Source organism: Lepus europaeus, chromosome 4, assembly GCF_033115175.1.
Source record: "Lepus europaeus isolate LE1 chromosome 4, mLepTim1.pri, whole genome shotgun sequence".
Classification (NCBI taxonomy): domain Eukaryota; kingdom Metazoa; phylum Chordata; class Mammalia; order Lagomorpha; family Leporidae; genus Lepus; species Lepus europaeus.
In genome coordinates, this window is record NC_084830.1 from 8,709,630 (window position 1) to 8,781,718 (window position 72,089).

Below are 72,089 nucleotides of genomic sequence, written 5' to 3' on the forward strand. Positions count from 1 at the left end.
AAGCAATAAAAATCAGGATTAGTCTGCCATGAATTAGATTCTCAACTCTGGAATCTCTTGGCTGAGTTATCTTAAGCAAGCAAATTAACATCTTGGAAATTCAGCCTTGCTATCTACAAAATGTCATTTAGTACATAAAGTTGGCAAAAATCGCGTGAGATAATGTATGTAAAATGCCTCACCCATGGAAGAGACTCATTGAATAGAATTCATTATTCTGATGAACTTTTTAATGTAATTGATTTCACTACTACCCTTATTTATGAATAAACTGACATGTATAGTGCAGTGTCTGACAGAGTGTGAATTTTCATTATGAGTTTGGTCTTCACTGACTCCATTTACTGCCCTCTCTACCCCTGGGGGATTGGCCAGTGATGGAGGAAGGCATGGTTCTATAGACCTCCTGGCAACTTTCACTTTGTATTATTTCATTATATTTCATTTGGTTTCACCTCACATCATTTCATTCCACTTGATGCATTTTGTTTCATTAAAAGATAAAACACTTCATGCATGCACAGAAGCTAGCTAATGTATGTAAACATACACATTTATATTAGTTGTAAGAATAAATTTGATAATTGCCTAAACTTGCAGAAGAGTAAGCATTTCTTTGAAGCTTAGTGGACCAAAAAAGCCTTTGGACAGGGTGGAGGGGTGTGTGTGTTAATGTGACAGTGACAACTGAACCATGTCTGAAAAGAAGGCTACAATATGGATTCAAAGATAAGGGTCAGTGGCTTCCCAAGGGGCATTTCAGGCAGTGTCGAAGCATTTGTTAAGTCAAGGGGGTTGGCAAGCATTAACACATCATTGCTCAGAGCAGCCACATTGTCACAGTTTCCAACAAGAAGGCTCAGAACTATTTACACCACTTACAAAGATAAATGCCTGGTAGGACATATGGTTTGGACTCCATTTAGCTGGTACTCAATTCTCCAACAGCCAAAGGGTTACTTACAATGCTGGATAAGCTCTGGTGAAAGTAGAGAGACTGCAGCAATGGTCTCTGGTAATGCGTAATTCAGCTACTACTTTATTGAATGATTAATCATGCAAAGGCATAGTAAGTTCCAATTATGCACCGAATAATATACTCAGCAATGGAGATATACTGGTGGATAAAGCAAACCCAGTCCTTGACCTAAAGAGCTCAGTTGGTGGAGACAATGAAGGAGATCACCACAATACAATGTAACAAAAATAATCAAAGGGCTGGCTCTGTGCCGTAATGGGTAAAGCTGCTGCCTGCAATGCTGGCAAACCATATGGGTGCTGCTTCAAGACCTGGCTGCTCCAATTCTCACTCTCTGCTATTGCCTGAGAAAGCAGTGGAAGATGGCCCACGTCGTTGGGCCCCTGCATCCATGTGGGAGACCCAGAAAAAGCTCCTGGCTCCTGGCTTCGGATTGGCGGAGCTCCAGCCACTGCAGCCAGTTGGGGAACCAGCAGACAGAAGTCCTCTCTTTCTGTATCTCTTCTCTCTCTGTGTAACTCTGACTTTCAGATAATTAAATAAATCTTTTTTAAAAAAGCTATAGTTTATTCAAGCCTGAAAAGTTCATGGGGAAATAGAATTAAAAGATAGGATGTTTAAAAAATATTTTTATTGTTAAAAAAAACAAAAATAATCAAATATCAGGAAAAATATTTCTCCTTATGCCTATTTTTAAATTTATATTTTTCATTTTAATTAATTTTAAACAGATTCAATATGAGTTGTACCTGCAAGTGTAATAACATCATAATATTCCCTCCCCCCTTTCCACTGTACTTCCTTCTACCTTTCTTTTTTACGGTTTTGATAATAACATATTTAAAATTTACATTGGAATAAAAATAGTTCACCAAATACATTTAAGAAAAAAGGAAAAAGACCCTAGTTTAGTGGGGATATAGACAACAGCTATAAAAAATTGAATATAAAAGTGACCATTTCACCCATATATGGTTTTTTTTGGCAATTAGTCTTTCATAATTTCTTTCAATGAAATAATACCAATGACAATGTAACATCAAATATTTCCTGTGTGAGTACAAGACAACAATAAAGTTCATTTAGATGTTAAGCCATTTTCTCTCAACAGTTTATGCAAAGAAATAATTTTATGCAAATTGCAAGGCAAATAACTATACATTACATTTTTTGTACTCTATTAGTTACCATGGATCAGGGAAAACATGTATTTGTCTTTTTGGGACTGATTTATTTCACTAAATATAATGGTTTCCAGTTGCATCCATTTTGTTGCAAAACATGGGATTTCATTCCTTTTATGGCCGAGTAAATTACATACTGTGTATATATACCACATTTTCTTTGTCCATTCACCAGTTGTTGATGGACATCTGCATTGATTCCATATCTTAGCCATTGTGAATCGAGCTGCAGTAAACATGAGGGTATGGATCGCTCTTTCATAGAATGATTTCTTTTGGTTGGGTAAATTCCCAAGAGTGGGATGGCTGGGTCATATTGTAGAACTATTTTCTGCATACTGTCTTCCACAATGGCTATACTGGTTTACATTTACCCAACAGTGGATTAGGCAACCGTTTTCCCACATCCTCTCCAGCATTAATTGTTGATTTCTGTATGATAACCATTCTAACTTGGGTGAGGTGAAACCTCATTGTGATTTTTATTTGCATGAACCTGATGGCTAGTGATCCTGAGCAATGTCTGTTGGCCATTTGAATTTCATCTTTTGAAAAATGCCTGTTCAAGTCCTTTGTCCATTTCTTTTTTTTATTTTTTATTTTATTTTTTATTTCATAAATGTGAATTTACAAAGTGCAACTTTTGTATTGTTGTGGCTCCCCCCCCCCCCAACCTCCTTTGTCCATTTCTTAACTGGATTGTTTGGTTGTTGTTGAGTTTCTTGAGCTCTTTACAGATTCTGGATATTAAGCCTTTATTAGTTGCATAGTTTGCAAATCTTTTCTCCCATTCTGTTAGTTGCCTCTGGACTTTGTTTAGTGATTCTTTTGCAGTGCAGATGTATCTCAGTTTGGTGTATTCCCTTTTGTCTATTTTGGCTTTTATTTCCTGTGCTTCTAGGGTCTTTAACTTTCATTTAATAAATATAAATTTCCAAAGTACAACTTTTGGGTTATAGAGGCTCCCCCCCCCCCATAACCTCCTTCCCACCCGCAACCATCCCATCTCCCCCTCCCTCTCCCATCCCATTTTCCATCAAGATTCATTTTCTTTTTTTTTTTGACAGGCAGAGTGGATAGTGAGAGAGAGAGAGACAGAGAGAAAGGTCTTCCTTTTTGCTGTTGGTTCACCCTCCAATGGCCGCTGCAGTCTGCGCATTGCACTGATCCGAAGCCAGGAGCCAGGTGCTTCTCCTGGTCTCCCATGCGGGTGCAGGGCCCAAGGACTTGGACCATCCTCCACTGCCTTCCTGGGCCATAGCAGAGAGCTGGCCTGGAAGAGGGGCAGCCAGGATAGAATCCAGCGCCCCAACCAGGACTAGAACCCGGTGTGCTGGCGCCGCAAGGCGGAGGATTAGCCTGTTAAGCCATGGCGCCAGCCAAGATTCATTTTCAATTAACTTTATATACAAAAGATCTACTTAGTATTTACTAAGTAAAGATTTCAACAGTTTGCACCCACACAGACACACAAAGTATAGAGTACTGTTTTAGTAGTAAACAACACAGTAAGGACAGAGATCCTACATGGGGAGTAAGTGCACAGTGACTCCTGTTGTTGATTTAACAATTGACGCTCTTATTTATGATGTCAGTAATCACCTGAGGCTCTTGTCATGAGCTGCCAAGGCTATGGAAGCCTCTTGGAGTTCACCAATTCAAATCATATTTAGGCAAGGCCGTAGTCAATGTGGAAGTTCTAGAAAGCCATTGCCTGTGAGCTTTGGTGGGTACAATATTCTGGGTTGATAGTTTCTTACTTTTATGACTTGGACTAGGTCTCTCCATTTTCTCCTATCCTGAAAGGTTTCTGATGACAAATCAGCTGTTCGTCTGGGGATCCTCTGAGGGTAATCTAGCATTTATCTCATGCACATTTTAGAATCTGTACTTTGTTTTACTGTTGAATGTTTCAGTATAACGTGTTGTGGTAAAGATCTTTTCTGGTTATGTGTATTAGGAGTTCTATGTGCTTCCTGTATTGGATGTCTCTTTCTTTCTCCACATTGGGGAAGTTTTCTATTATTTCACTGAATAGTCTTTCTGATCCATTCTTTTTCCCTGCCTTCAGGAACTCCTAAGACCCGTATTTGGTCATTTCCATAGTATCCTATAAACTAAACACTATTTTCAGTTTTTTCTATTTTTTCTTTTCTTTTTTTCTTTTTGATCTGAGATATTTCCAAAGATTTGTCTTCTAGCTCAGACATTCTTGTTTTGCCTCAATATGTCTGTTGTTGAGGCTTTCCACTGTATGTGGTTAATACTCTGGGTTAGCCCACAGTGGCTACACCCCCACCCATGCAGGCACAAGGACAGCACAAAGGATGTGTGAGGTCTTCAATGTGAGCGTGGAACCCTCTGCAGTGACACACCTCAGGCAATCAGGGAGCTCTACCTCTCTGAAGCCAGACACAGTGTTTTCCCAGATACCTAACTTTACCCCATGCCCTAATGTGCACTTACAGAATTCCCACAGTCATAGTGAGAAAGGCTCCCTCAGTAACAGGGTACAAGGGAACCATTCTCAGCCCTGTGTACAAAGGGACGTTCCCTGAGCCAGCTGCTTGTGGGTGCTCTGGCTTGGAAATCTGAGCACTGGAGCCTCTGATTGGGTGCGGGTGTGGGAGTGCCTTAGTCCTCAGTGGGTGCCCAACCACCTGCCATCCCTGCAGGCCTGACTCACTGTCAGTGTGGTGTGCAAGCTTCTCCCTCAGGCATTATCACCAGTGACAAGGGCTGCTGCAGTCTCTCACCTCCTTCTCAGAACCTGGTGTCTCCTTCAGCCCGCAGCTGCAGGGGACATGGGTGGTGTCCCTACTCACTGCTGCATGTTTGTATTGCCCTGCTGTTCCCTGGCATCTCTCTTCTTTTTGTGGAATTTCCACTGCAAATGGCTCTCCAATTCTCCCTTGGGAATGCACACCTTCCACTTTTCTTCTGTTATCTTCCTCTGGGTAAAATCAGAATGTCTTTTCCCTAGTCAGCCATCTTGGAATCCCTAAATTTATTTTATATGGAGAATACCTCTTACAATAATGACAAAAGTACTAAAAAGCTTAATAATAAGTTTAACATGGAGCTTGAGGGAGGAGGGAAGGAAGCACTGGCAATCTTTTTCCTCAGGAAGACAACATTTATAAAAAATTTATTTAAAAAAGTATTTATGGAGCCGACACTGTAGCGCAGCAGGTAAAGCCACCGCCTGTAGTGCTGGCATCCCATATGGGTGCTGGTTCGAAGCCCAGCTGCTCCACTTCCGATCCAGCTCTCTGCTAAGGCCTGGGAAAGCAATAGAAGATGGCCCAAGTCCTTGGGTCCCTGCACCCTCCTGGCTTCTGATTGGCAGAGCTCTGGCCATCATGGCCAATTAGGGAGTGAACCAGTGGATGGAAGACCTCTCCCTGTCTCTCTTTCTCTCTCTGTGTAACTCTTTCAAATAAATAAATCTTTAAAAACTTTTTATTTATTTGATAGGCAGAGCAGTGGGGAGTGGTCTTCCATTCACTGGTTCACTCCCCCAAATGGCTGCTATGGCCAGTGCTGTCCAGGATTAAGTCAAAAGCTAGTAACTCCGTCTGGGTATCAGAGGTCCAAGTACCTGGACCAACTCCCACTGTGCTCCCAGGTTCTTTAGCAGGGAGCTGGATCAGAAGCGAAGCAGCTGCGACTCAGACTAGAGGTCAGACCTGAGATGTCAGCGTTGTAAGCAGGGTCTTCCCCTGCTGTGCCACAATGCCAGCCCCTGATGTAACTGTTTTGAAACTATGGAGTCTATGAAGATTTGTATTTCGCATGGAAAGGCTTAGATGGTAAATTGTGCTTAATTTGGGTAAATATCAGCTCTTATCAAGCTAACACCTATCCACACACCATCTCTAGCTATGCACATGTTCCCAAGAGCAGCTTGTATGGAGCTTGCAGGGTTAGGGTGACAACAATGGACTTTGCTTTTTTAAATATCAGGGATTGGTGTGATTATCACTGTCTACTGCTGATGATCTCAGAGGCACAGGAAGAGAAATGGACAGATGTTTTCACAAGTTTCTCCCTCTCTGGCTGAAACAACTTTCAAGGGACTTAAAAGGCCAGCAGCCTTCTCTGTTCCCTCTACGTTTTTATACATTTCCCCTTTTTGGATTCAGACGTTTAAGAGTTAGGACATTCAACAGGGGAGAGAACAAAGTATGAATATTCAGGGAAAGGCATAGACTCAGAAAAGAGTGAGAGTGCTGGCGCCGTGGCTCACTAGGCTAATCCGCTGCCTGCGGTGCCGGCACACCAGGTTCTAGACCCATTCAGGGCGGCGGATTCTGTCCCAGTTGCTCCTCTTCCAGTCCAGCTCTCTGCTGTGGCCCGGGAAGGCAGTGGAGGATGGCCCAGGTCCTTGGGCCCTGCACCCGCATGGGAAACCAGGAGAAGCACCTGGCTCCTGGCTTCAGATCAGCGTGGTGCGCCAGCCGCAGTGGCCATTGAAGGGTGAACCAACGGTAAAGGAAGACCTTTCTCTCTGTCTCTTTCACTGTCCACTCTGCCTGTCAAAAAAAAAAAAGAAAAGAAAAGAAAAGAAAAAGAGTGAGAGGATCTTCAGTTTACATGTGCAGTTGTCTCTAATGACAGCTATCCTACAACAATCATAAAAATGACAAAAACAAAAATAGCAAACCCTGGAAATGGAGGGAGAGAATTGATTGCCAGAGTCACCACATTGTGAGGTTCAAATAACCATTTTCAACAAAAAGTCATTACGCATACAAAGAACAGGAAGGTATAGCCTGTTCAAAGGGAAAAATACAGATCAGTAGAAATTGTCTCTGAGATCATGTGGTAGACTTACTAGACAAAGATTTTTAGCGAATTTTAAATTTTAAATTTTAAAATGCTTGAAGAGCTAAAAAAAACATTGACAAGGTCAAGTAAATGATTTGTGAAAAATAAACTGAAAATATCAATAAAGTATTTTTTAAAACTGAAAAAGAAGTTCTGAAACTTAAAATGCAATACCTGAAACTTAAAATTCACTAAAGGGGTTCAAAAACATATTTGAGAAGACAGAAGAAAAAGAGAACTTAAAGATAGGGCAATTAAAATGAATGAATGTGAAAAATGGGGAGGGGAGGAAGGATTGAATCAGCATGAAGAGAGCCCAAGGGACATGTGGACACTGTTAAGCACGCCAACAAGTATACTGTGGGAGTTGAAGACAGTAGGACCAGTGAGAGAGAGAAGAGGGCGAGGAGGGGGAAGAAGGGGAACTATTTGAAAAAGCAATGACTACAGCCTTCTCCAATTCAGTAAAATACATAAATGTAAATATCTAAGAAACTCAACAAAGTTCAAGCAGGATAAACAAAGAAGTCCACAACAAGGCCGATGATCAATGGTTGGAAGTTAAATATAAAACAATGTTTTTAAAGCAGCAAAAGAGAAGTAGTTCCTCACATACAATGGATTCAAAATAAGATTATTAGCATATTTCTCACTGGAAATTTCCGTGGTCAGAAGACAATGGATTGATGTATTTAAAGTATTTAAGTAAACCATCAACCTAGAATCACACATCTGGCAAAATATCCTTCAAAATTGAGCAACTTTATTATGTAATCTGTTTACTTATAGGTCCAAATTGTCTCTAGCGGAATTATTCTGATATTTAGCCATAATTGTTGACTTGGAAGCTGGAGAGGAGAAGGCCAGCCCTAGCAAGGGTCCCCACTGTTTAATGGGGGAGAAATTCTATAACAACATGCCTTAATGGAGATGAATTACCTCTTTATAGGATGAAATAGGCTATATTTGTAACCCTTAATTGTTGAGATCAGAGAAGTATGCAAAACTAGAATTCTCAGAGGCCTTTACCTAGAGGTTGCTATCCCGTTTTTACAGATTTCCTTAACCAAGCCCTGATTCCGGCATAACAGAACCTACTTTTTTTGAGCACTTAAAAGGTCTTCACACTTCCATGACCCTGACAGGTTTTGAGTCTGTTTTGCTCTGTGACTCCTTTTTTGACTTCAAAGATAAGAGTCTCTTTGTGATCTACCAAGCAGCACTTGGCTGTCATGCTGGAACTTCTTGTTATTGGCTATTGGTGGTTCATTGACTTTCCGTAGAACTTCAGTCTTGGTAATGACGATCTGAGATTTTTGTGTGTTCTTGTCTGTCTATATCCTTGTAAGTGTTGTATCGACCACAGAGAACATTTCTTTAATATCACAACCAATTATCTCTTCAACAGTTTGGCTTGTACTCTATAACAGGGACTACTTGTGCCCCACATTCCATATAGGACAGTATTTGCTGTTCAGGGGGCGAGTGATCCCGTTCTCAAGCTTATCCTACTCCTGTTTTCTTAGAATGTTCCTAGTGACATTTCTATCAGGTCTAAACTCTGATAAGCACAAACCAAGTGGGATAAAGGATTCACAAGATATATTTAGGGAAAACCTGTGAGGGATAGAGGGTGAGGGAGGAACCTAGATAGGTAAGGAGCCCCTTCAGGTCATGATGTAGGTCTGATACCTCTTAAATGCTTTCTTTAAAATGAAAAGTGTCTTTATTGTTATTTATCTGAAAGATGCATATGCGTGCACACATACACACACACACAGATTTTCCATCTTTCATTGCACTCTCCAAATACTTGCACCATCCCAGGATGAGCCAGGCCAAATTGAGTAACGCAGATCTCTGTCCAGATTTCCCATGGGGGTGACAGAGACCCAAGTCCTTGAGCCATAGTTATAGCATCCCGGGGCGCACATTAACAGGAAACTAAGGTCAGAAACGGAGCCAAGACTCAAACCCTGGCATTCTGACATGGGATTTGGGTCTCCCACCTGCCCCCCTTACTCTAAAGCTTTATTGAATGTGATCCTAGAATGAGAAGTGCTATTTCCTGACTTAAAGTGTAACTGGGTTCTTTCAGAATTGTTCAGTGGCTCAAATTTGTTGCAACTACAGAATGGGGAATGAAAAATGTACTTAAAAGTTAGATACAATAAGAATCCAAGTATGGTCCTGCTGTTTTTTGATTGTGAGATGTTGGATATCTCTTTTAACCCACCTAGATTTCAGTTTCCTCAACTATACATGAAGAAGATAAGTATTTTAGTTCAGCATAGTGTAATTTTGACATTTAAGCAAAATAATATATGTAAAGAATGCTTGCGAAATAGAAGTGCAGTTTTACCTGTGGCTAAAGGCAATTAAGAGCCAGTATGTCTGGGTTCCTCAGATTTTCTGGCAGATTCTAATAAGCTGTGATAAATGAAATTGCCTAAAATGTACACAAATCAACCCGTCTTGTTCATTATGCATCGTAGATTATAACTGATTATATGGTATTGGGGACTCAAGTGTGATTGCAGTCTTCTGTGTCAAGCCTTCTGTTCTTTCTTTGGTATTGTCACACAGAGCCTCGCTTAGAGTGGGTGTGTTGATCAAATACCTCCTGTTAGGCATTGTTGTCAGCATCTCGCATATGTTGCTCTGTAACCTTGATATTCTTCGGTTTCAGTGTGAGGAAACACATGCCCAGAGAGCTGAAATAATTTGCTCAAGACACCTAGTTATTAAATGGTGAAATAGGATGTAACCCTTAGTATTTCTGACTGCAAAACTCACCCTCTCTGGAGAACTGAATTAAGCTGGATTTAATTCCTGTGCTGCCGTTTTCTCATACAGGAGTTTAGGTTTATAGCCGGACCTTGGTCCTGGATCTCTACGCAATCCCCCAGTCTACCGAGCAGTCCTCTGGCCCTACTCTGGGAAAGTACCAGAGGTCCTCCTGTGTCCCATCCAATTAGAAGAACCAATGGGCTTCTTATTAACTGCAGAGGGGCTAAGACCTCTTCTCGATGTCTTCGCAGTACAATGTTGTGCTTAATAACCCCTGAACAGGAAAATCCACGACCATAAACACGGCCTGATTGCAATTCTTCAGGCATCTGGGGCCCTACTCTGTCCACATAAAATGAGAGACTGGGGACCCAGCAGGAAATGGGAGATTCTGTAGTCAACTGGCTCTAACATCAGATGAGAAAACAGCCGAGCCAGGTGAGAAGATACAGCCAGGGCTAATATTTAGTTGGTGGTGGAGCAGGAGGCACAGCCCACAGAAGCCCTGTTTTCACCCTGGATCCCGGCAGTCCAATGTGCAATGTGGAGCTACCACAGCAGACAGCATAGTAAATCAAAAAACTGAAGATTCAGTCCTGTTTTGAACTTCTGCTCCTTCTCCATATAAAATGATTTAATATGTATTTTTAACTTTTATTTAATAAATATAAATTTCCAAAGTACAGCTTTTAGATTACAGTGGCCTCCCCCACAAAACTTCCCTCCCACCCGCAACCCTCACATCTTTTGCTCCATCTCCCATTCCATTCACATCAAGATTCATTTTCAATTATGTTTATACATAGAAGATCAATTTAGTATATATTAAGTAAAGATTTCAACAGTTTGCACCCACACAGAAACACAAAGTGTAAAGTACTGTTTGAGGACTAGTTATAACATTAATTTACATTGTACAGCACATTAAGGGCAGAGATCCTACATGGGGAGTAAGTGCACAGTGACTCCTGTTGTTGACTTAACAATTTGACACTCTTGTTTATGGTGTCAGTAATCTCCCTAGGCTCTTGTCATGAGTTGCCAAGGCTATGGAAGCCTTTTGAGTTTGCCAGCTCCGATCTTATTTAGACAAGGCCATAGTCAAAGTGGAAGTTCTCTCCTCCCTTCAGAGAAAGGTACCGGTACCTCCTTCTTTGATGACCTGTTCTTCCAACTGGGATCTCACTCACAGAGATCTTTCATTTAGGGGTGGTTTTTTTTTTCTTTTTTTTTGCCAGAGTGTCTTGGCTTTCCATGCCTACAATACTCTCATGGGCACTTCAGCCAGATATGAATGCCTTAAGGGCTGATTCTGAGGCCAGAGTGTTGTTTAGGACATCTGCCATTCTATGAGTCTGCTGTGTATCTCTCTAACCCATGTTGGATAGTTCTCTCCCTTTTTGATTCTATCAGTTAGTATTAGCAGACACTTGTCTTGTTTGTGTGATCCCTTTGACTCTTAGACCTATCAGAGTCATCAATTGTGAACTTAGTGATCACTTGGACTAGTGAGATGGCATTGGTACATGCCACCTTAATGAGATTGAATTGGAATCTCCTGGCACGTTTCTAACTCTACCATTTGGGGCAAGTCAGCTTGAGCATGTCCCAAATTGTACATCTCCTCCCTCTCTTTTTCCCACTCTTATATTTAACAGGGATCACTTTTCAGTTAAATTTCAATACCTAAGAATAATTGTGTGTTAGTTAAAGTGTTCAACCAATAGTATTAAGTAGAACAAAAAAAATACTAAAAGGTTAAAGTATTAAGTTGTTCATCAACAGTCAGGACGAGGGCTGATCAAGTCACTGTTTCTCATAGTGTCCATTTCATTTCAACAGGTTTCCTTTTTGGTGCACGGTTGGTTGTCTCCTATCAGGGAGGACATATGATATTTGTCCCTTTGGGACTGACTTAATTCACTCAGCATGATGTTTTCCAGATTCTTCCATTTTGTTGCAAATGACCGGATTTCATTGTTTTTTATTTACTGCTGTATAGTATTCTATAGAGTGCATATCCCATAATTTCTTTATCCAGTCTACTGTTGATGGGCATTTAGGTTGATTCCAGGTCTTAGCTATTGTGAATTGAGCTGCAATAAACATTAATGTGCAGACACCTTTTTTGTTTGCCAATTTAATTTCCTTTGGGTAAATTCCAAGGAGTGGGATGGCTGGGTTGTATGGTAGGGTTATGTTCAGGTTTCTGAGGAATCTCCAGACTGACTTCCATAGTGGCTTTACCAGTTTGCATTCCCACCAACAGTGGGTTAGTGTCCCTTTTTCCCCACATCCTCTCCAGCATCTAATGTTGGTAGATTTCCGAATGTGAGCCATTCTCACCGGGTTAGGGTGAAACCTCATTGTGGTTTTGATTTGCATTCCTCTGATGGCTAGTGATCCTGAACATTTTTTCATGGGTCTGTTGGCCATTTGGATTTCCTCTTTTGAAAAATGTCTATTGAGGTCCTTGGCCCATCTCTTAAGTGGGTTGTTTGTTGTGTTGTTGTGGAGTTTCTTGATTTCTTTGTAGATTCTGGTTATCAACCCTTTATCTGTACTATAGTTTGTATTTTTTTCCCATTCTGTTGGTTGCCTCTTCACTTTTCTGACTGTTTCTTTTGAAGTACAGACACTTCTCAATTTGATGATATATATATTTATTAATAATTTGACTTAAATGCCAGGTTGAAAGTTTCTTTATGTATTTATAAGTGAACAATAAATAAAAAGGAAGAGTTGTTGTCCACGGGACAGCTAAGGAGCTCTCCTATGAGACATGGCCTTCTGGCATGTACCTGTGCCTAAGGGTGTGTGATGCACTGAACAGAGATCCTGAGAACCAGGAGCCTCTGGTGTGAATTCTGGATGACTCGGGGTAAGTGGTGTGTGTTCCCCATCTGCCAACAAGCTGAAGGCAGTGCCACTTGGGTGTCTACAACTATTTTTTTTTAACTTTTATTTAATGAATATAAATTTCCAAAGTACGGCTTATGGATTACAATGGCTCCCCCCCATAAGTTCCCTCCCACCCGCAACCCTCCCATTTCCTGCTCCCTCTCCCCTTCCATTCACATCAAGATTCATTTTCAATTCTCTTTATATACAGAAGATCGTATTAGTATATATTAAGTAAAGATTTCAACAGTTTGCCCCCACATAGCAACACAAAGTGAAAAAATACTGTTGGAGTACTAGTTATAGCAATAAATAACAGTGGACAGCACATTAAAGACAAAGATCCTACATGATATTTTTTAAAACTTGATTAATTTTATTTGCAATTTCCAATTTAACACCAGGTTATTTTTTTTTCATTTTCAATTATCTTTATATACAGAAGATCGATTCAGTATATACTAAGTAAAGATTTCATCAGTTTGTACCCACACAGAAACACAAAGTGTAAAAATACTGTTTCAGTACTAGTTATAGCATCACTTCACATTAGACAACACATCAAGGACAGATCCCACATGAGATGTAAGTACACAGTGACTCCTGTTGTTGACTTAACAATTTGACACTCTTGTTTATGGCGTCAGTAATCTCCCTAGGCTCTAGTCATGAGTTGCCAAGGCTATGGAAGCCTTTAGAGTTCACCGACTTTGATCTTATCCTGATAGGGTCATAGTCAAAGTGGAAGTTCTCTCCTCCCTTCAGAGAAAGGCACCTCCTTCTTTGATGGCTCCGTTCTTTCCACTGGGATCTCGCTCACAGAGATCTTTCATTTAGGTCTTTTTTTTTTCCATGGTATCTTGGCTTTCCATGCCTACAATACTCTCATGGGCACTTCAGCCAGATATGAATGCCTTAAGGGCTGATTCTGAGGCCAGAGTGTTGTTTAGGACATCTGCCATTCTATGAGTCTGCTGTGTATCTCTCTAACCCATGTTGGATAGTTCTCTCCCTTTTTGATTCTATCAGTTAGTATTAGCAGACACTTGTCTTGTTTGTGTGATCCCTTTGACTCTTAGACCTATCAGAGTCATCAATTGTGAACTTAGTGATCACTTGGACTAGTGAGATGGCATTGGTACATGCCACCTTAATGAGATTGAATTGGAATCTCCTGGCACGTTTCTAACTCTACCATTTGGGGCAAGTCAGCTTGAGCATGTCCCAAATTGTACATCTCCTCCCTCTCTTTTTCCCACTCTTATATTTAACAGGGATCACTTTTCAGTTAAATTTCAATACCTAAGAATAATTGTGTGTTAATTACAGAGTTCAACCACTAGTACTAGAACAACAACAACAACAACAACAAATACTAAAAAGGATAAAGTATTACATTGTACATCTAGAGTCAGGACAAGAGCTGATCAGGTCATTGTTTCTTACAGTGTCCATTTCACTTCAACAGGTTTCCCCTTTGGTGCTCAGTTAGTTGTCACCGATTAGGGAAAACAAATGATATTTCTCTTTGGGACTGACTTAATTCACTCAGCATGATGTTTTCCAGATTCTTCCATCTTGTTGCAAATGACCGGGTTTCATTGTTTTTTACTGCTGTATAGTATTCTATAGAGTAAATGTCCCATAATTTCTTTATCCAGTTTACTGTTGGTGAGCACTTGGGTTGGTTCCAGGTCTTAGCTATTGTGAATTGAGCTGCAATAAACATTAATGTGCAGACACCTTTTTTGTTTGCCAATTTAATTTCCTTTGGGTAAATTCCAAGGAGTGGGATGGCTGGGTTGTATGGTAGGGTTATGTTCAGGTTTCTGAGGAATCTCCAGACTGACTTCCATAGTGGCTTTACCAGTTTGCATTCCCACCAACAGTGGGTTAGTGTCCCTTTTTTCCCACATCCTCTCCAGCATCTAATGTTGGTAGATTTCCGAATATGAGCCATTCTCACCAGGGTGAGGTGAAACCTCATTGTGGTTTTGATTTGCATTTCTCTGATGGCTAGTGATCCTGAACATTTTTTTATGTGTCTGTTGGCCATTTGGATTTCCTCTTTTGAAAAATGTCTATTGAGGTCCTTGGCCCATCTCTTAAGTGGGCTGTTTGTTTAATGTTGTGGAGTTTCTTGATTTCTTTGTAGATTCTGGTTATCAACCCTTTATCTGTACTATAGTTTGTATTTTTTTTCCCATTCTGTTGGTTGCCTCTTCACTTTTCTGACTGTTTCTTTTGAAGTACAGAAACTTCTCAATTTGATGCAATCCCAAATGTTAATTTTGGTTTTGACTGCCTGTGCTTCTGGGGTCTTTTCCAGGAAGTCTTTGCCTGTACCTATATCTTGCAGGGTTTCTCCAATGCTCTCTAATAATTTGATGGTGTCGGGTCATAGATTTAAGTCTTTAATCCATGTTGAGTGAATTTTTGTGTAAGCTGAAAGGTAGGGGTCTTGCTTCAAGCTTCTGCACGTGGAAATCCAATTTTCCCAGCACCATTTATTGAATAGACTATCCTTATTCCAGGGATTGGTTTTGGATCTTTGATCAAATATACATTGGCGGTAGATGTTTGGATTGATTTCTGGTGTTTCTATTCTGTTCCACTGGTCTATCCATCTGTTTCTGTACCAGTACATGCTGTTTTGATAACAACTGCCCTGTAGTATGTCCTGAAATCAGGTATTGTGATGCCTCCGGCTTTGTTTTTGTTGTACAAGATTGCTTTGGCTATTCGAGGTCTTCTGTGTCTCCATATGAATTTCAGCATCATTTTTTCCTGATCTGAGAAGAATGTCTTCGGTATCTTGATTGGTATTGCATTGAATGTATAAATTGCTTTGGGAGAATAGACATTTTGATGATATTGATTCTTCCAATCCATGAGCATGGAAGATTTCTCCATTTTTAGGTATCCTCTTCTATTTCTTTCTGTAAGGTTTTGTAGTTTTCATCGTAAAGATCTTTAACGTCTTTGGTTAAGTTTATTCCAAGGTATTTGATTGTTTTTGTAGCTATTGTGAATGGGATTGATCTTAGAAGTTCTTCCTCAGCCATGGCATTGCCTGTGTAAACAAAGGCTCTTGATTTTTGTGCACTGATTTTATATCCTGCTAGTTTGTCAAACTCTTCGATGAGTTCCAGCAGTCTCTTAGTAGAGTTCTTTGAAGCCCCTAAATAAAGAATCATATCGTCTGCAAAGAGGGATAGTTTGAGTTCTTCCTTTCCAATTTGTATCACTTTAATTTCTTTTTCTTGCCTAATAGCTCTGGCTAAGACTTCTAGAACTATATTGAATAGCAGTGGTGAGAGTGGGCATCCCTGTCTGGTACCAGATCTCAGCAGAAATGCTTCCAACTTTTCCCCATTCAATAATACGTTGGCCGTGGGTTTTTCATAAATTGCTTTGATTGTATTGAGGAATGTTCCTTCCATACCCAGTTTGCTTAGAGTTTTCATCATGAAAGGGTGTTGTATTTTATCAAATGCTTTCTCTGCATCTACTTAGAGGATCATATGGTATTTCTTCTGCAGTCTGTTAATGTCGTGTATCACGATGATTGTTTTGTGAACACTGAGCCATCCCTGCATACCAGGGACAAATCCCACTTGGTCTGGGTGGATGATCTTTCTGATGTGTTGTTGCATTCTATTGGCCAGAATTTTATTGAGTATTTTTGCATCTATTTTCAACAGGGTTATTGGTCTGTAATTCTCTTTCAATGCTGCATCTTTTTCCGGCTTAGGAATTAAGGTGATGCTGGCTTCATAGAATTTGGGAGGATTCCCTCTTTTTCGATTGTTTTGAATAGTTTGAGAAGAATTGGAGTTAGTTCTTCTTTAAATGTCTGGTAGAATTCAGCGGTGAATCCATCTGGTCCTGGTCTTTTCTTTGTTGGGAGGGCCTTTATTATTGTTTCAATTTCTGTCTCAGTTATGGGTCTGTTTAGGTTTTCTATGTCTTCCTGGCTCAATTTAGGTAGGTTGTATGTGTCTAGGAATCTGTCCATTTCTGATACATTTCCCTGTTTGCTGGCATACAAATCCTTGTAGTAATTTCTGATGATTCTTTTTATTTCTGTGGTGTCTTTTGTTATGTTTCCTTTTTCATCTCTGATTTTATTGATTTGGGTCTTTTCTCTTCTTTTTTTAGTTAGTTGGGCCAATGGGGTGTCAATTTTGCTCATTTTTTCAAAAAACCAGCTCATTTGGCTGATTTTTTGTAATGTTTTTTTGGATTCAATCCTGTTGATTTCTTCTCTGGTTTTAATTATTTCTCTTCTCCTACTAGATTTGGGTTTGGTTTGCTGCAGATTTTCTAGATCCTTGAGATGACTTGAAAGCTCATCTATTTGGTGCCTTTCCAATTTCTTGATGTAGGCACCTATTGATATAAACTTTGCTCTTAACACTGCTTTTGTTGTATCCCATAGGTTTTGGTATTTTATGCTTTAATCCTCATTTACTTCCAGAAAATTTTTGATTTCTCTTTTAATTTCTTCTATGGCCTATTGTTCATTCAGGATCATGTTGTTCAATCTCCATGTGTTTGCATATGCTCTAGGGATTCCCGAGTTGTTAATTTCCAATTTCATTCCTTTGTGGACTGAGAAGCTGCATGGTATGATTCTAATTCTTTTGAATTTGCTGAGACTTGCTTTATGGCCTAGTATGTGGTCAATCCTAGAGAAGGTTCCATGTACTGCTGAGAAGAATGTAAAGTCTTTAGATGTAGGATGAAATGTTCTGTAGATATCTGTTAGATCCATTTGGGCTATAGTGTCATTTAAATCTACTGTCTCCTTGTTGATCTTCTGTCCTGTTGATCTGTCTATCTCTCAGAGTGGAGTATTGAAGTCCCCCAGTACTATTGTATTGGTGTCTAAGTCTCCCTTAAAGTCCCTTAACTAGTCTTTTAAATAAACCGGTGCCCTGTAATTAGGTGCATATACATTGATAATCATAATATCTTCCTGTTGAATGGATCCCTCAATCACTATATAGTGCCCCTCTTTGTCTCTCTTAACAGTTTTTGTGGTAAAGTTTATGTTGTCCAATATTAAGATGGCTACGCCTGTTCTTTTTTCATTTCTGTTGGCAGGGTTTATCTTTTCCCAGCCTTTCACTTTCAGTCTGTATGCATCTTTGTTGGAAAAATGTGTTTCTTGTAAGCAGCAAATAGATGGGTTTTGTTCCTTAACCCAATCAGCCAATCGGTGTCTTTTAACTGGACAGTTCAGGCCATTAACGTTCAATGTGACTATTGAGAAGGAGTAACTTTGCCCTGGCATTTGCCAAAGATATTTTCTAATACATGCTTTGAGATTCCTGTGATCTTTTGGTGTGAGGTTTCCTTCCTTTACCTTCTTTCTTATTGATGACCATGTTTCTGTGTTTCTGTGTGTAACACATCTTTAAGCATCTTTTGCAGGGCAGGATGAGTGTTGACAAATTCTTTCAATTTCTATTTGCTGTGAAAGGTCTTTATTTCACCTTCATTCACAAATGAGAGCTTTGCAGGATATAATATTCTGGGCTGGCAGTTTTTCTCTTTTAGTACCTGGGCTATATCTCACCATTCCCTTCTAGCCTGTAGGGTTTCTGGTGAGAAGTCAGCTGTGAGTCTAATTGGAGATCCTCTGAGAGTAATCTGGCATTTCTATCTTGCACATTTTAGGATCTTTTCTTTATGTTTCACTGTGGTGAGTTTGATTACGACGTGTCGTGGTGAGGATCTCTTTTGGTCATGTTTATTAGGGTTTCTATGAGCTTCCTGTACTAGGATGTCTCTGTCCTTCTCCAAACCTGGGAAATTTTCTGCTAGTATCTCACTAAAAGGCCTTCTAATCCTTTTTCTCTCTCCATGCCTTCAGGAACTCCTAGAACCCGAATGTTGGGTTTTTTAATAGTATCCTGTATATTCCTGACAATGTTTTTTAGATTTCTGATTTTCTCTTCTTTTCTTTGGTTTGCCTGTTTCCTTTCCTGTTCTCTGTCTTCTAATTCCGATATTCTCTCTTCTGCTTCGCCCATTCTGTTTTTAAGGCTCTCTAATGTGTTTGTCATTTGATCTATTGAGTTCTTCATTTCATTGTGGTTTCTCGTCACTATCACAGTTTCTTGTTCTACTAGTTGTTTCATTTCATTTTTATTCCTCCTGAATATTTCATTTTCGTGAGAGAGATTTTCTATCTTGTCCATTAAGGATTTCTGTAGTTCAATAATTTGTTTTTGAGAACTTCTTAATGTTCTTATCAACTTTTTCACATCTACTTCTTGCATTTCTTCTGTCTCATCATCTTCATAATCTTGAATTGGGATGGCTTCATTTGGGTGCATCATAGTGACTTCCTTGCTGTTGTTACCTCGGTTTCCGTGTTTGTTGTTTGGCATTTTGGAGATAATTTATGGTTTTTTTGCTGTGGTGTTTTTTTCTCGTTATACTGTGCCTCTAGATTAAGTGGGCTGTCTGCTTTGATGGATTTTTGGAGGCTGTTATGGGTGTGGCCAGAGAGCTCTCTTTGATTCTTCAGGTTTAACGGTGTGCCAAAGGTGACTCACCCAGATTGTTCTTTCCCTTGCTCGCTCTCTTTTTTTGTTTTTCTTTCTTTCTTTTTTTCCTTTTGACTCAGTTGGGAAGTAATTCAGCACAGCTGAGTGGAATTGAGGGTAGTTGAAATCTGGCCTCTGTGGGTATTTGTTTGATCTACCCCTCCCTTTCCCATGTTAGCGAGATTCTGCGGCTCGGCTCCCGTGGCTGGGCTTCCGCGCAGTGGGTTCTCTGTGTCACATCCACTAGATCCGTAAGCATTTCCTCTGCAGTTTTTTTCTTAAGTCTTTTCCTGAGGCTACAGTACCTCCACTTTTATTAAACTATCTTTTCCCAGACTATTGGTGCAAGCCCTCACTATCCGCCATTTTGGCTCCGCCCTCGGGTGTCTACAATTAACTAGTTGAGCCAAACCAACTAAAACTAAGCAAAAGTGAAGACAAGAGCAAATGAAACCTACTACTTTTCTAGCTAGTAGAACCAGAGGACAGAGACTGGGGCAACTACGGTGACTGGAAAGTGTAGAAAGAGCAAGGGAAGGAACCCTGCCAGTGTGGTGGGGTGGCTGCACTTCACAATATTGTGTTACATTTTGTGTAGAGAACTATAAGGAGGGCTGATGGGCTCCAAACCAAAGGAAGAAGACATGAGAAACTGGAAATGCTAATTTTCTGGTTTGATCAGTTTGCAGTATATACACTGCACATACTGCCATTATACCCCATAAAAATGTATAGGTTTTACATGTTAATCAAAAATTTTAAAGTTTTTAAAAGAGGAAACTCAAGTTCTGAGTATAAACTCTGCCCAGATCTCTTGGGTGACTCATGAACTACATAAGAGTGGGATAGTTTCTAGCTAAGGAGAATTTTAAAAAAATAACTGAAATTTAAGCTTTCACCCAAGAGCTATAGTTTGTGATTTCAAGCTAATAATATTATGTACCCATTGAAACAAAATCAACAAGAAGCCAAATAAAACCGCATTTCAGAAGAATGTAACAGAACCTAGAACCTCCAAATATAACATCAAGTCATCTGGGCCATGATAATAATTTTAAAATGTACTCAACAGAAGCCAGCAGGCATGTGTCATCAATTTTCAAGAGAAAGGGCAACATCAACCGATTGTGAAATGTTCACTCTGGAGTTACCAAGCACATATTTTAAAGCATGTATGTAATTATGCTCAAAGAAGTAAGGAAAATAGGCTTGCAATAAACAAAAACAAATCTCAGCAGAGAGAGAAACCTAAAAAATGAAAACCAAATGGAATTTTTAGAATTGAGCAACACCAATTGAAAAAATAAAATCTATTCCAGTTCTAAAGATCTCATGTATTACAGGTATTACTTGTGTGGGGGTTTGGAGGTGGGCAGGAAAATGAAAAAATATGGATGGAACTTTTTGGAAGTTAGAAGGAAGGTATAATATACCTATCTTAATCATGAGGGACTACAAGCCTTCAGAAAGTGCACCGATTTTTCCTTTGCCTAGAATAGTATTTCCCAAGTCATGTTCTGTTGGCATCTCCTATGTAAGTGGCAGAGACCAAAGCACCTGAGCCACCCCAGGGTCTGTATACAGACTTCCCGGGGTCTGTATTAGCAGAAAACCAGAGTCAGGAATGAAGTTGAGGATCAAAGCCAGGTGCTCTGATATGGGACCCAGTTGTCTTAACCAGTAGGTCACATGATGCAGGGTCTTAGTCCACCCGAACGAGGATGGACTAGGTCCGAAGAAAGGTAAGTGTGCCACTCGTCCGTTCCCCAGCCTCCCAATCCCTGAGACAGTCAGATGCAGGGGGAGTCAAGTCAATCAAGCAAGAACTCGGTTTATTGCACGTGTAGCAAAGCCTTTTAAAGCACAAGACTGCAGGATTACTGGGGCAGGGCATAAGGACCAACCAGTTACTTAAAAGGTCATTTTATGGGGTGACTTTTTATAGGACCAGCCATATGTCTGTACACTCATCACCAGTTGTCGTCACCTCCCCTGATGCTACACGGCCAATCAGCTTTGGTGGTAAACGACTTTGGGTACTGCCCACCTTACTTCCTTTGGGTGCCATCTTTGAATTGCCACGTGTGCCTAATTTCCCCACAACATACCCTCTCCGTCACTTGACTAATTTGAAGACATTGGGAAATGTCTCAATCTAGAAACATTTATTCTGCTCATCTTAAGGAATCCAATGCTGATAAATTATTCCTCCAGGTTAACCTTCCCTGGCCTCCTGTTCTCAAGTGAGCAGGCTCCCAGGGATGCTTAACACCAGGTCCCCATGCCACACTCATGGGGGAATGGTTGCTCTGATCCCTCACTATCTACAAGAGTCGTGAAAACAATGAAACAGATGGTGCCATCACTCACCCATCAATGGCAAGCTCTGTTAAGGGTGAACCCATAGGTCCCTTGACCCTCTCAGCAGGCTGACCACAAAGTCAACATGTGGACTGCAACTCCTGCTGAACAGGTGAAGGCATTGAGGCAGAGAGAACAAGTTGCTTGTTTGAAGCCCTCTGTCTATTGGAAGAGCCAAGGTAGATTTCTTCATCTATTTGATATGTTCGTAGCTACCAGGCCTTGAAAATTAGTGGAAAAGGCTTCATGAGGATAATGAGGTACAAGATCAGACACTTGGTACAGAGGAGTTTTCTCTGCTGCAGATGTTTGCCCAAGGCCAACCTGGCCTTTCATTATGTGGTTTCCTTTTTTCCCCCTTTTAAAATTATTATACAATATCTTGTACAAGATGGTGTTATTACCATCTCATGCTTCCGTAACATCTTTTAATGAAGGACTTCTTTCTCGGGGCACATTTTTACATCATTTATCTCGGAGAAATTCTGAAAATGTTTCAAAAAGCAAATGGTACAAATTTCTATCTTGAGATTGATTGAGCCTACACACCAAACTTAACGTTGATTGTATGAAAGCTTAACAGTGTTCTTCTTAAGCAAAGACACTAGCTAGTAGGGAAAGATAAAAAAAAAACACCTAGCAATGTCTTAGACACCCAGACAGGCTGCTTTGATAAAGCAGTCTTACAGACCCAGAAGCAGATGAGAAGATCAGGCTGTGAACAGGTACAGACAAAACTGTCCACCAAGTAATTCTGTTGATAACAGCCTCCAACACAGCTCGGAGCAGGTGTTGTTTCTTAGCTCAAAACATCCTTCTAGGAATGGGGACTTTGAAGCATCTGCCTGTGAGTCTATTTTGATCACCTCCTCATAACCTGGTCTTGGTACTTCTCATGGAATTCTATATTCCACATAGGAAATGTGTCCTGTAGATCATTTGATTTTTATTTCTAGTGGTTAAATGCCAGTTAAGATGCCCACGTCCCACACTGCGATGCCTACATTTGGTCCTGACTCCGACTTCCGCTAAGTGGACCTCAAGAGGCAATGGTGATGACTCTCGTACTTGGTTTCTTGCCACCCATGTGGGAAACCGGAATAGAATTCCTGGCTCCTAGCTTTGGTCTCAGAACCATCTAGGCGGCTGTGACATTTGAGGAGTGAATCAGTGCATGAGAGCTCGCTCTTTCTCTATTTCTCTGCCTCTCAAATTTTAAAAATTTCTAAAAATTAAAATACTATTCTATCATAAATAAGTGAAACTGAAAACCCATGTGACTGGCAAACAAGCAGCTTCAAAGTCATTCTTATGACTCCAGCTTGGACCAGATTCCCTGGAAAATGTCCCAGACGCTAGGCGAGGCATTTCACAGGCATCACCTGAGTTCAAGTTAACCGTTACATTGATGGTACAGGTAACCATCAGTTATCTGAGTATACACTAGGCCCTGTGCGGGGCAGTGCGTGCTGCTTGGTTTAATGCCCATTCTAACCATATGATATATGTGAGACTTCCCAAACCTAGTTGCCCACGAGAATCAACCAAGGGACGTGTGGAAGTGAGCCCTAAGTAAGACCTATTGAGTCAGAATCCCTGGGAGAGAATGCTGCTTTTTCAGTGGCTTTCTATGGAACAGTGAGGCGATCTGCTAATCAGAGTCAGGGAGAGAGAAGTCAGATGCTGTGGTCTCGACTTCCTTCACTAGGAAACGGAAGCTCTGAAGGAAACGTGCAGACAAGATGACAGTGCTGGGTTGTCCTCAGCTCAGTGCTGCTTATTACCCTGCAATGCACCCTTAAGGGCCCCCTGTGACGCAGCACTCACATCACCTGGGAACTTGTTCGAAATGTAAACTCCCAGGCACCTGCCCCAGATGGCTGTGTCACAGTCTACATTTCTAAGCCCTCCCCCAGGGACAACATGAGGAGTACTGTTCTGTCCGCTGTGGCTTGGAGCTGAACTCTGCATTTCCCAGGCACTGATGCATCAAACTTCCTTCAGGTTTTACCAGGGGAAGGCACTGAAGAAGGCTAGGAGAAAAGGAGGAGCCATTTTTTGTCTATCTCTATAGTCTCTTCTGTAGAGTTTGGAGCAGAGGCAGGCCACTCTGAGCTGTGGCACTTGGTCGTGGTTTGTTGAACTTCAGGGCAAGTGGTGACTTCTGGGCTCTGGCTCATGGCAGTGGTGACATTCAGTAACGATAGCAGCAGTGGCAGGACACAGGTGGGGTCCATGGGCCACAGCCCAGGGGTGGTAGAAGTTCCCAATTTGAGGGAAACAGTCCTAACTTCTGTTTTTACCCTTCAGCCTTTCCAACACTGTTGTGAACATTTCTGGACATTAAACCTCTCCATTTGGAAAAATAAGAGTGATTTTCTTTTTCTAACTAATATGATAAGATCATTGCTTCATGATAACCATGATCCTAATCAAAGGAGCAGGGTGAAGATTCAGCCTCAGGATCTCTGACTTCAAAGTCCACATTATTAGCCAATATGAAACACGTCAAAGCACTGTACAAGAAAGCACTCACGCAGGGCAAAAGAGATGTAATTTTGCTATTCATTTTCTTATTCGTTCAAAAAATAAATACCATGAATTTTCACCTTGCCAATCACCATGGTAAGTGCTGGGGATACTCAGTTAAATAAAACTTAACTCCTGCCTTGGAAGCTCCCCAAGCCATTAATTATGAACAGTGTGCTGAGTTCAAGATCTGACTGCCTTCTAAGTATAGGCTGATTTTAACATGATTGTTCCTCTAACAATGATGGCAAAACCAAACATGATGGCACTTAGGGTGGTGCACCTGGGAGTAGGAAACCCTTTGAGAGAACAAAGCAGTTACCTGTGCATAGAGATGCCAACAGGCATTGACCTCCTTCCCTTAGTTCATGTCTGTGCTGTTCATTCCTCTATTCCTTCGTTTGTTCCTTCAGCTAATGGCATTGAGTGCTTTATAGTAGCTCCTGTCAATACCTTGCAACTAAAACGCTTCAACACAGAGAGTCTCTGACACCATGGGGATTCCATTTAGAGAGGAGACCATCAATAGTCAGTAGGAAAGTAAATAAACAAGGTCATTCCTTTTTTACTGAAAGGAAGGAAACAACCAGGGTGGTGGGGCGCATGCACTACTCGTGGGGATGTTGGTATTGGAACTGCTGTCCTCGTCCTCGACCGTGGAGGAGGGCATAGGATGTGAGGCTATGCTGTTTGCTGAGGCTCGGGTTTCAAGCACTGTGTGAGGAGGCAGCACATGGAGTCTCTGCAGAGCTAGCAGCTTCCCTCCAGCCAGTCACACTGAGAGCCAGCATTCAGTGCAGGGGCTTTCCGGGCTGGAATTAGCTTTGCCTCTCTCTCCATTCTTCACAGCTCGCCAAGGTGCTGTGACACAGTATAGTAATCACAGACAATGGGTCTCTGACCTGTTCTGAAAAGTAGTTGTTGTCACTGCTTATCTCTTTGTGTCAGTTTGGCCATCTGCAAAATGGCTGTAATAATGCCCAACTCAGAGGATTGTTTGGAGAACAGAATTCTACATTTGCATGTCCCTTAGCAAAGTACCTGGTGGGTCAGCAGCAAATATCCACTGAAATGACCTAAATGAAATACACAACCACATTAGTGTGAGAAAATGTCCACTCATCCCTTTTCCCCCATCCTTTCTCCTCCTGTGTCTCCTTGCTACTCAGCCCATAGGGATTCTGGTTCCCCTGTGTTGGTGAGGCATAGCAGTTGCTGTGCACGCAGTGGCCAATAAGGCAAGCGAGAGTCCTACAACCAATCAGCGGCTAAACAAATAAAGTGAGTGAGGCTCAGGATACAGGTGACTTCCAATTTACTGCTTAGAAGAGGACAACACAGGTTGCAGGGACACTCAGGAGGAGGACATATCACCGGGGTGAAGGCTGTGGCATGCCCAGCACAGGGTCCAATGTCTTCCTTGTATAGTGCCTAGTGATAATCACCTTCTGTGTCCAGAGGGTCTTCTGGTTAAATACCCCTGCTTGCTTCAATCATTCCTCTTGCAACCATAACTATGCTTAGCCTTGTCAGCACAGAGTCCGGTTTTCCTAATCTGGCCACAGCTCCAGTCAAACTCTTGTATGCATTGAGCTGCAAGATAGCCTTCTAGACAGGTAACTTCAGAACACATTGGGGTTTTAGAAACCACAGTGGTCCATGGATTCATGTTAACCTTGTAGCCGATGAACACCCATACACTGTGCACAAAATATTGCGACCTGAAGATTTCCACCTTCTATTTCTGCATGTCAACTTTTAGCATCCATTTCAGGCCTCTGTACTGACTTCTAGAAAGTTCCTCTAGCCCTCAGATCCTAGAGGAGACATGGTCCTCACTGCTGGACTCATTCCCAGAGCTTTGCTCATGAAATGGAAAAAAAGGTCTCTGCTACACATTCATTAGGTGAATAATTGCTTTAATTAGTGCATAAGTAAAAATTGTTTAGTTCTACCAAAAAAATGAAAACAGTACAGTCAAAAGAAGAAAGCAAAAATGACTCACAGTCCTATTCCATTACCTAATCATTACTATTAACTATTAATATGCATAGCTATTAACTTGTATTTTTAGATATCTTGCATTGTCTTACTTAATGTATTATTAACATAGTTGGCAACAAACAATTCTACGATCTCATTGGAATGCCTGTGAAATAGTTCATTATATTCCCTATAATTTATTTAACAGGATTTATTTAAGCAAGTGTAATTGGGCTATTAGATTGTTTCCAGGTTTTTCCATTAGTTTTTTGTTTTGCTATTTCACAGAACTCTACAGATACATGTCTGGTAACCTCCTTAGTGCAGATCACTGTAAGTGAAAGTGTTGGGTCAAAGAAAATTCCTATTCTTTAAGGTTTCTTTTTATATTGTCAATTTGCCCTCTAAAATGATGCACAGCAATATCCTTTCCCCAATATCCTTTTTTTTTAAAAAAAGATTTTATTTATTTGACAGAGTTACAGAGAGAGAAGAGATACAAAGAGATCTTCCATCTGCTGGTTCATTCCCCAAATGACTGCAACAGCTGGGCTGGGCCAAGCTGAAGCCAGGAGCCAGAAGCTGCTTCTGGTCTCCCACGTGGGTGCAGGGGCCCATGGACTTGGGCCATCTTCTACTGCTTTCCCAGGTGCATTAGCAGGGAGCTGGATTGGAAGTGGAGTAGCCAGGACTTGAACTGGTACCCATGTGGGATGCCAGCATCACAGTTGGCAGCTTAACCTGTTGTGCCATGGCGCTGTACCCTACCCCAATATCCTTTCTAAGAGCAGGCCAAAGGGAGGAAAACAGGGCATACATGTGGAATTCTTTGAAAACTCAAGCGGATCAGTGTATGTTAGGCTGTGTCTTCCACACTTCTGTAGTAATGGTGTTTGTTGTTATCCCAGAGACAGCGCCTACTCAGTAAGCACTGCGTGGACACTGCTTCAATGCTACTAACATTGCAATATTTACGATGTGTGCAGCTGACAATGATGTGGCTTTTGAATACCTCCTCTCATGATAAGTTATAGTGAGTGTTTGCTTCCCAAGTCCTCCCGTGACAGCTGGGAAGGCAGGTAAATTATGTGTGCAGAGGGTGTGTGTTTAACAAGCCTTTCACCTGGGCCAGCCACTTGTCCACTGTAAAATTATATTTGTTCATCAGGTTCCTGTGAGGATTAAATGAGATAATGTACACAAAATTTTCAGGCATGGCTTGGAAGATGGCAGTGGCTCAAAGCGTGTCTTCTTCCAGTTTCGGCTTTAATTGTTGTCTTTAATCACCATTTGCCGTTTAAGTTTCACCTTTATTCCTCTGTAACAAGGACTCTACATAAAACTGCAGATGGAGTTCCTCTCCTGTGCAGTCACAATGGGAAGGTTGCTGTTACTAAAAACATCTCGGTCACTTAGGGGACAATGTGCCCCACCCTCCTTGCTAACACCACTGTCAGAGATATGACAGCCTCTGCAATGACAAGATGAATACTATACTTCCAGGGAGCATTTATTTATTTAAGTTTTTATTTAATGAATGCATTTTTTCATAGATACAACTTTAGGAGTATAGTGGTTCTTTCTTCCATACCCACCCTCCCACCCTGACTCCTTCTCTCTCTCCCATCTCCTTCTTCATTATGGTTCATTTTTAGTTTGATTTTATATACAGAGGACCAACTCTATGTTAAGCATAGATTTCAACAGTTTTCACTCCCCCCCACACACAACATAAAGAGTACAGTTTGAGAACAAGATTTGCAGTCGATTCTCATAGTACAACTCATTAAGGATGGAGTTCCTCCATGGGGAGTAAGTGCACAGTGACTCCTGTTGTTCCTTTAACAATTAACACTCTTCTTTATGGCGTCAGTGATCACTCGAGGCACTTGCCATGTGCTGCGAAGGCTATGGGAGCCTTTTGTGACCATAGACTCCATCAATATTTGGACACGACCATAAGCAAAGTGGAAGTTCTCTCCCCCCATCAGAGAAAAGTACATCCTTCTTTGATGACACTTTCTTTCCACTGAGGTCTCACAGAGACCCTCTGTGTAGTCTTGGTTTTCCATGCCTGAAATGGGGAGCATTTCTATAGTTTGCTGCTATGACAAGATGAAAAGATGGAGGTCCCAGCCCCCCTGTTGTAATGACTCCTTGGGCGGCACAAACACGAGTTTCCTCTGAACTGTCACACTATGGCCAGAAGAGCACCTTTCTGAATTATTAGTTAACCCAAAATGCTCACTTTCTGAGCTGCTGTGTGTATCAAATTCTGTGAAAGGTCACAGGAATTGGAGCTTTATTAGTTCCTTCCCTCAAGGAATTAAAGTCAGTGTGACAACCCAGAAAGGAAAACATGGCTTGTGAACTTTTGCTCTCTTGGTGGTTTGCTTTAACTGTTCACTTTGAATTCTTTTCCATAGGAATACATGGATATGGGTAGAAATGTATAGATTAGTAAATGAGTTTTCAAATTATTTATTTAATTTGAAAGAGAAAGAGAGAGATCCATCTTCCATCCATTGGTTCAGTTCCCTAATGTCCACAACATCCGGTGCTTGGGTCAGGCTAAAACCCATGGTCTAGGAATCCAGGCTGGGGCTTCCATGTATGTGACAGGGACCTAACTACTTGAGGCATCACCTGCTGCCTCTCATGGTGCGTATCAGCAGGAAGTTAGAAATGGAGACATAGCTCGACCCTCAGATGTGATATGTGGGCATCTCAAGCCTTAACCACCTCCCCTAACATCCCTAAGTGTTTTCTGTTGTCTTCTACTAACAACCATTACCTTTGTGTTTTCCAATTCAGAATTCTGTTCCTAAGGCAATTATTTCTAACTCTCACTGTTCTCTCTGCTAACTTATAAACATGAATGCCGTCGACTATAAGTAGTATGCTTTTCTCATTCACAGATTTACAAGGTTTGTTTTTCCTCTTCTCATTAAACTGTTAGGACTTTGCATCTTTGGTGTTCTAAAAATTCTCACGTTCTGTAAGTGTGCTGCTTTTGTACCTCTCAACAATCTTAGGAGGCACTTTCTTTTAAAAAATGATTTATTTATTTGGAAGGCAGACTTAGAGACAGAGGGATAGAAAGAGGGAGATCTTTTAGCAGGCAGCTTGATCAGAAGTGGAGCAGCCAGGACTTCAATTGGACCTGTGTTGGTTGCTGGCATTACATGTGGCAGCATAACCTCTTGTGTCACATCAGCCGGCGCTTTTAATGTGAAAAACTGGCGTTTTCTGAAAGTTATCTTTATCATTCTGTTGATGCTTCTTTCCACTCAGTTAGCTTTTTCTGGAATGCCTGAGTCCTCTGTGGAGCTCCTGTACAGATCCTCAGTTACTTATGTTTTCTTTTCATGCGGCCCATGTGCTGGGGTTCGAAAGATTTCCAGTTATAATTTTCTTTCCCTTATTTTTATTTACTGCAAAATTTTTAAAAATTGTTTGTTAAAATATTGGAGGGGCACTTGGCCTGTGGGTAAGACAGATGCGTTCCATGGGAATAGTTGGTTTTGATTCCCTGCTTTGGCCCCTGATTCCAGTTTCCTGCGGATGCAAACCCGGAGACAGCAAGTGATGGTTCAGGTGATTGGGTTTCCGCTGCCTCTGTGAAAGACTGAGTTCGTGTTTCCTGGCTCCAGCCCAGCGATGAGAATTCTAGTCCTTTGGGGAGTGAACAAGAGGATGGGAACTCTCTTTGTCTCAAATTAAAAAAAAAAATGTAATGAGTATGTTAGGAGTCTTTTCCTGTTTTACTTGTTGCATTTATTAGCTTTGTTTTCTTGTATTATGAACGTGATTTGTAGTCAATTTTCTCTGAAGATACTTATAGCATAGTTTTCTTTTGCCTAATTTTCGGTTTTCCTGAGTTAATTTCGCTGCTCTAGGTTCAGGCTTCCTGATTATTTGTCTTGATCTTGATTTTTCCCACCTGTCAAAAAGACAAAAATCCGAGTCAGCTTGGGCTGCTGTAATGAAAGACAACACAGTGGTGGCGTGAAAGCCAGACAGATTTTCCCCACAGCTTTGGGGCTACAAAGTCCAAAATCAAGTTACTTGCCAATTCCATTCCTGGTGAGGATTCTCTTCACGCATTTCAGAGGAGTCATGGCGGTCCCCACATCATGACCTCATGTAAATAGAATCACCTCCCAAAGGTTCCACCTTCAAATACCATCGTATTGTGGGTTATGGCTTCAACATAGGAATTTGGGGGAAGCACAAACACTCAGTCCATAACAACAGATGGTGACAACTCCTGGGACGGTTGTGATACACTGAGATCTTAATGCATTTCTGGTGAGACTATAAAGTGGTACAATGACTTAGGAAGATAGTTTAGTAATTTATAGAAAATTTATATATAACACAGAAAATTCTACCTTTAGGATTCTACCTAAGAGAAATAATGATGTCTGTGCACAAAAGACTTCTATGGGAATGTTTGCAGCAGGTTTATAACAACACAAACTGCAAATGCATCATTTCCATTACCTACTGACTGGATAAACAAAATGTGGCATGACACATACAAAGACTATTCACCAATAAAATAGTTACAAATTACCGATACATGCTTCAGTACTGAGCTTCAAAGACACAGACACAAAATATATCTCACGTTTCTACTTATAAGAAATTGCCCGGGCTGGCTCTGTGGTGTAAGCGGGTGGGGCCGCCACCTGCAGTGCCAGCATCCCATGTGGGCGCAGGTTCGAGACCTGGCTGCTCCACTTCCAATCTAGCTCTCTGCTATGGCATGGGAAAGCAGTGGAGGATGGCCTGAGTCCTTCGGCCCCTGCACCCATGTAAGGGACCTGGAGAAATCTCCTGGCTCCTGCTTTCAGATCAACGCATTCCAACTGTTGCGGCCAATTAAGGAATGAACCAGCGGATGGAGGACCCCCCTCTCTCTCACTCTCCCTCCCTCCCTCCTTCTGCCTCTGCCTCTCCTTCTCTGTGTAACTGATTTTCAAGTAAATAAATAAATGTTTTAAAAAAAAGAAATTGCCTACATGGCACAGTTATACAGATAGCAGATCAGTGGTTGCCAAGGTCTGGGGATGGGGAGCATAAGACAAATTATAGAAATTTAAAAAATATTCTAAACATGGACTGTATCAATGGCTATACATCCTAAATCTTAAAGTACATGAATTTTATGTAAATTATGCATCCACAAAGTTGTTAAACAACACATGGATTAATGTTTGTCATGAAAGAAGTGATTTGCAAATTTATTTGATTTTTTGTTCAAAGTGAAATATTTGTATTTCTTAAAAAAATGCCTCTCAGTTTCTAGGTTTGGGATACTGTGATGGTCACTTTTAACTGTGATTTGGGCCATTCAACATCATCTCTGTGATTCTCTTCCAAGTGTGATTTTGTAGTATTCTTCAGACCAGCTCAGCTAATTCCTGGATCTGTCTGCTAGACTCAACATGCCCCAGGGGTTCCTCCAGTTTATCTTCAGTGTCAGGTCAACATATGGAATAGACATTCTTTCTTGTACCTTCCTGCTTGCTGAGGGACATCCCAGAATGTACTTCATCTTATCAGCACCGTAAAATTAGCACTACTTGGCTAAATCCATTTTAAGTGAGTATACACATTTGTAAACTTACTTTCACATGAGAAATAAATTCACTGGGCATTTTAGCTCACCACACATAAATAGCAACATGAAAACTAAAACACTATTGATTTTGCATACCTGGATGTGGTGTTCTAATTTATTGACTACAGTATAATATCAGAAGTACATAGGTTATTTTGTTACTCTGGCCCAAAAAAAAAAAAAAAGATGAATTATTTTTTTCTTTTGCTGGGCCTGCTGGCTTTGGGCATAGACATGGCTTTGTGTTGCCTCAAAATTCACATTGAGATCTCAGCCTCCATGGTGATGTGATGGTCCTGGGAGGTGGGGACTCTGAGAGATAATTAGGTTGTGAGGGCTCGCTCACCTGTGCCACGGGAGGACACAACTAGAAGATGGCCTTCCGTGAGCCAGAAGGAAGGTCCACATTGGATGCAAATCTGCTGACATCTTGATCTTGGACTTCCCAGCGTTCAGACCTATGAGATAAATAAATTTGTTGGTTAATACATCCAGTCTATGTAATTTGTTATGTTAGACATCTTGTTAAAATATAGATGCCATCTCACAGAGGAGCCAATGGGTCCCAACACTCATCTTGTGAGTATTTTCCTAATTACAAAACACACAATTAGAATACACATGCACAAACACACATGAACACACACACACAGGGATTGACAGAATCCCCACACTGGCTGTGGGAGAAGCTCACTGATCCCCCTCTTGCCAGATAAACTTCCTTCAGGGAGAAAATGCCCACTCTTTGTGGGGAGAAATCCACTGGTCATTCTGTTTAGTCCTTTGAAAAGTCTGGTCAATGACAAATACATGACTATCAATAGCCAGGTAGAAAGTATCATCTTTATTCATTTGTGTTATAAACCAAAATTCTGTATATCTGGGGTTGGAAAAAAGAGAGAAGTTGGAGGGCAAATATTATAGTCATCAATAAGAATCTGCTGAGAAAGATGTTGGCAGCCTCACTCCCCACCAAGCTATGAGTCATAACAAGATCTGGGCCCCCACATCACACTCACTAGGACGTGAAGGACAAGAAGACCAGTAGTTTTTGATTTGAGAAAAGAACAAGGCAGGGCAAACAGCCAATGAACTCATACTGTTAACAAAAGAGATCCCAAGAACAAGAAAAGCATTGTCCAAACAATGTACATAATTAGGAAAATAATTATGAATGAAATTGTAGGAACATGTAGTTACATATGCACACCAAAGTCAGAAGAGATGCTCATAAAGTACACACGTGCATTTTTACAGTGAGAGAAGATCCTGAAGTCCCCTGGTCCAGACCACCCTCATGTTCTCCTTCTGCTCCATTCCTCAGAGCCTCTCTGTGACCACCTTCAGTGCAAGAGAATTTACAATGCCTGAGGGCACACTGGTCCTTTTGTAGACTTTCATGGTCATTATTGTGAGGTGTTGCCTGTTAACTCCTTCTTTGTTATGTTCTCTGTTTCCAGTCTCAAGTGTGGTCCACTGAACACCAATGGCAAATTGGTTCATTACTAGTGCAGAATCTCAAGCCCTACCCGAAACAGCTGTCGTGGGTTGTACCTGACCTGAAATTCCAGAAGCCCCTGTCCTGACTGGTGAGCTGCCGTGACCTTCTGGCTCTCCTGAAATTAGTGTCAGTTTAGAGCCTGTGTCTAGTAATGTCCCAAATGTCTAATTGCTTCCTTTTCCCCAGTGCGAGGTCACCTTGATTAGAGGCCGTTGGAAGGGGTCACTCTCAGTCTACTGAAGAAAATCACCCTATTTATATTGAAAAAAAATTTGCCTGGATCTTTGTTAGATCCACACCCTAACAAAACTAGTAGGAGTGGCAGTCTAGAATATCTCTGTGAGAATTCTCAACTGAGGCTGCCTTTCCTGAATCACTCTGTTAGGGGGTGGAACCTGCTTCAACTACAGCTGTTTATTCTAATATTCAGTTATCCCCACAGGGATTCAGGAAAAAGTGTTATCATTATCCACTTATTTCTTTAGTGTGCATTGGACACCTATTGAGTATGAGCCCTTAGGTCATTGGCCAGGAACACAATGGTGAACAAAACAAGCAGGGATCCTGCCTTCAGGGAGATTGTAGCATTGTGGAGATGGGTCATTTCAACCAAGTGTGAGAAGTGCTATAGGGCATGTGGCTATTCTTAGGAAAGGCTGCTGGCTGAGGCTTGAAGGTATCAGAGACGGAGTCCTGGGGAAGATCAGTCTATACTGACATTGGAAGAATGTCGAGATGAGAGGATGTGGAGGAAGAGGGGGCAGGCCAGGAGAGCCTCGTGAGTCAAGGTCTACAAGGGGAATCATGAGCCACTGTCCCAACCAGAAGGGGAATGAAATATCTGGAATAGAGGATCCGACAAGTGACATGTGACAAAGAATCTGTCATTTGGCCAAGCTTGACCCAGGCTGCCTTGAGTGCTGTTCTCAACCGGGATTCCGCTTTGGCCCTCTTCTGTGCTGGGCCAGCATACCCAGCTATAGCGGGAAACCTGTTTAGTTTAGTGAGAATATCCGTCCTTGATATCTGATGACCACTCTCTAAATCTGATTCCACACCTTCCATATGTGATTACCCTGGCCTATTCGCAGCAAGAATTCTGTTGAATTGCTTTAGCAAGAACTACTCTGCCCTTGACGTCTCCTCTTTCCACTCACTCAAGGTTGCTCCTGATCCTTGGCTATGAATCTCCACTTTCCCTTGTTATATTCTAAGTTGAGTCCAGCTCAAGACTGAAGTCTCTTTCCTCAAAATTTATCTTCACCACTTTATCTAAGTTCCGGCTCTGGTTCTCCTTGATGAAAGGCAGAGGTTGAGGATAGGAGGTAATTTATAATCAGATGATAAAGATTTTAGTCTACAGAGAAGAGTTGCAGGACTTAAGAGTTCTGGTGTTATGGTTCATTTGCATGTTATGAAATCCAATCTCATTGAATGATAGAATGGGAAGTAGATGAATCTAGAACATTCTGAAATCAGAGATAAATTATTACTAATAAAATTATTGCTGCATTGTAAGAAGGTGGTCAGACCCCTTTAAGGATCCTTCAACTTTTACTGCAACTTAAAGCCTAAGCAAAAATAGGATTACATAGCAAGGTTCAAGGACAAGGAGGCCTCTAGCGGAAACGCTAAGTAAATATATGAAGTGTAAGTAGAAGACAGCAAGGCAAAGTTAGAGTGAGGTGAATTACAGGCTGGGGAAGCCCCAGCATGGCCCGGCAAGCAGTGGGGGGAAGTGTGATGTGTTCTAGGTATACCCCCAAGATAAAACACTTCTGTAAATCAATGAAGTATAATGACATTATTAATTTCTTCTCACCCTTTGTGGGACTATAGGTATAGAATCAACATAATTTCTTCACTGTGCTTCTGAAGTGACCTAACACCACCCAACACTGTGGCATCACTGTAAGTGCTTTAGCTACCCATGGTGATCTGTGATGCAGGCTCCCCATCACTGGACAGCCCTGGCTGGTCCTTTTGGCAGTAAGGAGGTTTATACAACAGCACAAGATGGCAGGTCCACCTCTTCATTCAGAGGCAAGAGGAACCAGCTTCTTTGGGTTACACTTGATGTTTTCTGGTCAGTGGCATTTCATCTATTTTAGGGCAGAGCAAGAATCTTAAACTGGATTCTTGAACATTTATGAAGCTCCTACTGGTTTGAAAGCAAGACATCACAATTATATACCCTCAAAAATATTTCTTGACTAGAACGAGGGCCTAGCTACCAAGAACATAGTTTCTTATTCACCTGGTATTCAATCCATGTACTACTTGAACCTGGAACTCCATAATAAAGAATAGAAATGGACTCCCCCCCGCCCCGATTTCCAGAGAAACATATTTCCGCAAGGGAAACGGCATCCCCTGCAAGCCGGCAGCCTTCGTAAGGTCTACACCTCCTTACTGTGTATCTGATCACATTCAAAACTCCCTCTCTTGAGAGGAAAATAGGTATAACAAGACAGGAATAAAACAATTTGGAGCCATTGATGCTTCATATATGTTTAAAACCCCCTGTTCTAACTTATTTAAAGATTCCCTGAATGCAAAAATATTTGAAAAATCCAATGATGGAACTGCAGAGGTGGAAACTGTTTCTCGAGATAAATGAACCTCCTATATTTCCTTTCATATTACGACTCTCACTTATCGTGCTCATATTTGGCTCTATAATCCAATATTTTATTGTTTTAAATATCCTCTTATTTGTATCATTTATCAATTTTCAAAACATTCTGAGTTCTTATTGCATTTTGTCCTCATAATAATTATGTGAGTTTGGTTGGGCAGGTTTTTTGAAATTCAGCTTCCTCAGTAAGAAGAAAGCAATTGATGACAACTTCAAAATGTTTATGAATATTAAAATGTTTATGAATATCAAACAGATTTCATGAGCCACATTACAGGGATTTTCTTTGGTGGACAACTAGGAAATGAACAGGAAAAACACTTGAAAAATAGTGATGCTTTTTTTATGTGATGCCTCTTATTTTTTATGCAAGCTGTCTTCTGTATGATTGAAATCCTCTTTCAACAGTCTTCTTAGAATGATTGATTATATTATTATATTCACATCACTGGGGGACCCCAGGATGGGTTTAGAAATCCTGGCATCCTACTCTACACTGTATTTATTCTCCTTGTTGATTCTGTAGGGAAATGTACACAGCAAACTGACACAGATTAGTGACTAAAGCTTCTACTACTTTAGAATTCTGGGAAGGTAGCTGTAAGTGTATGACCTGGGTTCAAGGACTAATGGGCTCTTCGTCCTTTTATTGAGTCCTAGCCTAAGGTTCAAGTTGTACTGTCTTCCTCCTGATGTCATGGAGAGAGAACATTGAATGTCGACAGAACAGGTGCACAGGGGAAGTCAGACACTGTTGCCCAAGCACATGCCGCCTCCTTCAGACGCAGAGAAGGAAGAAGCAGACGGGAGACATCGCTGGCCCGGTGGTGCTAGGGAGAGTCAGATATTCTGTCTGTCACTTGTGGTCTACGGACTCTGAGAAAGGGGAGACTGCTGGCAGGAAGCCCCTTGTGACCGCGCTGTTCTTGTGTCATCAGTGGCAGAGGGAAGAAACCTGTACCTTTGTAGGACACCTTTAGATTCTGCTGGCTACTAACTTTGGCCCCACCAGCATCCTCGCATTTGACCAAATTAGCACCTTCCTCCTTAGAGAAACAAGGACAGGTGAGCCGAGGTCATCACAGAACTGTGGACGTTTGTTGGCCAGGAAGTACCTTGCAGTGCTTTTTCCCACCTGTTGAATAGCTTTGGTATCCAAAGTTCAGCTAATGATATCAATAATTCTATTCCAAACACAGCAACATCCTAATCTATGAAAACTAATAGCAGCCAGAAAGAAATAGTTATTTGGTTGCCTTGGTGTCATCACAGAAGCTGTGGTCAGTATTTTAATATTATTCTTACTTGGTATGAAAAGGAAGTGGGTATATACCACATTTTCTTTATCTAGCCATCCACTGATGGACACCCAGGTTGATTCCACATCTTTCCCATCATGGTTAGTGTTGCTAGAAACGTGAGAATATAGGTTTCTCTTTGATGTGTTGACTGCATTTCCTTTGGATGTATTCGCAGCAGTGGGAAACCTGAACCATACAGTGAGTGTATTTTTAGTTTTTTGAGGAACCTCTGTACTGTTTTGCATAATAGTTGTATTAGCATTCTAAAAAATTATGTGTTAGGCTTCCATTTTCTCTACAACATCACTAACATCACTAGCACTTGTTGTTGCTGTTGGTTTTTTTTTTTTTTTGTCTTTAATAGAATATTACTTAGCCATAAACACGGATACAATCCTGACATTTGCAACACAATGGATGGGACTGGAGAACATTTTGCTATGTGAAATAAGCCAGACATAGAAAGACTAGGACCACATGTTTTCTCTCGTGTGTGGAAGGTAAAACACACACACAAATGTACAAATTTAAAAAAGGAGGTGTGGAATCATGGGTGTGGATTCAGGTCAGTTTCACAGCCTCCAGTCCCCTTCTACCCACTGAAAACCTGAGCCAGTTTCTATTCTACGGTACAACAATGTTTCCATTGTATCTGTCTGCAATTAAAATCTGAGGGAACAACAATGACCTAGTTCTGAAGTGGCGCTGACAAATCTAATTTTAGAAGGCAGAGTGAATCCACTATGAAAAGAAACAGCCTCCTTATCTTGAACTTGGCAACACTTACATCACAAAGAACCAGAGAGCTCTATCCCATCTTGTCTTGGAGACAAGATGTTTAAAAAAAACCCTAATATTCTAGTTGTGTGTTTCCTTTTTCTGCAAAGGTAATATTTGTTTTATCTGAAGATGGTTTCTCTTTCTTTGTAACTTCAGTTCACATAGTATTGTTCCACCCTGGGCACGGAGATCTGACATACTGACAATTTGGATGATTTTTCAAGCATTTGATACAGGAAATTTGCTTTTCTTAAAAATAACCCAGAAGGCATATTTTTCCCCAACATCAGGCTTTAAGCTGGAATTCACTGCTATTTTCATAGTAGGTTGCGAGTTTTAGACTGTGGTGCAGATCTTCTAAAACACATTCCTCACCAAGGTATGTTCCTCACTTTCCTTCCCTCATCGTTTTGAACATCCATGGTGAGGCAGTGGGGACTGCCAGAGAACAGTGTGGATTTCACCTTCAGCAAGGTGCACATTTGAATCCTGGTTCCCTACACAAGGTGTTTCTGTGACTCCAGACACATCACTAGAACATGTCCAACATGGCTTTTTCCATTTCTGCAAAGAGAAAGGGAACAAGCACCTGAGATGCTATGACCATCAGATAAATTTTAAAATGTGGAAGTATTTGAAGCCCATTGCAAAGTACTGCTGCCTTTAGAACTCCTCTGTGTCAGGGCACATCCACATTCCACACTCAGCTTCTTGTGCCTAATTTTCTCAATGAGGAACATTTAGCCATGACATAGATTTTTTTTTCAGAACTGAGTTTGCTAGAGGGTTGCCCTGGCATAGTCATTAGCTACCATTTCTCTGAGTCCTAAAGTTAGGTAGGCTGAAGGTTGCCATCCAATAGTCCAAGAGCTAAAGCTGGTCTGCGATTTTTTAGAGATTGAATTTTTATTTATTTGATGGAGAGAGAAAGAAAGGGAGGGAAGGAGGAAAGGAGGGAGAGGGAGGGGGGCGGAGAGAGAGAGAGTCAGAGAGAGCTTCCATCTGCTGATACACTCCCCAGATGGCCACAACAAGCTGGCACTTGGCCAGGTTAAAATCAGGAACCTGGGACTTTCCATCTGGATCTTCCGTGTGGGTGGTAGGACCCCAAGTACTTGGGCCATCTTCTACTTTTGCAGGTGCATTAGCAAGGAGCTGAATTGGAAGCAAAGCAGCCAGAATTCAGACCAGTGCTCCTATATGGACTGCCTGTGTCGCAAGTGAAGCTTAACTTGCTGTGCCACAATGCCAGCCCCATGCTATTTGTTTCTGTATGACCTACAAGCTAACAATAACTTTTGCATTGAAGCACAAAAGATATCAACAGAATAATATACTCTTTGAGACACATGAAAACTTGATATTCAAATCTTAGGTGCCCCAATGCTGAGTTTCGTTAGAATAGAGTCATGTCTGTTTATGTATGTGGGGTCTATGGATGCTTCTGTACTAGTCCACAGAGTTAGCAGTCATGACAGAGGCAATAGGGCACACAAAAGCTACAATATTGACTCTCTCCAGCCTATAACTTAGACAAAGCAATTGCACTTAGATCAACCTGCCAGTCCAAGCTCTTCTATTTGCTAACCACATAACCTTGTAAAAGTCAGCTTTCTGGAATGATACTCATTATTGTAAAATTATAGTTATTCTCTGAAGTGTCAAAGAAACAGGTGACTTAGTGTCCATGAAAACTCTTTGTAAACTGTAGAAACTATTGGATTGTGGTATTTAAAACCTTATTTTTCTTCCTCCTCATCCTCTTCATCTTCCTCCTCTTCCTTCTTTTTCTTGCTCTTTTCAGCCTTGACGACTCCCTTTTTCGCTGCATCAGGTTTTCCTTTAGCTCAGTATGCGGCAATATCCTTCACGTACTTTTCCTTCAGCTTGGCAGCCTTCCTCTCGAGGGCTGCTTGTCATCTGCAGCAGTGTTATTCCACATCTCTCCTAGTTTCTTTGCAACATCACCAATGGACAGGCCAGGATGCTCTCCTTTGATTTTGGGGCGGTACTCAGAACAGAACAAGAAAAAGGCCGAAGGAGGCCTCTTGGGTGCATTGGGATCCTTGAACTTCTTTTTTGTCTCCCCTGTAGGAGGGATATAGGTTTTCATTTCTCTTTCATAACGAGCCTTGTCCGCCTTTGCCATGTCTTCAGATTTTCCCTTCTCTTTAGCAGACATGGTCTTCCACCTCTCTGAGCACTTCTTAGAAAACTCTGAGAAGTTGACGGAGGCATCTGGGTGCTTTTTCTTATGCTCCTCCCGGCAAGTTTGCACAAAGAATGCATATGACGACATTTTGCCTCTCGGCTTCTTAGGATCTCCTTTGCCCATGTTTAGTTATTTTTCCTCAGCGAGGCACAGAGTCGCCCAGTGCCCGTCCAGCTCTCACTTGCCCCGGCGCTGTCTCTATGGAGCTCAATGTACTGCAATGGCTGTGAGAGCGGGAGCCAGACGCAGCCTCCTCACTCTCTCCGCTCTGTAATATTTAACTCCCGTTACCATGTAATGGCAGTTATATTTTGCAGTTCCCACATTAAAGACGACCTGAGAATGTATCCCCAAAAGCGTGAGCTTAAAATACAAGACTGCCATAGGAAATAGTTTTTGTTGTCCATTAGTCCTGGTGAAGGCTACAAAAGTGCTGGCTGTCCATGTCTCTCCCATTTATCTAAATACGGACTGCTCAGGAAACTTGAGACTCCATTAAAAACAGCTTTAATTAACTGGGCCAGCTTTTTGAAATGATGAAGCCACATTCAAAGGAGGGTATATTTTCCTATATTGTGGCTTGCCCCTTTATAAATCAAGTGGCCGCTGGAGAAGGAAGACGCTTAAAACTTAGTGTCTCGTGTGAGTTATCCAATTTATTTGATTTTTCTTTACAAAATCCAAGCTCATTCATTACAGTCATGTTTATCTACTTAGCAGTTTAGGGAACAATTTGGCAATTTTGTGGTTTTTGAGATTATCGTTCTCTTAAAGTGCCAGTGTTTTAAAATAGCGTTCTTGTCATTTTACACGCTTTTGTGATGGAGTGCTGTTTTGTTATATAATTTTGACTTGGATTCTTTCCATTTGCATTTGTTTATGTAATTTCAGGAGGAATACTGAACATCTGAGTCCTGGATGATACTAATAAACTAATAATTGCGGAGGTTTTTTTTAAAAAAATAAAACCTTATTTTTATCTTTTAAATGTTTTATTCACATAAATCTTTTAGGTAAACAGGGCAGTGGCTGACATAGGAAGGGGTGCTTGAGACCCTGAATGCCCACCCATGCCCCTAGGTCCTTTGCTGAACCCACAAAGCTTGGAGCAGAAGAGTTCAAACCACTAGGGTTTAAGTCGAGCAAGGGCTGCTAGGCTTTTCCATTATGTAGGCATCGATTCTCATAAAAAAATTAGTTCAACTCATGTGTCCTGGATTTCACCATCCCCTGACTGAAAACATGAGTGAGTGGAGCAAAAGCACGCGTCGTGGAATCTTTTAGCTGTTGTCACGGTGATGAACTAATGTGTGTTTCTGGCTGTTTCCTTGATCCCAACTTTGAGATGGCACAAGAGAAATGGTTGATAGATCCATAGTCCTGGAATGAGCATGAAAACCATAGGGATGCCTGGGGAAGACAGAATACAGTTGAGTTCTGTGATTAAAGTGAGAGTCGCAGAGAACAGATTAGGGTGACTGAGGTGAAAAGAAGACTTGGCTTCCATTTTAGATACGCTCCCCTTTCCCTCAAGATCCCCCATAGCTGCAAAGGAGCAACCAAGACACGAAATGGCCAAGGATATCAACAAGGGCAGAGGTCCTGATGCCTGATTAAAGTGGGATACACCTACTAGCTTGTGCAGGTAGACCAGCTGGCCTGCTTGACTTAGCTCCTCCTCAACACTTCATAAACCATCTTGAAGAGGAACAGGGAGTGGAAGAGCAGATGCTTCCCTCTGAGACCCACAATTTCCTGAGGAAGAGAGGTCAAAATGGCCTTGTTTATATTTCTTCCTTCTCAAAGTTCCATTAGACAGCCAGGGAATGACAGGAAAAGGAGGAAAAACACATTGATGTCATACTTCTATTTTAAAAAATTAACATAAAGAGAAGAGATTTCATGTATGTCACAGGTGCAATTCTGAGAAGATAACCATATTTCCTTTCCTCCCTTAATCCCCCTCCTTACTTCTTTTCTTTTTTTAAATTTTTGCAAAAACATAATTTCAATCAACTCTGTGATCGCAGGCTCAATGTACCACTAAGCATAGTACTCAACAAGTAAAAAGTAGAAAGAACACAGTTCCCCAGGAGTATAAACAAGAGCTAAAGACAACAATCAAATCAGAAGATGTCCATTTCATTGCTATAAATTATTCTGCATTCTATGTGAACTGCCACGAATCTGAGAAAACATATGGTATTTTTCTTTTTGGGACTGGTTTATTTCACTAAGCATAATGGTTTCCAATTGTGCTATCACACTTCCTAACAGCAACACTGTGTGAACATGTGTAGATAAGAAGGCAAAAGTGTAACATTTCTTTCTATCTTAAGAAAAACAGAATTGTATGTCCAACTTTAAGGAAAAAGTAGAAGCAAATCGTGAAAGCTTCAGGCCACTCTCCCTCTCTCAGCCTCCTGCCATTATCTTGTGTGCTTATTCACAAACCCATTCCTTTGCCATGTATTTCATAAAACTTTATTTGGAGTTAGAAGCCAAAAGTTTGTTCTCCAAGATAAATAATTTTCCCTTGTGTGAATGCAGTGAGTTTAGAAAGCTATTCTTTCTGAATGGCAGGAAAAAAAAAAAAGAACTACAAGATATATGGAGAAATCAACTTGCCATTAAATATCTCAAAATAGACTCTTTATAACAATGGCATAATGAAGATATAAACAAAGTACTTTGAGAACAAAAACAACCATTAAGAGGCCTGAACTCCAGATTGGTGTGGTTTATAGAAGACATAGATCATATGGGGTAGGTTTCTGATACATGTGACCCTCACGGCGACAGGGGGGACCAGGAATGTCATCTTTCACATTTGCACCCTGCAGATGTGTAATTCATTTGAAATGTTGAGCTGTTCTGTGAGACACTGACATTTTCTTTATTACTACTGGAACATGCCGCAGAACTTGGGTAATTAGAAGGGATCCATTTTTCCTTTCTCTTTTAGTAGCGTGAAGTGAACATTGAGTTTCCCTGAGCCTTTTTCTAATCAACAATGTCTTCAAAAGCAAAAGACCCTTTAGACATTGCACATTAGGTTTTCATTTTTAACACAGAATCAAGGAAGCTCCTTGACCTCTGCAGGCAGTAAACTAGATGCAAAAATGCTTCCTGGTAAGAAGGTGGGGTTCAGTCATTTTTGCACTGTGTCTCTGCTGCATTTCTGTTCTATACTGGATGGAGTGAAGTATTTGTTCCATTTCCACACTTTATTTCCAAAGAGTACATTTCAATGTTCATTATAGTTGAACCATTTTAATGCAATTTCTCTGATGTGTTCATATGCAGTGCACTTTTGGATGTGATAAAATATACTCATTTATGTCCTCTCTCTAGTCTTGGTTTTCAAACAGTGTTTTTCTAACTTGTGATAAATGTGATCATTTCTGTGTTATTTCTACACCAATGGATTCCCCACAGCAGTAATAGTAATATGAATAGCTACCAATTACAAGTCATGTGTTCCAGATAGGGTAATAAGCTATATGCACCCAGCTATATTAATTTAATCTTCACATCTTCACAAACAACCCCTTAACATAGTTCTGATTATCATTTTCCATTTTATTCATGAGGAAACCAGGGCTCACAGAAATGAATTTGGACAAGTCTGATAGCTACTGAGTGGTACAGGAAAGTTTGAATACTGGTCGTTCTGATTTTAAAACCTTCAATTCAAGTGCTACTCTTGGGTTCCATAAAATAAGGAACTTATAATTATAGCTGCCATTGTCATCACCATCACCTCCTCAGCTTCATCCTGCATCAAGAGACCACAATCCTCCGTTTGTTCCATCAGACAGTCACACTTGAGAAATCATATTCTGGTTGATAAATATCACCATCAGATAGGATGTCTGTAAAGACTCCCATCACCTTCTCTTCATTTCCTGCCTGTACAGGCTTTTTTGAGAGTAGAGAGAAGAGCATCGAGTTAGAAGTGAAGACAGCAAGGCTGAGGGAAGTTACACACAGGACTTATCTGGTTGCTGTAAGTTGCAAAATGAGGTTTTCAGAAACAAGGTTGTCCAGAAGTGTTCTATAATACCATGGTGCCTACTCCAGTGTGCCCAGCAGAGAAAGAACTCAGTATGTACAGGTTGAATAAGGAAGTGAATCAATGAAGGAGTTATGAGCTCCTTGTAGGTAGAAATTATTTTCTGGTTTTTGGAAAATGTCTCGAATGGTAGGTACTTAATAGACGTATGTCAATCCCTTGAATGAAAGCACACCAGCAAGTGAACGAGGGACAGATAGAATTTATTTGGAGGTCAGGTTGCTTTTCTTTTTACATAACCAGTGCTGAGCATGACAACCAAGCCACAGTAGGAATTTAAGTAGATGTTGCTGACTGTCTGGTGAGTGGGTACACTATCAGCACCACCATCACCACAATTCCTACATTCTGGTAATCATGAACATGGCATTGTTATTAATTTAATGGGTTTTTGGGAATTGACCATATAGCAGGTATAATTCTAACTTTTTAAATTTCCTTAACAATCTCTTACTTTTAAAGCACACCCTCATTTTATAAAGAAGGAGCACTTAGAGGGCGAGTAAACTACCCAAGAATTCCCAAGACAGAAAACCAGACATTCTGGATTTGAGATCATGAAACTGAGATCTGAGAGCCGGTTTGTTTTAAGCAAGAATACTGTACAACAGTTATGCATTTTCATCAATAAAACAACACCTTGGTTTTAACCTAGACTTCCTAAATATAGACTATCCAGTTGTCATTCCAGCTTTCATCTCTTGTTCTATCCAGATGGCCTTGGACCTTCTGCTTTTTTTTTTTTTTTTTATCTCAAAACCTCTCCTGGGGGTAAGGAGTTCTCTGTCATAACAGAGAAACTAGACTGTAATCACCCCCTACAACCATCTCCCTGTTGGTTCATTATGGTGTTAAATTTCTATCCTTGGTTGGAAACATATCAGTGAATAGAAGTGGGCATCCACTACCCATTAAGATAATGAAGGTGGCTCAGCTAATTCCCATAGTTCTGAGCATTGAAATGAACATACAGTCATATCAGAATAATAGTCATCACACAACACAGTGATTTTCACCTTCTAGGAGCTTTAAAGCATTAAAAAATGAGTCCTAACCACCCTCTGTGAGATTGAAAAGTACATACTCCCTCCGTAATGAATGGGTGCCATGAAGTGAGATCAGAAAACAGCATTTTCTTTACCTCTCCTCTCCTCTCCTCTCCTCTCCTCTCCTCTCCTCTCCTCTCCTCTCCTCTCCTCTCCTCTCCTCTCCTCTCCTCTCCTCTCCTCTCCTCTCCTCTCCTCTCCCCTCCCCTCCCCTCCCCTCCCCTCCCCTCCCCTCCCCTCCCCTCCCCTCCCCTCCCCCCATTTGTTTCAAACAAGAATACTGTACAACAATTATGCATTTTCATCAATAAAATGGCACGTTGGTTTTAACTTAGACTTCTTAAATATAGACTATCTAGTCTTCCCCTCCCCTCCCCTCTTCTCTCTCCTCTCTCCTTTCCTCCCCTCTCCTCTCCTCTCTCCCCTCCCCTCCCTAAACAAATAGAGAAACAAGGGGGTTTGATTTTAAGCAGGACTGAAATGGATCCTGAGCGCTGACATTTCAGCTCCATTTCATTAATGCTGACCAAATCATCTTTTTTTGGCTTTTTTCGTTTCAGCTGGAAGCCACTGCTTATGGCTGTTTGAGAAGAGGATTGCAAATGAATCCCAGTGTCTTGGGCTTGCTGTGGAGGCAGAAGTACATCCAGGACTTGCTGGTGAGAAGAGCGTCCACCCTGGCCTTGAGCCTCTCAGGCAAGGGTCCCGACATTTGCTTATGTGGGAATGCCCTTGACTGCTCCTGATCCCGTTTCCCACACTCTGAGTCTGCCTCCTAAATATTGACGGAAACATACCCTTCCTGTCAAAACCTAGTCCTGCTCTTATACAAGCTGCTCTCGTCTCTCATCCTGAGGATTGAAAGTGCCCTAATTGTTCTTCCTGATCCCAGTTTTGTGCCTCTCTGCCTATGATGCACATTTCTGACCACGTGACCTGGCACAATCAGATCATTCTCCCAACTGTCTACAGGACAGTTCAGAGGACATAAATCTATGTGCTGTGGCAGAATGAAGATATCTGAAAGTTTCTTAGTATTCATCCCATTAAACACATGGGGTATATTCCTCCTCTTAATGGTATGTGACTACTTCATTCAATACAGTAAGTCAGAAGAGGCGCTTTTTAAATTCAGTGCTGCATTTTAAGAAAAACGTAAGCGTTAGTCTTTTCTTTTGGAGCTGTGAACCAATATGTAAAATACACAAATACCTTCCTGAAGAGGTCCCTGGGAAGCCCTGAGATGATAACAAGGGAGAAAAAGGCCCAGCAGAATCCAGACTTCCAGCCATCCCCCAAAGGTACCAGATGTAACTGAAGCTGGCTTGTACCACCCAGATGTCCAGTCAACACCACATGGGACAATTGGAGTGACTAGAAGGAAAGACAAGATGGAGGGGCTCTTGATAAGGTCATAAACGAGGGATGTACAAGAGTATCTCAAAACTTCATGGAAAATGGAATTAAAAATAAGTTTATTTTGCTGCAAACATTTTTTAAACCCATGCATATTTTTTCTCATAATACACATTTTCCTTGAACTTTTTGAAGACCTTCTCATATGTAGGGGGTAGTGAGAGGAAAGGGCAGTTATATCAGGGAGGGTCTCAATAGGACATGAAAATGTATAAGCAAAGCTCTAAAATACAAATGGTCTTTGGACACGCTTCACCACCCTGCTTTTTGGGAGGTCCATGTGCAAGATTCTGCATAATTAAGACTTTAAGAGCCATAATCTCTGTTCATATTCTAGGACATTCTTTTAATTTTGCTTTTGGTGTTGTGTATGGATTCCCACTGGAGCAGATCTTACCCGGACATTAGACAGAATGCTCTCCCATTTGATACGCCCATCAGTTCCAATCATTCTAAATGCCACTTAGATTCTTGGCTTCACTTCCAGATAGCCTCCTTGGGGAAGCAGGACATTCTGGTTTTCTAGAAATTTAGATACCCTTTTAACCCTTCAATGCATATTTACTGAGCACACATGAGAAATCCAATGCTTAGACATACATAGAATAAAGATATAGGAACAAGATATAAAATAGATGACCCCCATATTCTGAGAATTTGCAAGAAAGTGCTACAGTGGATAGACCTCTGAACTTGAAATCAGAAGTGGATTCGGATGTCCCTGTCTTCTTCCCCAGGAAGCCAAGTTAACTGAAGGGGGAGGGAGGGAGGAAGAGGTGTTGGGAAAAGTCACTAAAGATCCTTGTCTGTGAACCAAAGAGCGTGGGCTCAACACTAGAGGCCAGAGAACAAATGTGTGGTTGGATTCTAGTGACTTTCAAAAAATCATATAGATATTTAAATATCCAAAGTCCTCACATAAAGATTTATTTTCCTCTTGAAAAATAAGGTATTGCAATATAAGAACCCAATTTTCACAGGACAAAATAAGCTGCAGATACCTGATTTTAAGAGGAATTGTGTCTGTGAAATATACGAACTCTGTTCTCTATATTAACAACAAAAAAGAAGGCCCCTGTGCTATGCCAGTCTCTACCATCTCCTTTTACCTCCCAACTGTATATATTTAATTTATTGGTCTGACCACTCTGGGTATTTCTTCTAGTTGTCTGCTGTTATGTGATAGGGACCCTCAAAATGCAACAACCATTTAATTTTGTTATGATTTTGTGGATCAACAAATCAGGCAGGACTCAGCTAGAATGCTGTTTCACCCAGTGTTGATTTGTGGGGCCTGATGGGTGTAACAGTAGCCATGTCCACCTGTTTCCTGCCTCTGTCCTGAATTGTGTGTGTGTGTGTCCTTCTACCCACCCTCCCAGAGTGATTGTTCTGATTACTTTGGTCATTTATGTCATGTCATGATCGCACCATGTCCTTAATTACTCTTCAAGATTTTCTGGTTATTTGTGTCCCATCACGATCAGATCATGTCATTAATTACACTGATTCTCTGCTGTCCACCTGGTCCCGTCCAGCTGCTCATGACAGGGTTCTAAATAGTTACTTCTGTGGCCTGATGCTGTGTATGGATATCACTGACTTCAGTGAAAGTTATTTGCTCACAGGGTCCTGAATTTACTTTGGAACTTTTCTGTCCTGTACCTTTCTTTATCCTATTCTGGAATGTTCCGTGTCCTCCTCTGTGCCATCCAGTTTCATCTTCCCTTCAGCAGCCATCTTGAGTTTTCCTCTAGTTCCTCCCTACTAAATTATGTTATCGACATCTTTTTCGATCAAGTAGGATTGGAGACCTCTCATGGCTTGTCACTTACTAGCAGGTCAGTTAACATCTGTACGCGAGTCTCACTTTGCTCTTTTCTAAACTGGAGTGATATGAAACACCAGGATTTTGAGCTCCCCAGTCAACACAACAACCCAAGTCTTTGTCATGTGTAACTGACCACGCTGCACGTTACCTCGTCCTTGTCTCTCTCTTCAGGACCACCCTCTCTTGTGGTCAGAAGGTATCCCCAAGACTTCAGACCCTGGTGTAGGTACCTCTCAAAGCCTCTATTTCACCCTTTCGATAGATGGAGCATGGAAAACAAAGGTGATTTTACATGAAGACTGTGAAGTCAGACTGAGTTTGCACCCTGAATATGATATTACAATACTAACAACTCTCTCAAACTCATAGGTGCCTGTTTTCCCATGTAAAACAGACAGCATAAGTTTGTTAAAGATTAAATTAATTACTATATGTAATTATCTAACATATAATATTAGTATTTATTAATATCTAACATGTAGTATCTGATTTGATTGTTTTAGCTGAGATAAAACTAGAGCAGTTATTACTATAGTGTATTACTATGTTGACAGATTTGAAGATTTAGGTGTGGAATACAAAAGAACAGTTTCAGGCACACTTTTTACATTATCTGACATGATTACTAAATGAATAGGATGACATTTTACTTTAAGAAGTTAAACTTGACAAGTTAATGGTATTGAGTCCTGGTGAATACATCTTTCCATTATGTGAACACTGATTGAGCTTGTGACTGTGATGACAGAGATGTCTTCCCCATGCCTGTCATGGTGCTGGAATTGTTTCAAAGTTGATTATCAGGTTTCTCCCATACAATTTTATTTAATCTTATTTAATAACCCCAGTAGGGGCAGGAGTTACAGTGCAGTAAGTTTAGCTGCTGCTTCAGCCACCTGCATCCTTTATTCCAGTGCCTGGTTTGAGTACTGGCTACTCTGCTTGCAAACCATCTTCCAGCTAATGAGCCCGGGGAAGCAAAAGATGATCTTTCAGGTACTTGAGTCCCTGTCATCCACGTGGAAGACCTGGATATAGTTTCTGGCTCCTGACTCCAGCCTGACCCAGCCCTTGCTGTTGTGAGCATTTGGGAGTGAACCAGTGAATCCTCCTCCTCCTCATTCTCCTCCTCCTCCATGTTAACAAAAAGAATTAAATTCCAGGGGCAGGCTTTTGGCACGTCAATTAAGTTGCTGCGTGGGGTGCTGGCATCCCCTATCAAAGCGCCAGGTTTGAGTCCCAACTACTCTGCTTGCAATCCAGCTTCCTGTTGATGTACACTCTGGAAAGCAGCAGTGATGGTTCAAGTCCTTGGGTCCCTGCCACCCACGTGGGAGACCTGGACTGAGTTCTGGGCTCCCGACTTCAGTCCGTCCCAACCCTGACTATTGTGGGCTTTTTCTCCCTCCTTCCCCTTCCCCCACCCCTTCCCCCACTCCCCCTCTCTCTGGGTCTGCCTTTAAAATAAAATTTTAAAAATTAAGAAATAAGGAAAAATGTGAATAGAATCAGGATTAATTATGTTCTCAATTAAAAGTTGGTAAATAATTTGTGTGGTCTGCTTAATGGCATAGACTAATGAGGAGGTGACCTGCATCTGGGAGAAGCAAAGACACAGAACAGAAACAGAAGCAAATTTGGATTTTTTATCTTGCAGTTCTTCTATGATGTTAGATGGACGTTATTCAGTTATAAAGCAATAAACAATGAATTCCAAACATCAGCAGTAAGGATTTATTAACTATCATCTTTAATATTTCTCTGACATCCATAAACTATTTTGAACTTTCTTTATTGGCTGAGAAACTAAACTGCTCAGGTAACTTCTGTATGCTACACCTTGGATTTTACCCTAACAGGTCTGGACTTCTTTCCAAGGTAAGGTTGTGGCACACTCCTTACCTCCGAGAACAAATCCCTTGGAATTTCCTTTAGTATTGATTTGATGTCACTTAAGCTGTTTTACATCTCAGCGTTGTTAACCTATAAGGCGTGGGTGTAGCTGACACTGTCATCAACTACTTTGGAGATCCCTTCCATGCACAAGGGCTTCATAAGCATGCATGGCTATGGAAGTTGTCTTGGCCAATAGGATGCTAGTGAAAGGGACACTGCCATTTATGGAAGGAAACTTCAAGAGCATTTCTCATGATCTTCCTTCCCCCTGCAGTGGAAGCTCATCTTCACTGGGGGCTCCTTCAGTGACAACGAAGTGCAAAACCCCCCTCCCAATCTGCTTTACAAGTGCCATGAGCAAGCATCAAAGTTGTATTGGTTTTAACATGGAGGTTGCTAGGCTGTTTGTTATCATAGTCCAATCCAACCTATTTTGATCATATAATATGGAAACTGATGCCTAAAGTGAGGATGCCAGCATGACAAAAAAATGTTATTTGGTTAGAGGTTGGCTGATGGGCGTGAGGAAGCTATGATTGAGGCAGGAAAGTTGAGATCTAGATCATGCAGTAGCAGCTGTTTGATGCGTTTTTAGCCTGTGGAGACTTGGGATGCCGATCATACCTATTGCCCAGGTAAGGGAAAAGGTCAGAAGGCAGAATGTTGTCATCTCTTTGAGACATAAGAGGGAATGGGAATGAGAGGCAGTGGCTTGGGCAAGCTTTTCTGCCTCCCCTTCCCATCTGAATGATTGGCAAGGACAAGGGACCCCAGAAGAGGTCTGCTCTTTGGGAGAGTGACCATGTTACACATCTACGAATCAGTGCTGAAGATGTGTATACTTCAAGGGGGTCAAAACAGATATGTCCATTTCACAAGCTTTCAGCAAGTGTTTATGGAGTATCAGCAATTCCCCTGTCTTGAGGACACAGCCTGCTGCTCTCTGGAATCTCATGTTTCCTAGAGGGAAGGACAGTGACGTTTACAACTTGATCTCAGACCTGGGTTCTCTTGTTGAGCTTCACTGCTCGTGTGCCACTGAGCACCTTGAGGTGCGTGACCTGAGCTTCAATTTCCTCCATCATAATATGGAGATAATAGTATTGAGCATGGTAGATTTATGGAATAATTAAGAGACATTCAGTGGTTACCCTTACTATTGAATCTAAACTATGATAATGGAGAATGAGAAGTGGGGTTGCGAGTTCTCTGGGCCGGACAAAGTGAGTCAGTTGCCTGGGTGGCAGCTGCAAGAACTAAGACCAGACTGGACCAGAACCTGCCTACCATTTAAGAAACATTGTTTCCTTTTCTCTTCCATGGATGCCGCTTAGGGTAAGCTAAGAGGGAAAAAAATGTATATACAACTACATTCCATTCCCATCACCTTGTTTCACTATTGAATCCATATCCATTTTTTTCTACCCAAATGTATGCTTTCCTGGGCAGAAGAGAGCAAGCTGTGTGATTTTGGATGGCAGCAGGTTCTTTATACTCAGTGGAAAGATCTTTTTAAGTGAAAATTCTAAGAAAAATCCTGTACCCTATGCTTAGGGGGCATCTATATTCTACTCCTTGTCTTACCCATGAAAAATGCTCCCAATTATCTGCCAGCCTCTATCATCTGAAAGCCTTCCATATCAACCCTTCAACCCAAATAATTTAGCTGAACCTTTAAAATGGTTTTTTAATGGGGGAACCAGGCAGTGGGGAATAAGTTGATCTTGTAAGTAAAGTTTCTCACAATCAAAGGCGGGCTAATTAAATCTTGACAGCCTGTGTGAATATGGGTGTTTAAAATATTCAGCTCCCTAGGGACAGAACACAACAGGGAGGCATATTAGCCCAGCGTCTGCTTCCTTTCCCTGGGGCATTGGAACATGGTATTCTAAAGACATGCACATTATTTGTTTGTATGGTTTTAAGCTATAGAATGCCTGCTTTTTCCAAATAACCTTTAGGCAATGCCAGTATATTGAAAGCATCAGTGTAGGGTTGCTCTTGGGTAATGGGGCAGGGGCCTACTCCTTGGAGTTTCCTGGGACCCATCCTGGTGTTGCAAGTCTTCTGTGCCAAGCTGCAAGGCTTTGCAGCATGTAGGGACAGTGAAGTGAGCATTTGGCTAGGAATCTTATCTCTGTGCTCTATGATTGGAGGCTTAGTTTTCATCATCTGCTGACTCCAGAATGCTTCACTACTCGATCCTAGAAATCCCTCATTGCTGTACCATCCTAGAGATTCAAAGAGACTCTCACGCAAATAGAGATGGTATACAGACTTCATGTTTACAGCTGCTTTTCAGAGTCTCCACCCATGTGCTTTATTTAAGTAATCTCTAATTCTCATTGCAGCACTTGCTTTTAGAATTTAGTGTTTCTATTTTGTAGATGAGGAATACAAAACTCAGTGATGTTCAGATATTTGCAGAAAGTTGCAAAACTCCTAACAGGGAGCAATGATTGGAATGCAGGTCTCTCTCTTTAGAAAGCTAACATTCTTTCCATTTTGTCTATAGCTGGATTTACACTTTATTTTATGATTTTTAAAAAGATTTATTTATTTGAAAGGCAGAGGTACAGAGACCGGGGGTTGGGAGGGAGAGATCTACCTGATGATTCATCCCTTCAATGGCTGCAAAGGTTTGGGCTTGGGCCAGGTGAAAGCCAGGAGCCTGGAACTCCATCACGGTCACACACATGGGTGACAGGGACCCAAGTACTTGGACCATCTTCTGCTTTCCCAGGTGCATTAGCAGGGAGCTGGATCAGACATGGAGCAACCAGGACTCCAACTGGTGCTCATATGTGATGCTGGCATTACAGGTGGCATCTTCACCCACTGCACTACACTGCCAACCCCTGGACCTTCATTTTACACATGTAAAGATAACTGGGCTCTCTGATAGTAGTAGATTTTATGTTCAGGTTATATTTCCAATCAATAATAATCCCAAATTCTTTGAGTACAATAAATGTTTACCTTTTGATTTATAGAGAACACCTGGGGATTTACGAGAACCATCTTGAAACACATAAAAATCTGGTCCTGGGAAGTGAGTGGCACACAGATTCGTTAGATAACATATTCCTCAAGGTCTTTAAGAAATTGAAGCAAGGCCAGTGGGGGAGATTTAACTCACAACAATTTAAAGAAGATCTTTCTGAAAGGATTGGAGCCTTAATGGATAGCCTTGGGAGACGCAGTGATTCTGTGCTTCAGGGATGTATGCTGAAGCAATCTGTCTACTTGGTAGAATTAGTGTTGAGAAAAAACACAGACTGGAGCATCCCAGGACTGGAAGACAGAGCCCTTGAGATCCTTACAATGAGATGTTCTTTGAGTGTAGCTCCATTAAATCATGAATTCCAGGTGGCCCCTTCTAGGAAGAGGGGGTGAGAACTCCCCTGCCCTGCTGACACAGTCCAGGGTGAGCAAAGCCAGTGTACCTGGGAGAAAATCGAGAAGTTGCTACTGTCTCTGCTAAATCAAATGTGCCGATGAGGCACTGGATGCCCCTGTGTCTCCTGACTGCTGCCCTGGTTATACCTTGTTAGCCCTGATCAATAACCGTGATTATTTCCTTTGCCTGTGTACTTGTTCATTTTAATTCCTCTACGGCATGAATTCTGTGAGCATATGGACTCCATCTTGCCCACCATATACCATCTCGGTCAGCAGAATGACTGACACATAGTCGATGCCCAAGCAACATTTGATCACAGAAATGGAGGGAGGACCTCAGCCATGGCGAAGTTCAGAGCAGCTGAGACAGCAGTGCTGAAAGAATTGGAACTGCATTTCTGTAGCTGAGGCTGTTGCTCCGTGCCTTCAGCACGAACCTCCTCCATCAGTCCAGCTGAAAGACTCGGCACTTCCAGCCCCATCTGCCCTAAAACTCCAGCAGTCAACCTTGTTAGCTTGGCGATGACTCTTCCCATGTGTGGTAGAGTTGGGAATCCCTCTCCTCTTCATAGGTTGGGTGATCTTATGGTTCTAGCAGGTGCTCCAGGACAGGTGCCACATTGCAGACTCTGTCTTCATACTCCCAGGTATTTCTCTGCCAAACAAAGATTCTTTTGGGGATCCCGAATCCCCTATCAGTTTACTATATGACTGATCCCATACCCTAACTTCTGCTCTGCAGTAACCATTGAAAATAGGACTGTAGTGGATTAATTTGTGTTCTGGTTCCTAGTATAATGTGTGGTTAAGGACATTCATTTGTAGGAAACAAAGGAGGAAGGAAGAAAAGAATAAGGGAAAGAGGGAGGAAGAGAGGAGTAAAGGAAGGATGAGAGGATGGAGGATGGAAAAGAAGAGGAGAGGGAGGGGAGGCAGAGAAAGAGGCTTGAAGGTAAAGAAGAAAGGATATAAGGAGAGAGGAGGGGAAGTGGAAGGAAGTGGGGCAGGGGTGTCTTCTCTCAGTATAACGTTTGTCTGTCTTGTGTTCTGGAGCTGGATTTGCTTCTGCTGAAGTGCAAGAAGGGAGTTCCTCCCACCCCCACTGCACCCACTATCCTTTGCCACCAGCTCCTGCCTGGCAGAGGGATGCCTTCGCTGTCTGCTATGATTTTAGCAGGGATTGGTTCCCAGGCCCATGCAGATGTTTGATCCCTGCAGTTATAGGCTGGTGATGCGAGGAGGGTGAAATCTTAGCCCAGTCACGGTGCTCAGGAGATAAGCCTCCTGGGTCCTTGGAGGCTTGCCCTGGCAGGGGTGGTTCTCAGAAGAGGCTTGGTTATAAGGACCCAAGTCAGGTTCAGCTTTGCTTTCTCTGCATCCTGGCCTGCCATGTGAGCGTCCCCCTCACACATTCCACCCGTGCTCTCCTGCGGCCTCACTAGGTAGCTGGGCCAGTGGGGCCTGCCCAGTTTTGGGTGGTGACCGTCCAAACCCATGAGCCAAAACAAATCTCCCTCCACAGGTAGCTTGTCTTAGATACTTCATTGTGGTGACTATTACACCACCCCAGCTGTATGTCCTTCCTGCCACTGTTGATGTCCTGGAAACGATGCAAGGTGGAACGAAATTCCTGAGCCATCATTTTCCAGCTGTGTGTCCTTGAGCAAGAAAACTTCAACCCATTTAGCCTTGCTTGTGCATCTGTGAACGGGGGTTAGAATTTACCTGCAGAGGCCATTGGGCACATGACATGAAGTAACACTTGCACAGTGCTTGTTTCTGGCTAAGTACTCTATAAATTCTCGGTTGCTTCCCTTCCCCTGAAGGTACCCTTTCTCTTATTCGCAAACCAAATTGATATCGAGACATGTTTACTTTGAGAGGAAGGCAAAGAGACAGGATGGGGGTGGAGGAGAGGCAAGGAGCAGTTCCATTAACAGACGCAGCCGTCAGTGGCAAAGCCATTCTCTGCTTGGCACCCTCTGCTAGTTTCCTTTGCTGAGCAAAGCTTTGGGCCCCAGATGGCATTCGATTTGCATGCTTGGGGGGATAAGAGAACCCTATTATGAAATGAAATGACCTGTGATCTTACCGCGGAGACAGAGATTGCCGCAGGGCAAAGGCTACTGTCCAGCACAGCAAATGACCCCTTGCAAAGAAGAAAATGCAGCGATTTATAAGAACGAAAGCGAAGTCGTTGGGGCTGGGGCGGCTTTGTGTGTTAGCAGGGGCCAGAGGGACATGAAGCAACAGCTCATTTTATGACAATCCCAGCAAAGAGAAAAAGTGGCAAAGTCTCCACAAGCTTAGAAAGTTTTGAGAAAAAAAGTCGTATTGCATAAATTGTATCATTTCTGTTGTGAATTCTTTTTAAAAAAGATTTATTTATTTCAAAGTCTGAGAGAGATCTTTCATCTAATGGTTCACTCCACAGATAGTCTCAATGGTCAAGGCTGGACCAGGCTATAGCCAGGAGACTGGAGCTTCATCTGGGTCTCCCACATAGGTGCAGGGGCCCAAACACTTGGGCCATCTTCTGCTTTTTCCAGGCCATTATCAAGGAGATGGATGGGAATTAAAGTCCCATGGACATGAGCCAGCATCTATATGGTATGCTGGCATCACAGGGATAGCTTAACCCCCTATGTCACAATGTCAGCCTCTGTTGTGGATTCCTAAGGGAAAAATGTCTCTGCCTCTCTGTGTTTCTTTCCTCCTCTCTCTGTCACTCTGCCTTTGAAATAAATTTTAGAAAAATTACATTTTCATTAGCTGTGTGGGCAGGCGTGAGAAAATGCGGTTTGGTGAATAGCTAACATTGTTCCAACTCTACCCCCACCTTATACAAAATGTTCAACGCAAATGCCTTTTCAGTCTCTCCAGCTTGGGCTGGAAGCCTTCGAGCACCTGTTGTTGACGGGGTTGGAGGTGGCAGTGGTTGGTGGTCCTGAGTCCCAGTCACGGGTATGGGCCTTCTGGCTCTCTCCTCTCCTGTGACAAGTCACAGCCTCCAACACCTTCACACGTCAGATCTGTCCTAGGTAGAAAGGAAAGCAAAGCCCCAAGCACAGCAAGAAAGCCCGCTGGGAGCCTGCATTAGAGGATGCCCAATAAGCTCCTCACTCCAGCTGGGGCTCTTACATTTACCTGGTTTAATTCTTCTTTGTCTCTGGAATCCCTTGTGGGTGCTTGTGGTTGACAGGTTTATGCCTCATAACGGTGTTTTGTCACTCAGCTCCAACTTTTGCAAACCCCTTTGGAGTCTATCAGGCCTATACCTGTTTAAGCTGTGGCAATGGATGTCAGATAACGTTTAGTGTTGTGATTTAAGGCTGGTGCTTCCTCCGGCACAAAATCAAGACATGGAAAACTCAAGGAAAAGGAGTTTCTGCAGGGCGGTGGGCAGAGGCTGGCATCCGTGGATCCACGTGGTACCAGTCCCATCTGCATGGATCCACATGGTACAAGTCCCATCTGCGTGCTGCCAGGGCAGGGCAGGCCAGGGGTGCTGGGGGATGGCACGCGTCAGCCAACAGACAGACCTGGGAACCAGTGCAGCCCCCTCTGTGGGTGAGCCCGGGAGTGTGCATGCCTCATGCCTCATCCCTGCTACAGAGGGAAGAAGCTAGGGGCACTGTGGCTGGGAGGCCTGGGGTTCGTCTCTTGACCTCACGGAGCCCCACTGCCATCTTTCATAAACCAAAGGTAACCCTGGGACAGTGGAAGTGTCCCAGAGGAAAATGAAGCAAAATGAAAAAGGGAAGGTGGATTGTGCTGCTGTCAGCCAGGGCCCAACCTCGGCTCCCACAGGCACTCACTTTGTGCCAAGCATCCTTCCAGGTTCCGAGGATACAGTAGCGAGAACATCCGTGTGCCCATCATCATGGAGTTCACCTTATCGAGTCTGTCTGCTAGAGAAGTCTACTCGACTGCCGGCTCCATTTCCAATGATCTGTGTGAAGTCTTGTCCATCCCTCTCCACACACACAGGTGCACAGAGGCAGCACCCCTCTGTGTACATAATGCATAAGCAGTCCTTTCTGGAGGCATTTAAAAAGAAGAGAATGACTGGTGGACAACGGGCCACTAGTTAAGCACTGGTTATAGAGAGATGCCACAGTTTTCTCTGTGCTAACACCCCCACGGCTCTGGAAGTCCAACGGCTGTGCCCATTCCCATATTCTAAATGTTAACTTGTCTTTCATCCCCAAGCATAAGATTTATCCCAGGTGTCCATCGGAGGGACACTTAGTTTCCACTCCTTCATCCTATGCCCTGTGATATACAGTTAATTCACCTTGTTCAAATCCAGCAAAGCAGTGACTTTGTGCGGTGGCACGGGAGGCTCAGACACCCCAAGGTGATCATTATTCTCGCCCATGACTGCCGTTCATCCCCTTCCTGAATGGCAATGCCACACCGCCTGCCCACTGGTGCGTTAATGTCACTCAAGCCCCGTCACGCCTGCACCTGTCTTCGCTCTTCCTTGGCCCGACTGCCCTCCCGTGAATGTGCAAATTAATGAGATGAGGAAAATCCAAAGGGCACATTTCCATTCAGATGGCAGCACTTGTCCTAGAAGCCGCCTCTCTGAGAAGTGCCTGCCAGGGTGGGTGTGTGGCCCAGCTGCAGAGACACTGCTTGGAGTGCTGCAGCCATGTGGGGGTGCCTGCATTCATATCCCAGCTCTTTCCGCGACGCCAGCTCCCTGCTAAATGCAGCCTGAGGCATCTGGCTATGGCTCAAGTATATGGGAGACCTGGTTAGATCCCAGGCTCCCAGCCTCTGTCCGACCCAGATCAGGCCATCACAGATGAGACGTGAATCAGTGGATGGCAGAAGTGTCTCTCTTTCAAATACATAAGTAAATAGAAACGAAGAGGTTGTCTTCTTGTGACAAGCAAACCCTCTGACGAGGCTGAATCTTGGACTTTTCTCTAGTTATATTTGTAATATTTATTTCAGAATGATACAGGTCTAGAATCATGACAAAGATGACAACAGCAAGCAGTAGGAGGTAGACATACCCAGGGTCAACCTCAGACTATGCACAAGTACGTGGTGTGGTCCCGGGTTGACACAGTGCAGCTGCTGCAACCCACCCCTCCGTCTGCCTTCCTCCTGGGCCACCAGCCTCGGCCTGCGCACAGCCTGCCTTCCACATCATCGTGCACTTTCGGTCCCAGCTGTCATGTCTCTCAGTGTGATGGGAGCAGTGGCTTTCTAAGAGCTGAGCTGTATGGTCAGGAACGTGGCAGTTAGGGGTGCTGCAGGAGCAAGGTGGCCTTGGCTCTGGGGCACACTGTGGCTGTTGGATCTACCTGGCTTGATGGAGGAGGGTGCTCAGGCAGAACCATCTGCTTTGGGTCGCTTGATTACATCCCAGTCACCACCTTAATCAAGGCAGCTGGTGCCCTAAAGTCGAATTCTAGTTGCCACGTTAGAAACAGAATCTGCTTACAATTTTTAAAACAGAGGTTTACTTTTCAAAAAGAACAAACTCTCTCCTCTTATTATTTTCAAATGTAAACCTGTGTATATACCACCACATATTTGTGTTTTATTTTTAATTTTTTATTTATATCAGGAAAAAATTTCATATGTATGGTTTTTAAAATATTTATGTCAAAGGCAGAGATACAAACAGAGGGAGAAAAAGAGAGGTCTTCCATCTGCTGGTTTATTCCACAAATGGCCAAAATGGCCGAGCTGTGCTGATCAGGAGCCAGGAGCTTCTTTTGGGTCTCCTATGTGGGAACAGGGACCCAAGCACTTGGGCCATCTTCTGCTGTTTTCCTAGGCCAAACGCAAAGAGCTGGGTTGGAAGAGGAGCAACCAGGACACAGGCCAGCACTTCTATGGGATTCCAGCACCAGAGGCAGAGGCTTAGCCTATTATGCCACAGTGCCAGCCCCTCATGTATATAGTTTCAAGGCTTCCCACTCTACCCTCCCTCCCTGCCTCACAAGCTTAACCCTCCTCTAAATAAAGAATTCAACAAGTAGTAAGCAGGAAAAAACACTATTTAGCTAGAGTATCATGTACCAGCATGCATCTGTGTGCTACAGATGGTTATCTGTAGCACATTCACACATGTAAGCACAGAATGTAGCTTCTACAAGGGCTTGAGGAGGGAGTCCATTTCTGTCCTTTAGCACAACACAGAGCCTCTTGATGTCAAACGATGCACTTGAACTTTCTTCGGTTCTTCAACTCAGTTTTCCACATCGACCCTTGCTCTTGGTGTCTCTGTACCCATTCATGGTCTTGGGGAAGCCACTCAAGTCCTTGGGACCTTGTCACCTCCTGTGCACTGTTACCTGCTCATGTATACATGGTCTCTGCCATTGTCAAGTGCTTCTATATGCTGTCTCTCTCTTGCTGTCTAGAGCCTCAGAGAGGCTAAGTGACCTGCACTCCGGCCAGGTCCATGGCGGAGCCTGCACAGAGCTCAGGGTCCCTGTCACTTCTACACGTCACGCAGATGGCCAGGGGGAGAGTGAGTGGGCTTAGAGCAGAAGAGAAGAAGAAAAATGCACACACAACAAGTCACGTAACTGCCAGGGTCTCTTTCTTACCTAACACAGCTCATGGGGAATAGAACCCCATTTTATAGGCCAGATCTATGTAATACTTTATGTCATTGTTTGATATGATTTAGGGGGCTTATCATAGAGACTCAGCAAGGGAATTGAAACTCATTTGCCACCCTGCATCACAGGGAGTTGTGGCAGGGAGATCTGAAACCAAGTCTGCCCAGTGTCAAGTTCATGTCTCTTTACAATCCCTGTCGCCTTGTGAAGACAGAGCCACGTAGGGAGAATGACTGCTAACTGCTGCGTGGTGGTGTCTGTTTACAGCTAAAGGTGAGGACCACTGCCAATGCTAACTTCTCTTGCTCCAGTCACCTGGCAAACTGCCCTGGCTCCAGAGTTGAGCCAAGGCCATCTTATTCCTGGTTCCTTATTTCAATCACTAGCAATGCCTCCCACTACCGATTTCTGAAGAACTTCCAACCTTATTACCTCTTAGAGAGTATCTGTGGAAATGCCTTAAGGCAAACTTTATCTTTATTCCCCCTCTGTCTCTTTCCATGATTAGGGTCTTTCTGCCACTCGGCTGCTATTAAGTTTCTATGACTTGATAGCAAGCATGGCACAAAAGCAAAGGCCCCTTCCTTGACACAGACTGCAATGGATTGTATGACCACATAGATGCAGCTGGCTCTACAGGTCCTCAGGTGGCAATAGATTTAGCCCTTGCAAACTTTATTCTTTGATGGCTGGTGATTAGCACTAGAATTAATGTTTCTAGATTGATCTAGGACAATATATCTACAGTGTTTCAATGAGTGTCTCAGAGCAAAACATTTGGAAAGAATCATTCTTTCGTGTGCCAAGATAGAACTTACTTAAAGAGAATTATGAGCATCAAGGTCTCGGCCAACACACAAGTGAAGGTATTTACATGTCTGCAAAATAATTGCTGATTGACAACTTTGGCACATGTTGTACAGGAATTATTAGCTGCTCAGCTAATATTATCAACTACCGAGATGATCACTTAATATATTTCATTGAAATATGAGGTGATCCTGAAAAAATTCACAAACACACATATGAGCATATTTATTTTATGCTTTATTTCCCCTCCCCTATGTGAGTGGGTAGAAATGTATTCATTAAACTCCTATCATGTGATGGGTGCTTAACATGTAAAATATCATTTAAATTTCCCAAGGTGGTGGTTAGATCACCATTCTCACTTAACAAATGAGAAAAATGAGGATGAAGGGACTTGGCATGACAACAACATTGGGATTCAACCCAGATCTCCCTGACGAAATGCATTCTCTGTTCACACCCATTGTCACACGCAAGTTCACGGTATGGAAAGGTCATTCTTATGAGTCCCAAGGACTTGCTGTCTTTCCTCCTGCATCACAGAATGCTTCACACTAGCACCCAGGCTCACAGCTCTGGTTCATCTGACCCAGCAGTGTACCAGATCATAAGAGAGAGGAATCGCAGGCCAGCAGAGCACCATGCTCCAAATGCTGAAGCTGGCTGCTAATGCCACCTCCCTGGTCTATGTGCTTGTACTCTCTGTCCTATGGCATTTTCCAAATATTCTTAGGTTTTCTAGGATTTATCCTTGCTTATTCTATGGTTCAACTTTATGCAACTAAGCCACAGGAGAGCGGGGTCATCATAAAGTATAGTGTGTATTATCTTTGGCTTCCATTTGTCCATGCGCTCCTTCTTAAATATATTTTTATTTGAGAGGCACAGAAGCAGAGAGTTCCCCTCTCCTGGTTTGTTCCCCTGATGCCTTCAACAACTAGGCCAAAGCTGAGAGCCAGGAACTCAATCCAGGTCTCCCATGTGGTGGCAGGGACTGAGCTACTAGAAGAGTTGCCAGCTGCATTCCTCCCCACCCCCACGCCCCAGTGTGCATTAGCAGGAAGTTGGAATTGAGAGTGGAGCCATGACTTGAACCCAGGCACTCTGATATTGGATGAGGACATCCCAGTCTTAGCCATTGCACTAAATGTCCACCCCAACAAACTCTAAATTACTCTCATATAAGAGTGTTACCAGGGTAAGTGTCAATATTTTCAGATATTTTTCTTTGCCACTTGCTAATTAAGAGAGAGATCATTATAGTCACCTTCCTGCAATTCAGTTCACTCAGTTACAAAAATCAAATAAATAAAAACCGTCTGACTTACCTCCCAAGATTGTTATCAAATAGTAGGTGAGAGCAAAGTTCACAAAAGTAGTTAAGTGTGTGGTGCAAACTGTTAGCACAAACATGACAGGACATCCAGTAACCCTGAAACTACCATCTCCAAAAGTCAACTCTTCTCTCCTTTTGCCAGTCCATGGAACCAAGATGGCAGAACTCACCTTCTCTCTGGTCTTCCTATTCTTATTTCTTTTTTTTTAAACTCTTATTTAGTAAATATAATTTTCCAAAGTACAGTTTATGGATTACAATGGCTATTTCCCGCCCCCATAACTTCCCTCCCACCCGCACCCCTCCCATCTCCCGCTCCTTCTGTCCTACTTCTATGATTTCTACTGCCCTCTCACAACTTGGAAGGCATCCTCACCTCCATTTATCTTTCTTATTTCCTTGTCTCCTCTTTATTTCTGCCTCTCAGAGACAGGAAGAAGAGAAGCGTAATGAAGTATGACAACACAAGGAGAAACCTGACAAGGGGTTTGACGTATAGACTAAGGGGAAGGGAACCCCAAGGAGGCAGGAATCAGCTGATTCTGTTAGAAGTGGCAACCAGGATTCCAATAAAGGAAAGACTAGGGAGGGCCTTCAAGAGAGATGTGGTCCCACTTAGTTGATGAAAACAGAAATATGGGTGTGCAAGGCAGATGAAGGAGCATGATCAAAATCTCAGAACTTGAACCTGACCCCTACCCAACTCCTCCTCCTGGTGAGGGCAATGCAGGCTTTCCTAGAGCATATCCTCTTCACATCCTCCTGCCTAGTGCAGGCAGCTGTGTTAAACCCAATCAGGAAAGTAATCCCACCAGCCTGCTCCTGGGAGGTGGTGCATATTGAGTCATCCCCCAGATAAGTGAATGACCTTTTGTAATTAAAGCAGGCTTGCTCCGCAAGCAATTGGCAATAGAAGAAGCTAATAGGAAGGCAGTGCTTTCCCTATGAGGAACTGAGCTGTGTCATCTTTGACAGGAAATGAAGGGTCTTAGTGATGGGGACTGTTTATCCTAAAGTCACTCAGGGAAATATTGACTTCACCTTCATGTCTTCTTCCTGCGCAAAGGCCCAGAGCTCATGACTGTCCTGTGGAGGGCCAACCCTTGGAAACAACAGAGTCTCCATGAGCTACTTGTATGTTCAGAGCACAAGAAAGGACCCAGAGGTGGGCTCCTTCTCGCAGACAGACACAGTGTGGAGTTTTGAAGCAGGGTTTTTCCTGGAAGAAAGGGATCGTGAGAAGGAGGACTGCGGTGGGGTAACAAGATGGATAACTAGAGGTGACTTCTTTTTCTGACAAGTCTGTGGCTCTTGGCTAACCTAAAGATGGCTCTGTCACAAGCAAATACCATTTCTAATAAAATAATACCTTTCAATAAATGCAAGTGTGAGCTTATGGTGAAGAGAATGAAATGCTCAGGTTTCAGAAAAGAAGCAGAAATTGAAAACCATCAAGGGGGAAACACTCTCATGGATGCCATGCAGAGAGTTGCAAGTCTTGGAACCTCTGTTAGTTAGATTTGCTTACAGAAGCTGAACTACTCTGGTAGAGCACAAGGAGCTTTTTGTGAGTATTTACCTGTGTGAGCATAAGAGTTCACTGAATCATGTGCATAAGGCAGTGTTGCTCCATCTGGGGCTGAGATGAAGTGAACTGGGCAATGGTTGGGAAGGCAGGGAAGGCGTGAAATGGAGAGTGTTACAGACAAACTGGCATCTGTGAACACAAATTAGAACGAGTGAGGATGAACTAGAGCCTGTGTCTCTCACTGCCTCCACCCATTATTTCACTTGCCATTATGCAGGCAACCTAAGGAAGAAGCTGGTGTCCTTTGGCAGGGAGCTTCCAGGAGATTTCAAGGAAGCTGGAGGCTGGTTGTCACCCCACGCCAAATCAGGGAGTTGGCAGAACAAAACAAGGTGATTGTACAAGGACCTCGTGGGCACAAACATGGCTGCTGATCCACTTCTTCCTTCCCAGTCTTGCTTGTGTTTCTTGAGAGCAGTGTTGACTTAGAGCCGTACAAGGGGAGGGCATTTGGGAGGATGCAGTCCCAGATGAGTGACAAGGTACAAGGCCAACCACAGCGATTATGAGATCAAGTCTTAAAAAACAGCGAGGGCAGGAAGGAGGTTCTGAGTCCATCTCAGATGGGAGATAGGGCCTAGCAAGACTTTTTGGATTAGCACCAAACCATCCAGAGAGGGACTGACAGGACCAACTTAGACTTCCTGTTGTATTTTCCAGCAGATCTATTTGTCGCGTGCTTTCACTTGCAAACATTTTACAAGGTGAGCTATGATTTTAGTTGCCTGCCTCATTTTAAGACTGCCTTTATGTCTTTTTACAAAGATCAAATTATTAGGGCTAGATCAACGAAGATATAATAGTGAGTCAATTTATCACCATGACAGGTAGATAAGATCAACCTTTATGATGGACATACGTTTTAATGGGAGGCAATAAATATAGTGTTACAGACAACCATTCCAAGAATGCTTGCTATGTGGCAAATGTAGCCTAGTCTCAGATCTCAGATCGCAAGCCAGTTCTTAGCATTGTAATGTTGTATATCTTTCAACACAATAATAAAGGCCCTGGCTTATTTTAGCCCATAAGTTAGAAAGAAACTCAGCCCTGTGACAATAAGATACAGAACAAATACAGACTTAACTTAATTTTTATGCTAACAGGTATTGTTATATTTGCTAATATTTTCCTTTTTGTCTAAGAAGATACATTGGCTAGCTCAGGGCTAATCTCAACGCAACTGAGTCAACAGACTCTCAATTTTTAGTTCTTTATTAACTGTTAACTGAGTTTCACATAGATTCTGCTTCAGTTGTGTTGTTTAGCCAAGGATGAAATAAGGAATAAGATGTCTATAATTCAAAATCCTACCGGATGGAGAGCGAGAGCAGGAGTATGAGAGTGAGGGAGAGACGGAGAAGGAGAGGGAGAGCGAGGGAGAGAAGGAGAGAGGGGGGGGGGGCAGAGAGACAGAGAATCTATAAAAGGGGCAATTTCTCTCTGACCTCTGGGAAGAAAAACTAGAGGCTTCCTTGAGAATGGAAACCCAGGGCTCTGCTTCGTGCTGACCCGGGGCTTGGTTTCACATTGCCTGTGTGGGTCAGGAACTCTCAGGCAAAGAGGTTGGCCGCAGGCTAAAATGACTCACTGGAGTTTCTCTCAAGGAAAATAGTTAAAACACAAAACAGCAAAGATTTGTTTTGAGAGGCAAATGGAACAAAACATAAAAGCTTTTCTATTAGGAAGAGTTTACATGGAAACTAATAACAAAAGGAATCTCTTCCCTGTGCAGGAAACTGCTGAGAGAGCAGTGGGAGTAGACTGCCCAGAGGCTAGAGTGACAGAAGGTCTGAAAATGGACATAACTGAAATACATTCAAAATGGTTCAAGACCTAGACATTAAAGATGGAAACAAACCACTAAAAAGATGCTTTGAGTAAAGAACAGTTTATTTCTAAAGGCTCATTTTATTTATTTGAAAGAATGACAGAGATTAAAAGGGAAAGAGGGGAGAGGGAGAGAGAAGTGAGAGAAGTGAAAGGAGAGAGAGAGAGAGAGAAAGAGAGAGAGAGAGAGAGAGAAAGAGATCTTCCGTCTGTGAGTTCACTCCCCAAATGACCACAACAGCTGAGATTGGCCCAAATCCAGGAGCCCAGAGCCTCCTCTCCCACGTGGGTGGCAAAGGCCAAGTAGTTGGTCCATTCTCTGGTGCTGCCTAAGGCCATTAGCAGGGAGCTGGATCAGAAGCTGTGCAAGCAGCAGCCTATCTCATTGTGCCACTACGCCAGCACCAAGAACAGTTAAATTTGATAAATAACATATTCAGTGTTCCACAATAATATTTCCATTTACAGGAACATCCCAAAGGAACGAGCAGCATCAACATTAACTTAGTCACAACTGAAGAAAGAATTAGTAAGGTAGAGGACAGACCCAAGGGTCATTACCCAGACAGCGCTATGGCGATAAGATGGAAACTGTGATAGGTTAAAAGACTTAGGAGATTTAAAAGGTCTTACCTCCAAGAGGAGATAATAGAGTGGGAAAAGAATAAATTCAAAGGAAAAGTGTTTGAGCATTTTAGGGAATTGTGAAAAATGTGAATCCTCAGAGTCAAGAAAAACAATGCTAAATATAGAGCCAAGAAGCAAATGAATCCATCCCTAGTGTTTGGTATTGGAACAGAGAAAAAGGGAAGAGGAGGGAGGTTTCAGACTAGGAAGGAGAAAACCCCAGACTCGCTGCAAAGCACCATCAGTTTTGCTTTCGCAACTGCAGTGATTTCTCAAGACCTGCGGGCAGATGCTGTGTGACAGAATGCCAGCCAGGAGTTTGGAGTGAGCTAGATTATCGCTCAAGAATATAGGTGAAATAGACATTCCCACAACCCTGTTGTCCTCCCTGAAGAGAAGACCCCTCCCCAAGGATTGCCACTTACACATCTGAGCAGCCAGAAATGCTAAAGCCAACCTATTGGGAACTGGAGCCCAGATTCTGCAAAGGATTGAGCTGAAAGAAACCAGGACAAGCAAGGGAATTCATCAATGCATGGAAACCCAACAAGAACTGGCCATATGAAGCAACCCCTGTGATAATGACCATGGCTAATTTTAAAGTTCAAATACAAGGTGAAGCTAAAATATTAAATTGCATAGCTAGTTAGGTAGTAGAGGGGTGATCAGAGTTAAAGAAGTTTAAGATTCTTGTATAGCTCGAGAAAAGGAGGACAGAGATATTAATTAGATCTTGGTAATTCAAGTAAGTCTGCAAACGTCTAAGAATGTCCAGCAAAACCGTGCAACTGTAGGGTATGGAAAGCTTCATAATGGACAAGGGGAAGAAAGCAGTGAGGAGAAGACTAGAGTCATTTATAGATGACCACACCCTTCACCCTCCTCCCTGGCTCCACCCCCAGCCACATAGCCAGAGGGTGCAGGCTGAGGATGGTGAAGTTATAAAACTATGAAATATATGAAACGATGCCAGAATCAGCCAGATCTCTGAACTCTTAGAGGGAGAGGAACAGACCGGCAGCAGAGGCTCAACGTATGAAAAGGAGTAAGGCTGTCATCATGTTCTGCTTCCCCATGGCAGAGGGCAAGAGCAGCAGCTGCCCCTTCACATGGGCCGAGATGGGCCCTGCCAAGGCTGACTACATCGGTCATTGAATGGGGGCCCAAAATGAACAGATGAAGAGATGTCTGACCACAGAGCTAATTCACCTTCCTGCTGGAGATGTGACTCCTCCTGTCTCCTAACTGACTCAGTGCTCATTGAGATGTCTATTGGCAAGGACCTAAATGCCCAGAAATCTACAGGGTCCATTTGGGGCCCATTGTGGGGTGCAGCAGGCTAAGTTTCTCCCTTCAATGCTGGCATCCTATATCAGAGTTTCTGATTTGAGTCCCTGTTGCTTTTCTTCCAATTCAGCTCCCTGCTAATGTGCCTGGGAAAGCATCAGATGATGGCCCAAGTACTTGGGCCCCTTCCAACCAGGTGGGAAATGAGGATGGAGTGATAGAGTTCCTGGTTCCTGGCTGCAGCCTAGCCAAATCATCTCCTTTGCAGACATTTGGGGAGTGAGCCAGCAGATGGAAGATCTCTTTCTCTGTATCTCTCCCTCAGTGTGTCTCTGTCTCTTTCCCTCTCTGTGACTCTGCCTTTCAAATAAATAATGTAAATCTTAAAAGAAGGGCGGTGCTACATGTCTTCTCCATACCTTTCCTTTCCACATCCTCTCATGGAACTTGAAGTCTCAGTGACTATGGTGGGGACATCCTGAGTGCTACCCTCTTGGGATACAGAAGAGGACAGAACACTGAGAATCTGTTTGTATCTGAAGATAGGGGTCTGGAATCCTATCAAAGGTGTGCTACTGATGGTGCCTATTACTGGTTGCTTCAGGGTTGCCAACAAATTCTTGGACACATGTTTTATCTGTTCTTTCAAGTCCATTGGAGCTGTAGTAAAATTATTTGATCCATAAGTCTCATGCTCCTAGCACAGATGAAAAAAATGAGCATCAGAAAGGTCATTAACTTGTTATAAATTGCACAGCAACTATAAGGCCAATATGGGATTTAAACCCAGATTATTTGTATTCTGAATTATTTCATTGAATTTTAGACAATGCATATCTCTAAATTTCCTAAGCATTTTGCATCTCTGCATTCTTAGTCTCTTTGGCCTGTTTTTGAAGAGAAGCAGAACACACACACACACACACATACATTGGTGTCTGCACATTCACAATGTCAGGTCCGCTCAGCTAACAATGTCATACACACCTACAAGGAAGCTTTCTGTTTGCCTGCCTTGTTTACCTTGACATTCTGCTCCCCCAGCAGAGATATGTTGCTCAGAATTTGCGAAGATAACTGAAAACAAACCCATTTTTTTCCATCCTAAAACCAGATGGACTAGGACCAAGAACAACTCAAGAGCTGACACTTCACGTGCAGCCCTGGGAGTCTTTGAAGCACAGCTTGTCAGTACAGAAAGCCCCAGTTAGGGAGAGAGGGAGGAGGGCTTGCAGTCCAGCATGCTGTGTTTACCCCCTTAAAGGGACCTGAAGGGTCAGCCATGGGAGCTTTGGGCAGAGGCCTGCATGTGCTCCAGCCGTGTGACCTTGGGCAGGGTACCAACTTCAAGTCTCAGTGGGCAGCCCTGCACTCACTTTGGTCATGACTTACCACCTCACACAGCCTCCTTTAATTCCACTATTTTATTCATTCTACACAAGACTTAGATCTGTTAGAACATTCTTGTTTGCCTTTCACTGATGACCACCTCCCAGACGCCTAAGAACATGCAACTTGAGTCATGCAAACCATGCTTAAAACTCCAGCTCCGTTGTTTACTTACTCCACATCTTACCTTGTAGTAATTCGCACTTCTGGTCTTGGCATCCTCACCCACACAAGATGATTGTAGAACCTTGTTGGATGTAGATAGTAAGAAACTAATATCTAAAGGGCTTGGAACTCCACCTTGTGACTTGGCACGGATCAGTGTTTGTCACCTGGTATACTCTCCCAGGGCCATCCTACCAGGCTGTGGCTGGACTCCAGATTCTGTTCTTGCTCTCTCCTGCCAGTTCCCCAACTGCTGTGCCTCTCATCTTTTTTACATGTTCTAATCACATCACCCCTGTTGCCAACCTTTTTGAAACTTAGCTCCCGAGTTCAATCTGCGCTCTGTACTATCCCCAATATTCCAGGCTCTTCCTGGACTGGCACTCACATTCCTACTTCCCCTCATGCTATGGGACTGTTTTAGGCATATAAATGCCCTGCTGGTTCAGAAGTCCTCTCCATCTTTTCTACTGGAAAATATCCCATTAATTTCTTTTAAAGATTTATTTTATTTACTTGAAATACAGAGTTACAGAGAGAGGTAGAGACAGAGAGAGAGGTCTTACATCCGCTGGTTCACTCCTCAATTGGCTGCAACAGCCAGAGCTGCACTGATCCGAAGCCAGGAGCTTCTTCCGGGTCTCCCACATAGATGCAGGGGTCCAAGGACTTGGGCCATCTTCTGCTATCCCAGGCCATAGCAGAGAGCTGGATTGGAAGAGGAGTAGCCAGGACTAGAACCGGTACCCATATGGGAAGCCGGCGCTTCAGACCAGGGCGTTAACTTACTGCCCACAGCGCTGCCCCCCACCCCCATTCATTCTTTAAGGCCAGATTAAAAATCTCTTCCCCAAACTGATCAGGCACAGGTTTGGACTCCTACACTGTTTATCTTCCTCCAACATAATGCCTGCCATATTTTGAAGTTTCTGTTCCCTTGCTGGACTGTAGGGGTGGAATGGACCTTATGCATATGTAGGTACTGGAATATAACAGGTGTTCACATCTGATTAATTTCTTCCCCTTCAAATCACACAACCTCTGTGTCAATGATGACTTCCTACTCCAATGTTCCAATGATGCCAGCTTCAAATAACATTTTTTTTCTCCAGAAAGTTGGGCAATGTACCTGTGATCCTCCCATGATCTCTTGCCTTCTTCATGTTAACAGAGCTTTCTAAAGAACCTGCCCTAGTTTCTACTATCATCCTTCAGAAAGGATTTTTTATTCATTTATTTGAGAGGCAGAGTTACAGACAGAAGAAGAGACAGAGAGCAAGTTCTTCCATCTGCTGGTTCACTCCCCAGCTGGGTGCAATGGCCAGAACGGGGCTGATCTGAAGCCAGGAGCCTCCTCTGGGTCTCTCGCACAGGTGTAGAGGCCAAGCAGTTGGGCCATCCTCCACTGCTTTCACAGGCCATAAGTAGAGAGTTGGATCAAATAGGAGCAGCCAGAAGATGAACCGGCACCCAGATGGGAGGCCAGCACCACAGGCAGAGGCATAGCCCAGTATGCCACAGTGCCATCCCCTAAAGGGATTGTTTTTTCAGATGGTGCATCAACTCCAACAGGGATGCTACATTAGAAGTCTGGAATTGAGAGAATTGTGGAGTCTCTGGACCAGATCACAACAGAGGTTCCTGGGACTGCAGACTTATCATCAGCATTAGTGTTGCTTCACCCTGAATAATGAGATGGTAGGGAATTGATTTTCGTTAAGTAACCTCAACTGATTGATAAATTTTAATATGCTGCCACTTATTCTCACTGAGAATTGCCAGAGTCAGCATATCTCGGTGGTAGGGTTCCCGTGGGAGACAAGCACAGTCCCTGCATCAGCAGAAACCTTGATGAAGTGGTTCGTAATCTCAGTAGCACATGCTCCCCCCCGCCCAGGTGCAGGAGAGGGGACTGGAGCGGAGTGCTGTGCAGCCGGAGGTGTTCCTGTGATTTCCCTTCACAGTTACCTATCGTTGGCTAAGTAGAAAAAGACCTACGAGTAAAGTTGGAAAAAAATGTTAAGGGTTCAAAGTTTATAGACGTTATTTCAAAAGCTCTTATACGTACACCTAGCCATCCAGCCATATCTGCAGGTACTACACCCTGAAATTCACCAACCTTGGAAAATTCCAGAAAGTTCCAAAAGGTGAAGCTTGAATTGCTGTGCACAGAGTACCACACTGAATCCATGCGGATGAAATGACATGTAGGCACTGCATTAGGGATTCGTGAAATCTAGAGATAATTTAAAGCATCTGGAGGATGTGCGTAGGTTACACACAATACTATATGATAAGGGACTTGAGCATCCTTGAATTTCAGTGTTCACACAGAGTCCTGGGATGTATCTTCAGTGCACACTGAGGGACAACTCTAGTGTCCCACTTAAAGACTCTTCAAAACCTTTAGGAGGAAGGGTTAGTTTTTTTTTTTTTTCTAAAGATTTTATTTATTTATTTGACAGAGTTACAGACAGTGAGAGACACAAAGAGAAACATCTTCCATCTGCTGGTTCACTCCCCAAATGGCCGCAATGGCTGGAACTGCGCCGATCCGAAGCCAGGAACCAGGAGCTTCCTCCAGGTCTCCCATGTCAGTGCAGGGGCCCAAGCACTTGGG

The 72,089-nt window shown here is 42.5% G+C and overlaps 1 pseudogene; it reads right to left on the minus strand.

The window, feature by feature from the left end:
* Positions 1–39,705: 39,705 nt before the first annotated feature.
* LOC133758261 (high mobility group protein B1-like) lies at positions 39,706–40,457 on the minus strand (annotated as a pseudogene).
* Positions 40,458–72,089: the final 31,632 nt, after the last annotated feature.